This window comes from Ambystoma mexicanum, chromosome 7p, assembly GCF_040938575.1.
Source record: "Ambystoma mexicanum isolate Mex_15411 chromosome 7p, UKY_AmexF1_1, whole genome shotgun sequence".
Taxonomy (NCBI): domain Eukaryota; kingdom Metazoa; phylum Chordata; class Amphibia; order Caudata; family Ambystomatidae; genus Ambystoma; species Ambystoma mexicanum.
In genome coordinates, this window is record NC_090939.1 from 529,396,979 (window position 1) to 529,469,067 (window position 72,089).

Here is a 72,089-nt window from a genome sequence, read left to right on the forward strand (position 1 = left end):
ACTGGCAAAAGTCAGGTCAGGACACTTTAACAAAAAGCAAAATGATTATATGGTCTACAAATGGAGGGAAAGTTGCATTCAGAGAACTCGTTCCTAACACTTCTCAGTTTGCTCTGCAGAGTGTGGAAACAGCAGGGCCCTGAGCAGATCAGTGAAATCGATACCAGCGGATACTGGCCATACTACCTGCCTGAGAGTACCTAGTGATCCGAGGGCGGACAGAGTTGCTGATCAGTTGCTTTCTGCATAGAGAAGGACATTGGTTGAGAGATGTAGACTTGTGGAAGCCTATAACAGGGAAAGGCAGGGGTCTATCCATCCAGGAGGACTAATCAGCATTCCCAATATTCCTGTAGGCCATTACTGGAGAAATAGCTGAAGTGGTGTGACTTTGTAGGCCACTGCACATCGACAGTACTACGTTTGGTTTTATCTCATCCCCCAGCCATGGCTGTTCTCATTAGGTCTCTAGTCGCACATGAACACTAATGTTGTTGTTCATGTCTGTGCATGACTCTGCATAATTAGCGCAGTGGCACGTCTATCTTCGACAGTCAATGCTTTTTTAAATATGTGCATTTGGGATTCGGAGCCATGTGTTGTCAAATGATACATACTTGAAGTAGGTCTTTGTTCTTCGAGGGCAACACATTGCCTTGGTATTTGCTTTGGTACAGACACATGAGTGTTGCTTGAGGGTGCAGATTTCTCTCTCATTGAAAATCTGGTATATGCATAGGCACTGTTGTGACTTGTTATGAGGCTGTATCATGATGTCATGAGCCATGTCTTGAACAGGTCTCCTCTATCACCTTTGAAGGGGAGAGGAAGGTGGCATTACATGATGGCATTGATCTTGAATATTTATAGGTAGTCCAATGTGGATGGAGGAGGCAATTGTGGTGTGAGGTGGAGGTAGTGGACTGCGCAAGTGTGTTTGATTTTGGTTTACAGGCATCTTGAGGGCTGACTGTGCTCCAAGATAACTGCATCATGTCGTGATCATGGGAGTTATTCGTAGTAGGCAATGAACCGTATGTGTACATCACACATCACCTGCATGTTGACACTGGTGTAGCCTTTCTGGTGTTTAAGGCAAATGCCCCAAGCGACAGGTTTTTTGATAGCTACGTGTGTCCCATCAATGGCACTGAAAGCCTTTTTGGCATCACAGATATCCTGGGCAGAGATGTGGCCAGAGTGAACCTTTGGCTTCTAATACTGTTTTGCAGATGGCCGGTCAGGATATGCCATGGCATATTCAGTGACTCACTGGTTTGTTAATGTGAGATAATAGCATAGGACAGTGAGCAGTTTCATATTTGCTGACATTGCATGTGGGGTTCTCTCTGGGAGTAATGGCATCCTGTAGAATGAGCAGGAAGTTTTGTACATGGTCCTTCTTCAGTCAGAATGTTTATATGCACCTAGGGTTTGTGTAACATGGAAGTGTCCTGTGCTTGTGGAACCTTCTGAACCTATGTCCTCTCTTCCTTGAGTGGGTGATGTCCATGAGAGCCTCTGCATGCTGCAGCATCTGGTTCATTCATTTGCTACCTGAGTGCTCATATAAGTAATGTGGAGGCATTAACTACAAAGCCACTTTGGGCTGTGTGATCCATGTCAATGTTGTGGCTGTGGTTTGTTAATGGGCGGGGAAACTAATTATTATGTATGTCAGGTGGGGGTATTCCAGATGTCACAAGGGTACTGACATGCATTATCTTTCACATAGGGCTGGGGGCCACTGGCAAGGGAAATACAACAATGCAATTCCCCTCATGTATCCTCCACTATATCAATGTTTTTCTGTCTTCAGCCATTTGTATTGTTTCAATCTGAGATATGCATTTAATTGATTTATTTAATGTGATACAGTTTACATAATAAACTTTACACATTTACTAAAACAGTATAAAACATGAAGTAAAATCAAATGACATATATAACATAAGTTCATACAATGCATACAAAATACATAAGAGAATATTCATACAAAGAAAAGAAAAAAAACCCAGGTAGCCCACCATCCTTATTTGTACAGATAGGCACATATTAGGCGGTCCTTAAATATCTGGAGTTCACAATAGTGGCAAAGCAGAAGGGATCAAATCAATCTAACATCAAGGCAACTAGCTATATATAATCCCAAGTCTACTACTTCAGGTAAACACCGGCAGGATCACACACATATTATTTCAGTCATCTAGATCTCACTTGCTATATTCAGATCTTAATACCCAGCTTTTCTTCAATCTTTAGCCAAATATTGTAAAGGGCAGTCATCAACCGTAGACTTTTATAATACCAAAAGGACAGTTCCTTGATTGTTGCCAGATCGTGGGCATACCTCCCAATATGATAATGAATTATAATAGTCATACTATCACAATGAGTCAGCAAATGTCTTGCTGTCTCCAGTGCATCGCATACGTTACATAACCGACATATACGTTGTTCAAAGGGGGTGTGCTCTCTACTCCCCATAACCATCATGGTCGGGAGCTGTTCCATTCTGAGTATGAGAATGAAGCGTTGGAGCCTTTTGGATGGACAGAGGTTCAGATATGCCTGGGGTTTCATGAAGGAGTATAGCCTATATTGTACAAAATGGTAGCTTTTCACCGTGTTGAGGTGGGCATAGTTCTCCATCCAGTCCCACAACTCAACACGTTTATCAAGTGCATTCTGCACCAGCTTTGAATAGCCCACTTCTCGACGTGTCCAGCCTATTTCAGCTAAATATTTTGTCATTCTTACAAATGGTGAACAGGGATTTTGCTTCTTGAGTAATTCCTGGTAAACTGCTGTGAACAGCACTTTGTTTATTCCACTGCTCATTTTCAAGAAGAACCCTGTCCACTTTTTCATGACTATGGCTTCAAGAGAAGGCAATCCTAGCTCCAGTTTTATAATGGCCATGGGTACTCCTGGTGGTAAGCCAAGGATCCATTGCCAAAATTTCCCTTTGATGACCTGGAGCCATTTAAGATCTAAGTCAAAAAGAGCTTCAAAACCATAGGTCATCATTGGGATGAATACTTGCAAGTAAATTTGGCGCGTATCCCATAGCGTGAAGCCACCCTGATTATTAGTGAAACTAGCAATTAGAGCTGTTACTTGCACTGCTCGAATTGTGCGAGATAGTTTACATGCCACATAGTCTCCATGGGTTCAAAATCAATTCCCAAATAGCGATATTGCGGCACATATGAGATCTTAACTTTACCCACGATGAGACTAACACGCAAAATTCTTTTGCTTGTAAAGGTAAGACCATTTCTTGCAGCATACTCCCACAGCGCTATTGCAGATCTACATAGTCCACTGATGGTGGGTCAAAGACTACTAGATCATCTGCGTATGCCAGAACAGGGCAAACAGCCTCACCGATTTTTGGGGGACAGTTATTAGCAGCAGTTATGACCACCGGAATATCATGGACATATAGGTGATACACAATTGGGGCGGTGACGCAACCCTGTTTCACCCCCCTATTTTGCAGAACTTTTTCAGTCAAATGCCCTTCTTGATCTAATTTCAACCTAGCTGAGGTGTTATTGAGCAACAATCTGAGGTAATACAACATTCCAGCAGGGCAACCTAAGGCTTCTAATTTTAGCCATAACCGTTCTCTAGGGACCGAATTGAACGCAGCTTTAAAATCAATATAAAGAGTATATAACGGAGGCTCTCCACCTCTGCGAGCCCTAGATCGCAGTAGATCCATAACCATGAGATTAAGGCTAGTAGAATAGCCTCTTCTAAAGCCACATTGGAATTTAGGTAAAATGTTTGCCTCGTCAACCCATACCTACCTCTCTTTAAGCATTAACGACGCAAACAATTTACCTGTTACATCCAACATAGAAAATAGTCTGTAGTTATTAGGGTCGAGCCAGTTGCCCTTTTAAGACAAGAGCTAGGTGTTCTACCTTGCTCCATGATCTTCTCAAATAGTATAGCTAACAGGCTAGCCCAAGAATCGGGCTGGCTTTTGATGACTATGTTGGCCAGCCCGTTGGATCCAGGATATCTAGATGACTTTAGAGCCTTTATCTTGCTAATTATAGCAGTATATGATATATCAAAAGGTAAAGTTGGCAATCCTGCTCTAAATGGAATGGACTCCTCGACATGCATGATGGAATTACGATTCTCCAAAATGTTTTCCCATTCTACACCACTAATTGGGTTTACCAGTTGTCCTTTCACAACCTCCCTTACTTCACTTAAGAGTGACCAGATGCTTCGAGAATTTTTAGAGAAAATGGTTTGAACTAATTTCTGGTATGCCTGAGTTCTTTCTGCATATCATATGCCCTTAATAGTGGCTCTATATTTATTTCTAATTTTCCTCCCTGCAGCCCGAAGTTCTTCCACTGGGCCTATCATTTTCTTAATAATATGCAGGTCCCTTCTGAAGTCTCTCTTAGCATCTCTGATCCTCTTGTTGTAACAGAGTTTATTGCCCTCCAATATTATCATTCGTTGCATAGGGGCTGATGCGTGAGTGCCAGAAAAATCAGAGATCCAATCTTCGAATGAATCGATAGTCATATCGTTAAAATCTGGTAAATTCGGCCATCTCAATCTCTAGAGCATCAGCAGCCTGATTTATATTCTTAGTAGACCACCTTATTCTTATGCCCGCTTTATCTACGCATACTTTACCCATAGTGCTCTTCACAGGGCCCCCTTGAAGGACATTTAATACACACCAGAGCGCTGCATGGCCGCTCCATTTATTCGAGATGACTGCCATGTCTTCCACACCCAATAGCATTTGAAGGCACAAAAATATGTAATCAAGTGTACTATAAGATGAGCCATTGGACCAAGTGTGCTTGCCAGGATGGTCACTCAGAGTACAACCATTCAACATTTCTAAGTCCCAAAAGTCAAACAATTGGAGCCATCTTGACCCTTTCTGATCAATTTTAGTATGTGCCAATAAAAGTTTCTCCTTCAGCTTAGGGTTCTGGGGCAGTCTCCTTCCCTCCCCAGCCATGAAGCAGTTAAAATCACCCACCAGTATTGCAGCTGTATTTCCTGGTTTTGCTGCCCAGGAGGCTAATAAATTGTGTAGAGCTTCTTGCAATTGTTCTTTTATCACAGCGTGGAGGGAATTATAGAGATTTACCAACAGTAATTCTTCCCAGTTTCCCTTGAGCCGGTAGCCCACCTACACTGCCATCGGATTGTTCTCTTGATTACAAATGACCCATCTAGAGGCCAGAGAGCTAACTACCCTTATGAGCAGATCTCTAATCGGTCTTCCTTTCTCACCCCTTTTAGCAAAAGACTAGTAATTCACATATCCATCTAATATCAGGGTGTCCATAGCCCAGGTCTTTTGGAGACAAATGCAACTATGTTTTGCAACAAAGTCAACCAAATCCTCTGATGACAGTAAATGGGTGAAACCTCTGCAATTCCAAGATAATAGAGTTAAATTTCAGTGTTTTGTCAACACCTCGGGTAGGGACTCTACCAACCATTTTAAAACTAGTTGGACGTCTGCGACTTCAACCTTCTTTCCCTTGGGTACAATGGGGCAGTCAATTGTCGTTGCAGGACCAACTATCTCCTCATAGTCGAAACTAGAATCGATTTCATCCAGGTCTGCATCGATCTCCAAGTCCACTGCTCTCAGCTCTTCACGATATTTCCTAATCATCTGTGCAGTAGAAATTAATTTACAATGTAAGGTGAAGACACACAGAGTAGGACCTTTCAGTGGCTCCACAAACTGACAATCGTCAGACTTCAGGACACGTAATTCCGGTACTGAGTGCAATCTGATCGAAAATTCGAATCCTGGCAGCCATCTGTGTTCACCATTTTTATATAAGTTCTTGATCAGGCAGATCCGGTTGGCTGACACATCTATCCGATCTTCTCCCAGCCTTATTGGTCTATTATCAGGTTTAACAGTACCTGGTAAGGGTTGGGGGATTTATCTGAGCTCGGAAGCAGCCTTTCCTCTTCCACCTGATCTTCAATCTCTGATGGTTTTAACTCTTCTGCCCGCTCTTCCATCTTATCCTGCTCAGTTATCAACCAGCTGGTCAGGCAACCATCGCCTGTGGCGATCTTTTTCTCGGCTCTGGCCGCCCTTTTCTTTGCTTTTTTGGAGAGTACTGCAGATGTCACTGAGTCACCCACTAGGGAGGCCAAAGTAATCGTTTTCTTATTCTTTTGCGCCTTCCTCGCCATTTTACGCTGCTTACGTGAGAAAAAAGAAAACACATTGCTCTGTTCCATAATTAAAGAAAGTTCTTTATATTGCCGGTTTTTGATCTCTTCAACAATAACAATGGCTTCAGAAAATGTTACTTCTGGCTCCGCGTCCTCTTTGCTTTCAAATACCCAGGCTGTTGTAAGTGAGTTTGTATTGGCCAGTATTCGCCCCGTCATTTGCAGCAAGATCTTAAGGGCAAATTGCAGAGAAGCCACTGAGGATTGAATCTCCGCTATTTTGTTGGCTCCGACATACGGAGAGGCAAGGTCTTCTTCCTCCATATTAGGGGCATCCTCCATGGAGACCATTACCATATTTGGGGAGGTTGAAAGTCTACCCAGGGTGGTCGGCTGACCCAGTGGTCTCAAAGGAGAGGCCAAGTAGTTAGCATCCTGGGTCAGCCGTTGCCTCCAGTCATCATGGGCATCTGTGGAGTCATCCCCCTCTGAATGCTCAGACAAAGATCCAACAATGAATTGTTGTCTATATCATCAAATTTCATTGAACTCATTGGACCGCCACCACTGACATCAGGCACAACAGGTTCCTCAATGATCTTTGAGTTAATTTTTGGGATGGGATTCGGCGGGAAGAACCCAGTAATCAACCCTTGGTCAGTAAGGATGGGCTTTTTTGCTTTCTTATTTATGTTTCCTTTTGCGCTTCCCATCTCCTTGCTCTGCAAATCGTCTGCATTAAGTTGTTTCTTTGTCTTGCGGAGATTATATTTGTTTTGTGCAGGCTTTTTCCCCGAGGGCATTTCCCTGCAGGTTGTATGATCAATACACATAGGGGGGCTATTAATGCTCACTTTGAGAGCTAGTCTACCGCCCAGTGATCCCCACTAGGGCACTCTTGCTCAACAGAGCAAGGGAGAACTTATTCAGGGCTTCATTGGGATTGCTTACCAGCTGTTCCAATAAAAAGGTGACCCAAGGAGGGGTCCAAAGCGAATACCCACTTAATTTCAATTGCGAACAGCAGGAAAACTCGCGCCTCCTCTCAACTCAGTGCTGATCAACAAACTCACCGATAATGGCTATGCTGCTGCTCGTGTGTCCTCTGTTTAACGGAGCTGCAATACCAGTACTGAAGGGGAAGCCAGGGCTCGGCTACTCCCTCGGCTCAGCTCCGTTCAATTGAGGTCAGCACTGGAAGCGGGCAGAGCAGGACGAAACAAATATTCCACAGTCCACGGTCTGCGACCCATACACAGCACCGTACAGACCGCGGTAGCAATCACAGTCGACCGTACACACGCTCCCGAGATCTCCTCCATGTGATTAGAAAAAAGGACCTTGTGGTCGTTATACAATAGAGTCAAGCCGCACTTTAAGACACAGAACTCGATTCCCAACACAGCCGCTTCCGACTCTGAATTATTTTCTTGACATGTTAGTCTATTTCTGGGTTCTGCTGCATTGATGCTGGCATGAGGTTCATTTTGTAACTATGCATTTGTATTTATGTTTTGTTTTAACTTGCACCTTGGTTGCCTTAGGCCCCGTAATTGTAACTTGCATTTTGGTCATCTATGGCCCTGTGATTGTAACTAGCACTATTTGTGAAGCTGAGGTGATTCAACAAACGTTTTATAGACAAAAGTCCACAGGTGACTGGACAGAAGCAACCCTGCTATAAGGGGTCCAGTCACTGTCCTTGTGACAAGTGGTCTTTACCTGTTTGCACCATGTCCTTTTATACTTGTGGCTGTATATCTGGTAAACACGACCTGAGCATGATTATACTATAGATTTCTACAAAATGTGAAAGGAGACAATCAGTGTTCCCCATTCTGTTCCGTGTTGCATTTGTTAAATTTGCATGTTCAATTTGTTCTCCCTAAGCCAGGTAATCTTTTCTCACTTGTGGTGAGGGTTCATCTTGCTCCCTTCATTCAATCTTATATAGCTCTGCTAGTCCGGCTTGATTTCCTCAAAAGTAAACCTCTGCCTGTCAAAATTTCAGATGCGCTTGAGGAACTTGAGCAGCAGACCCATGGAGCACCTGTAAGCGCGCACTACTTACTACTTGCTCAAAGCACGTGATGGTGTTTGGGCCTTGCTGTGGTTGGCCAATCATGGCAGGTTATCTTGCTGGAAAAGTTCAAATTGGAAATATGAGACCTAGAAATCACTGGCTAACATTCTGATCCATTGCACGTTTTTGCTAAAGTGTCACAGGGAGGTTAGCAGGGGAATTCCACACGGGAGGGACAATGTGAAGGAGAGGCAACTAAATTGACAAAGGGTGCATTTGTTGGGAATATGTTTCTGCCACTTTCATGGTTTGTTGCATCTCTTTGAATTGTGTAGGACATTAATTGTAGGAACATTCTTGCCCTTATCTATTTCACTGTGCTCCTTGTTTTACTACTCAGTTTTCACATTTCCGTCCTAGTGTTCCCTGCAATTCATTCACTGTCCTCAATTTTCCATTCTTTTTTTTGTTCTTGTTTTTTAACTGGCATATTTCAGTTTTATTCTACTGTTATTCAATTGCGATTGCAATGAGTGGAGAAATATTGGAATGAATTGAGCAGCTGCTCAGGGAACAGTTTGGCTTCCTGCTTTCGGTGAATGTGGACGGAACGTCTGCTGTGGGATGGACATTTTACATGTTTTGGACATAGGGTCTGACAGCTCATACAGGGGGTGTGAGCTGGATGTGAAACTCATTTCAGATGAGGCAGGAGTGGAGGTGCAATCAGAAGATTGGCAGTCGTTGTTTTCTGAACAATTTGAACATTTCAAGCAATAAGGAGAGCTTGGGAGGCTACTGTGAGCATTTTGCCCATTGTTTATGATAAATGCTTAGTGTCACCATTATTTGGTACATATACTTAGAATTTGTACTTCAACTGTGGTTAAAATAACTGTCGTGAACTATGTTATGTTATGTATGGTATTAAGCATTTATACTTTACTGCTCGAATGGGGTCAAAGAAAGGTAGAATAAGGAAGTAGATTGGAAAATGCAGTGAGGAAGATTTTGCAGGGGAGGTACGTTGTACACGCTTTGATGTACTTTAGTCCAATACATATATTTATATTATATGCTAGTAAAGGGTTATGTAGTGGGCTATGTGTTGAGTTAAAATGCTCACTATGATTCTAAGGCAAACTTGGAGTAATATAACATAGCTATTGAATAGTGTTTGATGTGTGAAGGGCAAACGTGCTTATTCGGGCAAGTCTGATAGATGTGTATATTTAGAATACTTGCAGTATCTGTTTATTGTAACACCAATACATTCCCAAATGATAATTCTGGAATTGCCAAGGCCTAGAGAATGATCTAGTCAAAGAGTTGGATGGTAGAAGGTGAATGTTGTTGTTAACAAGAGGGCCCTGGAGAAAACTAAAGTCAAATATGAAATGCATAATCATTCAATGTATGTTATGCTAGCCACTGTTTATGCCTCATGTCTAAATGTAGAGTCCAAAACAGCAACTTTGGGGCTGCCGAGCCTGAATCCTATGCTTGACATGACCCAAGATGGACTGCACAAAAGACGAATGCTGGTGGTCAACAAAGGAGCAGGCAGTGCCAGCATTGTCTGACTGATCAGAGCCAGTAGAGTGATAAACTAACGCACCTAAAGTGAAATGTCCCCATCAACTTAGTGCTCAGGTTGAACTAAAACCCACCCCAACTAAAAAGGTTAAACAAATCCAGATGGAGCAGCTTGACGATGCTGACTATTGTCAGGATGAACGTGAATTCAATAACTGGGCACAACACAATCAGCACTGTCAAGATGCTGAGTATTTATTTCAATCAAGTGGCCAATACCTGCGCTGTTCCATACAATTGTAAACCAAACCAGTAAACAGGGAACAATATAATGTGATGTTTGTTTTTGTTCCTACGTTTTGAAATCAATACAACTGTGTAAGGATGATCATCAGTTGGACACTTCTGGCTTTTTGGCAGGGGTGTGACCACTAACCTACTAACAGCAACCAAACCATTGCTATCAGATCAGCCCTCTGACATGACATGTTGATCTTGTACCAGCACACGTAATTTGTAGGAGAAACTAGGCTCACACATCACTTTCATTTGATTTACAACAGAGCCAATGTATTCATTGGTTGCGAGTCAAGCACACATCATCATGCATCTAATGCGACCCCACCTAATTGATCTGACCTGCCTTCCAGACCTTTTACCTTTTATAGGTCATTGGTCACCAGACTAGGAAAGATTTGATAACCTTACTCTTAGCCCTTCCGATATATTCATCCTACCTCCTCCCAAAACAATTCATAAACATTTTAGTCCTTTGTTTCTGTCCATTACTGGGTATGGCACGTGGAGACACCTTCCAAACAAGAGAATCCCACTTGAGGGTCTCAACTCTTCACTCTCCATTATGGCTTCTGACGTCATCACCTCAGCTCAGGGGTATTGGACCTCCACCTCAGTTGCAAGTTCTGGTGTCTATAAACCCCCTATTGTCTCATCAGGTCGACCCGGGCTGGTCAGAGACCTCTAGTCCTCCATCCTTAAGTGCATGTGTGAATGAATCTATAATTTGAACAGGCATTACCAATTGCAATGATGACATGTGGTGGACCAATAAAGTCTGAAAAAAGGAAAGAATACTAGGGACCATGGTAAAATGACATCGCTGACAGGGGTGCAGAGATGGGCTCATTCTATTAATTGTGATTAAGGTCCTCCTGTTAGGAAATACTCCCGCCCCGTACTTAGCACTTTCATTATTTATTAAGCAATTTTCTCCCAAAAATTATTGTTACAAATGAGCCTACTGAAAAGGGAAGCCTGTCTTGAATTCCTTTGACTACACCCAAGCATTGTAAAAGACAAGACTTGGAAGAATCAGAGACCTCCGAGCTACAAGTAGAGCAGATGGGCGGGCTGGACTAACTATGTACCAGCGGTAAAAGAAAATCACAGGGACTAAGTATACTATTGCATTAAAAATGAATAATTCTATCTGAAGAAATTACTGGGTTAATGATAGTTCAAAATTCCACTGATTTGCTATTTGTGAGTGAGTTATACAGCTATGCAAATTGTAAATGTAATGTCATGTGATCATCTGTAGCACAATATCTGACACTCCGCAACTTCTTTGTGTCAATAAATATCACAAGTCCACAGGACATTCCTATAACATTCAATACTAATGCTTTTCATTGTCCCTGGTGGTTTTCTATGGCCCTCTCTTTCATGACCTATGTTAAAAGGTATTGGAATAAAGATAAAAGAGGCAGGCTTATTTTTCCACAGTGTCCCTTTTTCAGGGAAGAAAACGTCAACTGTCAATCAGGCCACACAATGTTAACTAGACATTTGTGAGTGAAAATTCACACTTGGCGAGTTAGAAATGGTGCGCTGGGAGTAAGAAATGGTGCGCTGGGTGCAAGTGGGGAGCATGCTAGGAGGTGATGCGCCTTAGTGCCCGTCTAGTAGTTTACAACCTGAAATGTTTCTCTCTAGGTTAACTGAAGAATATGAGCTAGAGAAAGCAGATCTTGTGGATAGGCGTGGCCCTTGAACCCAAGGGGCCCGCCTAGTAGTGGCTACATGCTGGTCCCCTAAGGGAAAAAACACAATAAAGACATGGATATTAAAAATAATAAAATAGGTTATTATATGTAGTGTATTTTCTGTCTGTGTGTGTCTATGTGTTTTGGATTAAACAATCCAGCCCACCATGAGGCTGGAAGTAATGTCAATAAAAATACAATAGAAGAACAAAGGAACAGAAGTCCCCTGCCCAAGAATGGGCTGGGCAGAGGAGAGAAGAATACAGAGAAGATTTAAAAGAGAGTGACAGTTAAGAGACAGTTAAAAAGCAGTAAAGACGAGGAAAGGAAAAGAGTGAAAGAGAGGACAGAGATAAAAAAAACACTTACTTGGGGGCTGCTTGCTCGAGCAGCCCCCCCCCCCCGTATTAGGGCAATGGCCACGTGTGTGGGAGCCCTCCCACAGATTGAACTAAAGGGCCGAGCTGATGGGCAGGGGCAGTTCGGCTGCCCATGGAGCCGTGACGTATTTTGTCCCACCTAAGGGGGTGGGCCAGGTTGTGTAAAAGGGCCCAGACAGAGAGAGTGGACCTGCCGAGGCAGAAGAACAATTGCCTAGTCCAGGACATGTGAGTGGGGTGGCACAAAACAGGATTCACAGCCGTACCCCCAGTCGGCATGCCTTCTGGTCAGCGAGGCGTGCCCATTCTGAAAGTCCTCTCAGGCCGCTTATGTCAGATGCAGCCCTGGAGGTGAAGAGCAGAAATTCTGCTCCACCCAGGAGGGCTGAGCGGTGAAGTAAAGTCCTGGGCTGGCTTGCAAGTCAGCTCGGGTGTAGAGCGGGATGTAGGAAGTCCAAGGTTGCTCTGTCCAGCAGCCCAGGTGAAGAAAAGCCCCAGACCGTCTCGGCGGAGCAGTCCGGGGGAAGTCCAGCGAATCAGACAAAACTGCAGAATGTTTGACCAAGACATCATCCTAGCATTTGCTATTTAAACATTAATTTAAAGTTAAGGCTTTGAAATTAGGGGCTACACTAGTTATTGCACTGCTCACTGTGGCTGACCATAATGCAAATGTCTCCTTGTAGATGCCCATGTTTGGGAACATGAGTAACTGGTAATGCAGCACTAGTGGCAAACAAGCACGATATGAATAAAATATCAATATCAATACCAATCTCTGATTCTGCTTGATGCATACTAGCCAACCCTGCAGATTTAGGCAGTAGGCTACTGCTTTTGAAGCAGCCCTACCGCCTACAGATTTCAGTGACAGATCCTACTGCTTTTTTCAGTGGCAAGTAATTTATGTGATTGTAAGGCAGGCTCCGGGACAGAGCATGCATCACATTAATTAGTCTGTCTATATAGTGGACTGGTAGGTGATTACTTTGATTGCACTTAGACCAATCCACTGACCTGACAGCTGCGTGACTCTGTCCTGCACTCTTGCCGGTACAGGCCTTAGGTGAACCAGCAGTGAAAGCAAATGGCAGAGTGTAACACCATCACACAGCATCTGACGACAATTTGGTGTTAGCATTCAGAATGATACATTTTTAACATTTCAACATCTTTCCATGTTGTGCTGTTGGTATGTTTTGTATTTTCCTGTGACGTCATTGTTATGGGAATTATTATTTTTCAAACTTGAAAAATCCTACATTTTTTTGGTCACAGATTGTTGGCAAGTATGGATGCATTTGCTAGGACTTGACATATGTACTTTCTAAAACCCATTGGTGAGTGGTAAGTCGCTCTCAGTGAGTAATTCATTGTGTGCTGTGGGATTGTGGAAGTTTGGCATTCATGGCAGGAATTTGGTGGCATTTACGCCTGGCTAGTCCTCCCATATCTAGACTTTGTTTTTCTGGTGCATATATACTTTCTGACAGGAAACTGGCCAATGATATGAGAATGGAATTGGATATTTTCTTGTAGCAAATCTAAATGGTGTAACTTATCTCCCGATCGTCTGTGAAGGCATTTGAAGTAGGGTCCATTTATGTGCTTGAAAACCAACAACATCACATGTCGGTTGATATTCTAAGAAGTGTGTTACCGTTGGAAAAAAATCTGCCTGGCCTCTGATATTACTCCAGCCTGGTGTGCAGTCATAATGTTGAAAAAATAATATCGAATTGCAAAAATGTCTAAACAATAATGTCTAAAAAGAAATGTCGAATTTTTTATTTTTTAATGTACATGTTTTTTTGGGTTCCGGGGGTAACAAAAAACAACCAAACAAAATTTTTTTTTTTACTTTTTGTTTTAGACATTATGACTTTCGATATTATTTCATTCGACTTTATGACTATAAACTCTCCAGCCTCACAGCACAATGTTAAAAGGACAAATGTCTGAATTGAATACAAATGACTCCACAAAAGCTATATTGAAACTTCGTAGAACACATGTAAAGTATTGAAATAGTGTGGAACACCAGGAAAGTTACTGGTGCATTAGAGCAAAATCCCATTCCAAAAATCCCACTCCTGACTTGTGGGCATAAAAGCTTATATAATAGTCAACTATGAACATAGTTTTTGTTTTCATCAATATTAAATTCGTTTAATAGACATATACATTCCACAGCTGTGTTGGATTGCACCAATTTAGTTCACACTGCACTTAGAACGTACTTTGACAGTCTTACCCCATGCCCTGCTAGAAATGGACATTCATTTCTATTTCCGGTAATTTCTGCAGATAATCCATACACATTGCTCTACACGTCAGGGCCATTAAAGTATGTCCTTCTTCTGCAGACGGATTGCCTATGCATCAATCGGTCCTCAAGGCCTTACAACATGTAGAGAGTCACACAAGTCAATGCTGTCAAACTAATCCAAAGCTTCATCTTCTATTTGTTACCCCTGAAACCATTATGCTGTAATCACAACTACAATTAAGTAAACAGAAAGACTAACAGAATAATAATAGTTTGTAAATGATCACCTTAAAGACATTGGGTAAGCAAGGTAGAGGAACGCTGTTGAAAACAATTTTAGGAACATTATTGCTAAACACAGTCAATAGCATAAGCGTCCGCTATTTGTCTGAAAAAATCAGCATAGTTCAAAGATATCCAAAATGACCCTTTTAAAGAAAACAATGTAAATTAATGTATTTAGCCGATTGAGCTGGACCTATGAAAATCTTTCTGGCTACCAGCCTTCATTTTGAAGCAGTCATGAATTCCACATTTCAATTGTTTCTACCTCAAAGACATAAGTTGCATAATGTTATGTGATTTTGCCAGGAAACGACAAACCCGAGAATTTCATACTTTTACCTGTACATTTGATTTGTGCTTTGACAGGCTATGTTTGACTTTCTGATTATTTTTGCTCAAATAGTAAACCACATGGGAATTTTTACAACATAAATCACATTCTGAGAATTGTATGCATTCACATTGCAAGTTGGACTCGTTGCACTACTATGTGGTTAATTAATAGATTGTTGTTTTATGTTACAATGCCTTTGGCTATTTATAAATCAAGAATGCTTTTCACAAAAATCATTCCATGAAGCTAAAATACAACAGCAGTATAGTTTGCTCTATCACAAAGTAAACCATTTACCAGATTTGATGCTATCAATGTTAACATGACATTGCAGGCACAGCAATTCACCTTATGAACAAAATAAACACAACACATAGGATTGTTAGGTTTATACTTTGTAACATACACCAATATATTATAGGAACAAACAAATAGAATTAGTATTTTACATCGATACATATAGTACTAGAGGTACGACCCAGAGTTGCACAGGTCTGTAGCTGATATGCAAGCGGGGTCTACTATAGCCTTGTGTATGTTTTATTGTGTCATAACTTCCTATTTTTGAAAAATCACAAATTCGGCAATCTCCCAAAATCGCCTATACTGATAGCACAGGGACGAATGGATGGGGTTGGTCAGATTTCACCATCGGCAGTACACCCCAGACTGGTATGCCGACCTCAGGCCAAAATTTGAAGCCACCAACTGTTGTGTGGCTGGAGCCAACAATCCAAAAATCACAATCTCCCGAAGCCGCCTATACTGATAGCATAGGGACTGACGCCACTCTGTGCATGGCAAATGGGTGGGGTTGGTCAAATTGCACCATCACCAGTACACCCCAGACAAGTATGCCGGCCTTGGGCCATAATTTCAGCCAACCAACTGTTATGGGGCTGAGGACAACCCCAAACATACAAACACACTTTCACACATGTATTTTGTAACATATGAATGGGTACTAGTTATGGCCTTCAGTTATGGACAGTGGTGACACCTTCACCCATATGCATTGAATATTTTAAAACACTAACATTCTACCAACCGTCGATTTTGGCCTTTACCACTGGTACAGCTTTCAACTGCGCCCATTACATATTATGTACATTGGTCAGGCACTAGCCATGGACATTAGGACAATACAGACAAGTGGCCACTATCTTTGGCTCTGCTAACTATATATTCTAACATATAAATGGGCCACTAGCCATGGCCAATAGACCTTGAGCAGTTTGTGCATCCTTTGCCCATGTCCACTGTGTATTTTACAACAGTAAAATGCAATAAGCGATGGCCTTTGGCTGTGCCCAGTGTATTATACAATACTAATCAGCCACTAGCTATGGCCTTCAGCCATGCCCACTGTATATTATATACACTAACCAGCCAGTAGCCATGGTCTTCAACACAATACTAGCCAGTGGTCATGGTTTTGAGCTATTAATAGGCACTAGTTAATGCCTTTAGCCATGGCTGCTGACTACAGCTTTCAATGTTGCCCACTATATATTTGAAAATAGTGATGGGCTACTAGGCAAGGTGTTTAACCATGTACTTTGGTATTTTTGAACAATAACCGCTGACTAGCTATGGTCTTTGGTACTGGTCAGTGACCCCCGCCTTTGTTATGGCCAAGTACACAGCCTAAATTGTTATTGAGGTAATCAAACTTTTCATGAGCTAACTTATACATAAGCTAACTTATACATTCTGTTATGTCTAATTCCATTTTTGATGCAGTTATATTCAATGAAATTGATGTTGTCACCAGTAACGTCATCAGTGATGTGATCTGTAATGTCACAATTGTGGTCATAGGCTGTGCAACATGGGGCGTGAAGTTAAGCTGGCTTTAGCTGAATTTCAGGGTTTTTGTTGCATTATGTTCTCACCTTAACATCCCTGCGACTAAAGTTTTTTCCATGAATTTCAATGGTTTCGTTACAAGGGATTGCTCACCTTCCCTGCAACTAACATTTTTTCCTTGAATTTCAAGGGTTTTGTTATTGAATACATAATTCACATTAATAACACGCACAATCCAGCTAATCAAAACACTGTATTATCTCGACAAAGTAAAATAAAATGCAACTGAAGAACCTCATACCCCCCAAATAAACCTGTTGTTACAACAAAAGAGTGTGCATATGTACTTAACTTTTATAAGTATTTACATGTATATGTACTGTTCATGAATAGTTATTAAAATCTTACAGTAACTACAATATATATATATATATATATATATATATATATTTTTTTTTTATATCCACGTCTACTAACGATTCATGCGCGGCTATCCTACAAAACTGAAGGGGCGGATGTAACCTGTGTGTCTAAAATGAGCCAATATAATGGCTGCATCCTTCAACATGGCTACGCATCTTCATGTCTGATATGGCCACCAATGGTGTCACGCGCTGCGGTTCTGCGCCCACACATTATACACGACATCAAATGAACCAATCACACTTTGAAAAATATGGACGGGATTACGCCCATGCCGTTTTACAGAACCTGCGTGCACGAATAAGCCAGTGAGACATATAACACCCCTTCTAAAAAAATACATCAGCCAATAATAATACACACTGCGGCTCCGCGCCTACATCTGACTTGTATGCGCATCAATGATTCATCCAATCAAATGTTGCACTAGACCCACGCCGTCCGACAACATCCGCGCATGCAAGACTGTCCAATCAGGAGGCGTTGCAGTTTGTATCTGTGAATAATCACCACACCCACAAAAACATAACTTTACATTTATCATTGCTTTCTGTACTTGCTAGTGAAAGGTTTTCTGAGTAACTACAAGCACTGTTGGCACTTTATGCCTTAATCTCCTCATCCTTTTTACCCAGTTTTTCCAGAATCCAATTTCATTTGTCTTGTGATTAGTTTGGTAAGTTTATTGTTTTTTTTACTTTTTTCTTTTTTTAAAAACATTTAAATTTTTCGCTGCATTTTTTTTGTCTTCTCAATTTTATTCTTTTATATTTTCCTTCCCACGTGTACATTGAAACATGTCTGACCATGACAGTAGGAGCAGTGAGGATGAAGTTATCATTTGGGTGGACAATCCTTCACCACCACGGAAGAAGCGCACAGGCATGAAGAAAATTACAGACAGTTGCCGCTTCTTTAAAGTGAAGGAACACAACTCCAGGAAAGAGGTGGAAGAGGTACTGTGCACCTTCTGGAACAAGACTCTATGCCGTGGTCCTTCCAATATTCAGTCTCAAAGTCTTGGAACATCAGTAAAGAAGAGCCATCTGGTGAAAGTCCACTGGGACAATGTCAAATATGAATATCGAAAAGCCCATGAACATCACAAAAGAAAAATGCATGGGACCCATTTTTTGAATAAACGAAGATCAGCACCACCTTCAGAACCTCCATCCACAGTACAGCAACAATGCCAAGTGCAAATGAAATGTCTACATCAGCAGTGGTATCCACTACACTGACTCCTCTGTTTGCTGACACCCCACCTTTCCAAGATGTAAGTCATCTGTAATGTGTAATGGATTCTGCAAATGTGTAGTCAAGGGAGATGCCACAAATGAGCAATGGCTAAAGTTAATCACTCAACATCAGATTACCTGTCATGCTGAGTATATTTTATTAAGTGGCAATTTCCCACCCCCTATTTAAAAAAAGGAAATATATAAATATATATATGTTACTTTTTAATTGTATTCGATTTCCTCCCCTATTCCACCCACCTCTTTCAATCCACCAAAATGGCCCTTCTGAGGGCTGTAAGGTTATTTGGCGTGTTACAGCACAGAGTACAGCACTACTGCACAGGTAGCAATTTTTTTTTATGCAGCACCACCACAAGGGTGCGGTGCATTGCTATATGTGTTACCAGATTAACAAGGAAAGACAGGCTATTCAGTCAAAAACGATTTTAACATATAAGATGCAAATCTATTTTTACAGTTAAAAGCACACGTGCACATTCAAAAATGCACACTATTTTTTCAACTGAAATGCCTATGGTGCGAGAGACACATTTGAAAATTAATAACTGACATTATTTATAACTAACCTGACAAATGAAACTGAGGGTAACATAATCCACTAATAAAAATGTGTCTCCACTGCAGAATTAGGCCTATTCTGAAAGTGAACTTTTGAACGCACATCCATTTTTTTTTTTTTTTGTTTTCTCTGCTGCCCTGTCCACATAACTACAGGAAGCAAAAGAGCTCGAAAGAACAGGAAATCAGTTGGTTACAAAGTATTACTATAAAAATGAGCCATTGTGTAGAGAAGGAGGAGATGGCATGATTGATTCTGATTGGAGCAGCGTCATAGCAAGTATCATGCTAGAGGGAGTGATCAGAGTTTTGCTGGGGGGAGTTTGAGGAGGAAGGAGGACAGTGGAGATTTGGAGAGCTAGGAGAAGGACCTGTTTTTTTTCCTGGTTGGAGCATTTCTGCTGAAAAAGCTGAGAGTTCCAGGCAATGACCCCGGTTTGAGAAGGAAAGGCGCTCCTTTTCACTGGGGTTAATCTTCAAGGGAGCCACATTCAGAAAGAGAACAGCTGAAGAAAACTCGGCTGAACAGATAAGGTAATTACATAAGTGTGGGAGTTGAATGTGTACGAGAATATTCAGTCAGAGTAGGAAAGGAGATTCCGGTGCCTTAATCACATGTTAATGTTGCAAATTGGGTTCTGTTCTCCGCCACTCTTTTTTCAGTGTATCACAGACAATGCTGTTACTGTGCTATTTTATTTATTTCTGTAAAGAGTGAGATCGTGTTTAAATGCAACTTTTATAATACAGAAAAATATTTGAAAGCAGACGGGTGGTGTATTTTATATTTACCAATACAGTGCTGATGATGAGGGGAGATTTTTAAACAATGCAATTGTCATTTTAAGACAGATGTGTGCATGATCATATTCAGTATGGACAGTTGAGAGTGATTGTTTGTAGCATAGCTCGTTGGAGGTACATGAGCCAACGGGAAGAGGGACTCTCTGAACATAGTTCCCTACCATATATAAGGTAGTGGAAATTACCACAAAATTACCACATATAGCTCTCTGTCGTAAATAAGTCAGTGAGATCGCCCATGGTGGCACACTAACACTGAAAATGTGGTATTCCTGAAATGTAGGTCTGAGGTCTCCCTAGTGATTACACGAAAAATCTAAGCAAAGATAAGGGATTCTGGACATTGGGGCCACAAATAAAACAAGGGAATTATGCTCACCAAAATACCACCAACCACGCATACCAACCACGCATACCAAATATGCATGTCTGGGTGCTGAAATAATGCATGTCCACTGTATTATTGTTGCACATGGCCCAATCTGAATACAAGGAGTGATTATTGCTAAGTTATTTTTCGGCGGTAATAAAATACCGTCAGGCCCCAAATCTCCACAAAATACCCTACATATTTATGGTGCGTTGCAGGCCGGGAAAGTGATCATAGAGTACCTACTGGGCATGGCAAGCGTGTCTCACACTGCCATTTGCACATTAAAGGGAACCCATTTTATAATAGCAGTGTGCCACTAAAAACGAATTTCAGAATGTCACAAAGGGAAACCACATTCTCAGATCTAGTGCAATATTTAGAGGCAAAGTTGTTTGCACATGGGAATTGGTCGTTGAATAGCACGTTAGAATGGAGTAACCGCATTCAGGGTGAGGTGCAGAAAGAAAAACTAGACAATATTTTTGCAGAAGGCAGCATAATTCAGGTCTGCCTTACAAGATTATTGAATGCAGCTGATAAAAGTGCAGAGAAAGACTGTTTAATACGGCTATGCGGCAAAACATGGTTTATTTTAAACAAGTCCCTGCGAATGCAAGAGAATGATACTCAGCTAATTAACAGGTTAAAGACTGAATTAGATGGGGCAAGTAAAAATCAGGAAATGTTGAGAGCAGAATTGGATGTATGCCAAAAAGACATGCAATTAAAATGCAGAGACTTTGATACTCAGTTATCCAAAAGCAAGAAACAATTTGAAGATAGTGAGCCAGAATTGGCACACTTAAAAGCCTTAGTGGATCACATTAGACGGGATAAAAATGAGGTTGTTTCAGAGATGCAGATTTTACAAAAAGAACATTGTGAAAAAGAAGGTGATCTCCAGAGTGCAGAACAAGAAATGATTAAAATAATTCAAGAAAGAGACAAGAGAAATAAAGAGTTCAATGAATGCCAAATGCAAATGTGCGACATGCAGGAGGTGATTAATAAGATGAATGGTGAAAACAACTATTTGCAAGATGAAGCCAACAGACTCCTTAAAAAGTGTAAGGACTTAGAACAGCAAATGTGCATTCCCAGGTCTCAGGAGAGGCGGCAGGGTACCACATTCAATGGAGTGGAGGTGAATTCTAGCTCTGCCCAAAGAGCTAGTGCTCCAGTGACTGGGCCGGTGACTGAACTTGGTTGCAGCGCCCTTGGGGGATTTGATACTCCCATTGGGGGCAGCCACCAATCTCATACACCTGAAAACAGGATTGAATCACAAAATAGTGCAATTCCATGCATTGCAACAAGTAGCCCCATAAAAGCCCTGATCAAACCATTTAAAAAGGGAGGTGAATGCTGCATTGAGGATCACTTAGAAGCGGTGCATGACATTTTTAAAGCACTCCAGATACCTAAGGAACAGTACAGACAATATTTTCATTTAACTTTAGATGCCCCAACGGCCAGCATCATAAGGGGATTAAATGAACAGCAGAATATGACATGGTCGGAGTTTGAAAAAGAAATTAGGCGTCATTTTTCTCCTTTTCAGTCATTGCAGGAGGCAAAGAAAGTCGCGTACACAATTACTGCTGAACCTAATACATCTCCTCGCCAATTTTTACAAGACTTAAAAAGACTTAAAAAGAGCATTTTCTCGCTTTGATGTATCTTTTGACTCAAATTCCAATGAGTTTAAAACTGCATACTTCTATGGGCTACAGAAAGACATCATATCCCAATTGGTCCGTGAATTTGACCGTGACAAGTCCCTTGAATGGATTGTACATCAAAGCACAAAACTATATGAGGTACTCTATTGTCAGGGTAGAGAAAGTGATAAAATGAAAGATACTAGACCTAAATCTAAAGAACCCTCAGCCACAGTAATGGAAATCAGGTCAGCCAAAATGTCCCTTGAGTCTGCTCAAAGCCAAGGTAAAAATAATGTGACACCTGAACAAAGGGGTCATCGACAAAGATTGCCATTTCCTGTACCAATGTTCCAATCACATGATCCTAGTAATAGAGAGAGCTACATCAGCCCTAGGTATTTAGGGGACAGACCCCGGGTAGGATACCGGCCTGATATGGCAGGTATGAACAATAACCAGAGACAAAATCAAGATCAAAGAAATGATGGTCCCTACCAGTCATTGGGGACACAGAGCAGATTTGATCCCAGCACCATGATATATGGTAATCAGGATAGGCCCCGATATGTGGATCGATTTACTGATAATGGAAATCAACCTAGGGGCCAGTACCCACAATCTGAGAGACAGGACATGAGGCAAAACGTGAACTACAATCCACGCCAGTACAATGATTCCCCACCAGGGGACTATAATCAAAGGATGGGTGCAACCCGCTCCCCTCCACAAATGAATCAAGAGTTCAGAAACCATCCCAACCGACATCAATCACCTGAGAGGTATCAGAATAGATCCAATCAGGGGGAAAACAACCAATATCGACCTAGGCCACAGAAAGAGGATCCTAGAGAGATGGAAATGTTCCAGTGCCTTGAGGCCCAAGTGAAAATATTAGCTGAGCAAATAGGAAAGCTCTATACAGCGCAAAAACAATCTTCCAAAGAGGGGGCTGATGGCCATAGCAATGACCGGGGGGCTTCCGAAAAGTGACTAAGTACTCATGATAACTGCAGTGCCAAAATGACAGATTGCTCTGATATAATTTTGCATAACGACTCTGAGATGCCTAATGGATTAAAAATGAAAGTACCAGTAAATGAAATTGTGACAGAAAGTGCAAATACTTCTAAAAAAGAGGTACGGTTTAACTTAGAGCTAAATAAAACAGTAAAGAGTTGCACAAATGAAAAAGAAACATTAGGAATTCCAAAAGAACAAAGGGACAGATTTAAGAAAAATGATTCATGCATGGGGAATACCAGTGAACAGGGAGTAAGTGGGGATGCTATAGCTCCTTCCCTGGGCAAGCAAAACAATGACCCAACACAGACAGAAAAAGGAAATACTCAAAAGGAGGGTACAAGTCAATCACCTGAAGAATTCTTTGAGCCACATATTTTTGAAGAGGCTGAAAGGGCTGGTATGACACTAAATGATTACAAATGCACAGAATTAAAAAATGACAAATTGCTGAATGATGTTGTTACACATGTTCAGTTGGAGGATTGTAATGTGGTCTCTGATGTTACCCAGATGGATGGGCGAACAGTGGCCACACTCCAAAAAACCTCTGATCGTGCAGAAATGAATAAAGTCTCTCGCGCAGAAATGGGTAAAAAGGAGGGAAAAATGTCTTTCCATTTACCAATGTGCTTAGCCAAAAGTGAAAAAGATCTGAGAAAGGTGAGCCCTGAACTCAGTAAGAATTCACACTTTTTATGTGTATTAGAGGAAGTTGAGGACAGATATTATGCACCCATCACTGTAGAAGAAAAATGCCACACCTTTGCTATGATTGACACTGGCGCACAGGCCACAATTATGTCCAAGGAGCTGGTAAAGAGTATCAATGAAGGGAGACCTCCACAGAGTCAGATCACAGTGAAGGAAAATCAAGGCCCAGTGCATAACTTTAATGGGGAGGAGGTGCCCATCATAGGTGTAACTGAGGCTGACATAAAAATAGGAAAGCACAGAATGAAACAAGAGGTTTTGATCACATCTATTTGTGAAATTCCATTTCTGATGGGGACAGATTGTCTGAAAAGATTGTCTCCTCTAATAGATGGGGTGAATGGAGTGCTGTGGTCCTTAACCAAAAAACCATTGAGGCCTAAGAAACTAAAATCACAAAACAGCAATATAAATGAATGTCACACCGTTGCCAAAACAAATGATGCTGTGGAGGTATATCTCCAGAATAGCTGCATACCTAGTGTCACTGTTATATTAATGTGTCAAGACAAAATGCAGAGCGACAATGAAAAACTGCCTGTACAAATATACTTGGACCCAAGGAAAAATTGGCAGACTGCCATAGATGAGCACACATTACGTTTTTATTTAAAAGAGAAAACATGCAAACCGAATATTGCTCCTAAAACAGATTCAGAAAAACACATTACCACTCTTGCAGAAATACACATGGAAGATGAGCAACCATGGGTTCATGTTGGTATAAATGACTATTTTAAAACAATAAAAGCCACTTTAGCGCTTGAACATGAAAGGAGTTTCATTAATGAGAAATTGTTGCAAAAAATAATGGAAAGGGAAGAAATCCCGAGATTTAGGATTAAAAACCGATATGTTTCTGGGTTGGACAGTCCAGACTTTGAAAACCGAATTGCAGGCAGATGCATGCTTAAAATTAGCATTGGGCAGAAAACAATTTACCATAATGTATGGATAGTGAGTGGAGCACAAAATGAATTTTACATGGGCAATGACATCATGCACAGAATGTGTATGGTGTTAGATTTCCTTAGTCAAAAAATATGGTCACGCCTAGGTGGTCCGGCACCTGAATTTGAAGACAAAAGAAGGGCTTATCATTGTGCACAACTGGTTCCTTATGCAATCGAATTACAAATGAGGAAAGATACTATTATTCCTGCATTTACAAGACAGTTTGCAATAACACTGAAATGCAAAAATGGACAGCAGATGAAAGGCTCTGATGCATTTGTATGCCTGAATGAATCCATAAAACAGCAAGGCCTGTATTATGAATACATTCCATTGGTAGACATTGGTGAAGGATCTGTAAAAATCATGGTAAATAATAAAGGTTGTCAGGATATTCATTTAGAGGAAAACTCCCCATTAGGAATGGCCATCCAAAAATCACATTATACGGCAGATTTAAATAACATGGTGATTGGGAATATTCCTGAAAAATATGTAGATGCCAAGGGCGAGTTGCCAGAACACCTGGACTCTCAGCCCAAAGGAATATTTAAAATTCATTCTGTGTATCCTTATGATTCAAATGAGACAGTGTGCTGCCATCAAGAGGATTGCATAATATTTAATTTAAATGAAAATGAAACAGAAAATCAGCCCATTGAAGTGGAAGCTGATATGCCAAAATATTTAAAAGTGGCAGCTTTACAAAAAGACACAGCCACACAGTTAGAGGAAAGCGCCGAGATTCCCTTACCAGAAGATTTTCCAGAATTTTCCAAAATGGTAGAAGAGCAGATCTCCTTAGCGGATGCATGTGAAAGCAATGAAGAGAGGGACAATCTGAGGGAGATATTTATGGAGTTTAAGGATGTATTTGCAAAAGATGCTTACGATTGTGGTTTAACTGATTTACATGTGGCCACACTACCAGAAGGGTGTAGCAGAAACCCAGTGTTTGTACGCCAGTATAGACTACCGCTGGCATGTTTAGAATCATTGGCAGAGATTATTAAAAAATTGGAATCGCGGGGAATCATCAGGCCCATTCATAGCACATCCAATACACCTATTTTAGGTGTGTTAAAGCCAAATGGTCAATGCCGGCTGTGTGCAGACTTGAGAGAGTTAAATAAAAGAGTACCAATATCTAGATGGCCACTGCCATTCATTGATCAGGGCCTAGCTCAGGTACATGGTTCAAATGTATTTACCACATTAGATCTCACCTCTGGATATTGGTGCGTGCCATTGGCAGAGGAGATACAACATTTATTTTCCTTTACATTTGACAGGACTCAATATGCCTGGCTTAAAGCTCCGTTCGGGTACATCAATAGTGGGAGTGAATTTGGCATATTTTTGAGAAAGGCCATGCCGGATGCAGCGGAAAGAGGAACAATAGTTTATGTGGACGATGTCCTGATAAAAAATGAAAGCCTGAAAAGCCATTTTGATGAAATAAGACATGTACTTGGCCAATTGCAGAAAGCAGGCGCCAAAGTATCTTTGCAAAAAGCACAATGGTGCAAGAAAAAAGTGAACTTTCTAGGGCATGAAGTGACTGAACATGGGCTAAATCCACAAAAGAAGAAAATAGAGGCCATACAAAGATTAAAAGATCCTAAAAATGTGAAAGGAGTAAAAAGTTTATTAGGGATGACAGGCTATAACAGAAAGTTCATTGAAAATTATGCAGAAATCAATCAACCATTGACTAAACTGCTTAAACTGAATACTCCCTGGAAATGGGAAAAAGGGCAGTCTGATGCAGTGGCTAAATTAAAGGAATGTCTTGTAAAGGCACCATGTTTAGCATACCCCATAAAGGACAGGGATTTCTTTATAGAAATAGGTTTTTCTGAACATTGTATGTCAGCAGTGTTATCACAAAAACACGATTTGAATCACAAAACCATTGCATATGCAAGTAAGGCATTTTCCCAAGTTGAAATGAAATTTAATGAATGTGAAAAGGCCCTATTAACCACTGTGTGGGCGCTACAACATTTCCGCCCCATTGTTCAGGGAGAAAAGGTAATTATTGAAACAAATCATCAACCTTTGCAATTTTTAGAGAGTAAAAGAATTAGATCAGGTAATCTAGCGCAATCCAGAATCACTTCATGGACGCTGGCATTACAAGGTTTTCCCGTAGAAGTGAGATATGGACAAAATAAAAAGAACCCAATTGCTCAAGGGTTAGCTGACTTACATGACTGTGCAGCTGAACAAATACCAAATGAAATGGAAGTAGAAACTAGTTTTCAGGAATTTGAACAATCACCACACAAAGCTTTTGATGAAAAAACATGCAAGGATTTGCCAACTGTATATGTGGATGGTTGTGCTTTTCACATTGAAAATGACAGTAATAAACAGTTAGTGGCAGGAATAGGAAATGTCTGGTTGAAATGTGAAGGTGTCCCCAGTATAGGGATGAGGATTGGAGAAAGGAGCAGTCAGGTGGCGGAATTGGCAGCCATTTATAAAGCAATTGCTACTGCAGTTGATAAAAAGTTCAGTGAAATTGTCCTGGTGACTGATTCTGACTATGCACGGAATAGCTTTGTGGAGTATTTGCCTGGTTGGAAAGCAAGAGGCATGGTTACATATAACAAAAAGCCACTTAAGCATGGAAAAATGATACAAGCCATAGACAAATTGGTGTCAGAGAATACGTTAACAATATACTGGAGAAAAATTCGTGGGCATTTAAAAACACCAGGAGAGGATAAGGAGGGAAATGATAAGGCAGACTACCTGGCTAAGATTGGGGCTGTGATGGGAGAATTGCTACCTATTGATTATTTAATGGGTGAAATACAAATTGATGCAGTCACATGTTCTAAAGCACCAAAGGAGGTAGATCAACCGGTGGTGCAGTGGAGTCATGACACGCCAGACCAAGATTTGATTGAGGCACAAAAGAATGATCAAATTTTGGGAATCTATTATAATCATTTGATAGATCCCGAACAAAATCCTTTAACAGAAAATGATTGTATGGGAAAAGAAGAGTTGAGGGTGCTATTAAAGAACAAAACACGAATTAGATTACAGGATGGACTCATGATTAGAGAGTCCATAACAGGACAAATACAGTGGGTAGTACCCCTTTCATTCAGAGGACTAATGCTACACCATGCACATGATGCCATAACCGCAGGCCATAGAGGTTCACAAAAAACATTAGAAATACTAAAAGATTATGCTTACTGGCCACATATGTCCCAAGATGTGGAATTATATACTAGAGGATGTCTAGTATGCGCCCAATTTAAACCCGCTTCACCAATGCATAGAGCACCATTGATGAAAAGAGGCCTAACTCTCCCATGGTCAGATTTGCAAATAGACTATGTAGGTCCTTTAAAAAGGTCGAGCAGGGGACACCGTTATACTTTGAGTGTGGTATGTTTGATGTCGAAGTGGATTGAATGCATTCCTGCACCAGATTGTAGTGCGCAAACAGCAGCCACATTGCTGGTGAACCATGTGTTCTCAAGGTTTGGGTTGCCACAAAGAATTGAGTCAGACAGAGGAAGTCATTTCACAAGTACTCTAATGAGCAAGGTATGGCAAATACTAGGTGTGAAAAGAAAACTACATATCGCATATCGGGCGGCGTCTTCAGGTACAGTTGAAAGAAGCAATAGGTCTGTTGTGGATATTTTAAAGAAATTTGTGGCAGAAGCAGGTTCCAGCTGGGATTTACGTTTACCGTTGGTTTTGATGGCAATCAGGTCAACTCCTGCCAAAGCAACAGGTGTTAGCCCCCATGAGGTCTTAACAGGTAGGAAAATGGTGTTACCACAACACCTACTATACAGAACACATGAGCAAACCCTTGTGAGTGCATCCACAGTTCATGAATATATTGATGAACTGAGGAGGCATTTGCAACATGCATTTGCTTTTGTGCAGAGAAATCTGGAAAGTGCTGCTGACAGTGCAAAATCTTATTATGATAAAAAGACATCAGTAAAGGAATACAGTGTAGGGGATCAGGTGTACAAGTTTCATTTTGGAAAAAGTAAACAGAAAAATTCTAAATTTCTAGCAGCCTGGCAGGGGCCATTTCGAATTATAGATAAGGTCTCTCCAGTAGTTTATAAAATTTTGAAAAATGAAGGTGAAACAGCAATAGAGCAGTTTGTCCATGTAAATCAAATCAAACCATGCCATCCCAGACATGAGATCAGGCAGCTTGAGCATGTAGAAACAGATAAAGTCCCTTGAACACAAAAAGAGAAAATAAATGGGTGCAATCAGGAGGCAGTGACAAAGAAGTTAAAAAGTTGATTGTTATAATGGCACATAAACACTGTAATATATGTAAAAATATATAATATAAAATAAATAAATAAATATATAATGGAAGCTCATGGTTGGTGTGCGGAGAGAAAATGTATTAAATATTGAATGCTGTTTATATGTGCTTGTTTTCTTTTAACTTGTGTTTATTTAAAAAAAAAAAAATGAAATATTTTTACCAAGCATGTTTTATTTTTGGCAAAAGGGTGAAGTTAGTATTGTGCTATGTACTTAATTTGTTTATTTTCTATTTGATTTAGAAAATTAACATTATTTGGTCGGAGGTTCCGGGATCAGAGGCCACGGGAGACGATGGAGTCCTGGAGTCCCCTGGATGAAGACCAAAAGATGCCTGCCTCCAGGTGGAGGTGAAGACAAGATAACCAGAATGCTAAAAAAAGATGACTCCTATGGATCTAAGATTGCCAAGATGAAAGTGTACTCGAATGAACCAAATAACATCGCTGGTCGGGACATATCAGAGGCAGACAAGAGTCCTGACATATGGAGTTCCACGTATTTATTATTTTAATTATTTATTTTAATTTGTTATATTAATTATTTGTTTTGGTTAGTTGTTTTATTTCATTGTTTTTAATTGACTTGTAAAATCTAAACTTAGAGTAATGCCACTTCCACTGAGAAGGCAAATGTAGAACATTTTGTAAACTAATGAACTCAGATGAATACTGTATTGATTGCAACTTTTTCATTGATGCACATGAATATTCATTTTGTTGGATTGCTATATTGTGAAAAGAAGAAAAAGAACAAATTGTTTTTAGGAATTGGTTTGGATCGGAGCCAAATTCTAAAAACAAAAGGAGGGTATGTAAGGATATTTGGCGTGTTACAGCACAGAGTACAGCACTACTGCACAGGTAGCAATTTTTTTTATGCAGCACCACCACAAGGGTGCGGTGCATTGCTATATGTGATACCAGATTAACAAGGAAAGACAGGCTATTCAGTCAAAAACGATTTTAACATATAAGATGCAAATCTATTTTTACAGTTAAAAGCACACGTGCACATTCAAAAATGCACACTATTTTTTCACCTGAAATGCCTATGGTGCGAGAGACACATTTGAAAATTAATAACTAACATTACTTATAACTAACCTGACTAATGAAACTGAGGTTAACATAATCCACTAATAAAAATGTGTCTCCACTGCAGAATGAGGCCTATTCTGAAAGTGAACTTTTAAACGCACATCCAATTTTTTTTTTTTTCATTTTCTCTGCTGCCCTGTCCACATAACTACAGGAAGCAAAAGAGCTCGAAAGAACAGGAAATCAGTTGGTTACAAAGTATTACTATAAAAATGAGCCATTGTGTAGAGAAGGAGGAGATGGCATGATTGCTTCTGATTGGAGCAGCGTCATAGCAAGTATCATGCTAGAGGGAGTGATCAGAGTTTTGCTGGGGGGAGTTTGAGGAAGAAGGAGGACAGTGGAGATTTGGAGAGCTAGGAGAAGGACCTGTTTTTTTTCCTGGTTGGAGCATTTCTGCTGAAAAAGCTGAGAGTTCCAGGCAATGACCCCGGTTTGAGAAGGAAAGGCGCTCCTTTTCACTGGGGTTAATCTTCAAGGGAGCCACATTCAGAAAGAGAACAGCTGAAGAAAACTCGGCTGAACAGATAAGGTAATTACATAAGTGTGGGAGCTGAATGTGTACGAGGATATTCAGTCAGAGTATGAAAGGAGATTCCGGTGCCTTAATCACATGTTAATGTTGCAAATTGGGTTCTGTTCTCCGCCACTCTTTTTTCAGTGTATCACAGACAATGCTGTTACTGTGCTATTTTATTTATTTCTGTAAAGAGTGAGATCGTGTTTAAATGCAACTTTTATAATACAGAAAAATATTTGAAAGCAGACGGGTGGTGTATTTTATATTTACCAATACAGTGCTGATGATGAGGGGAGATTTTTAAACAATGCAATTGTCATTTTAAGACAGATGTGTGCATGATCATATTCAGTATGGACAGTTGAGAGTGATTGTTTGTAGCATAGCTCGTTGGAGGTACATGAGCCAACGGGAAGAGGGACTCTCTGAACATAGTTCCCTACCGTATATAAGGTAGTGGAAATTACCACAAAATTACCACATATAGCTCTCTGTCGTAAATAAGTCAGTGAGATCGCCCATGGTGGCACACTAACACTAACACTGAAAATGTGGTATTCCTGAAATGTAGGTCTGAGGTCTCTCTAGTGATTACACAAAAAATCTAAGCAAAGATAAGGGATTCTGGACATTGGGGCCACAAATAAAACAAGGGAATTATGCTCACCAAAATACCACCAACCACGCATACCAACCACGCATACCAAATATGCATGTCTGGGTGCTGAAATAATGCATGTCCACTGTATTATTGTTGCACATGGCCCAATCTGAATACAAGGAGTGATTATTGCTAAGTTATTTTTCGGCGGTAATAAAATACCGTCAGGCCCCAAATCTCCACAAAATACCCTACAGGGCCAACTTTTATGTTACAAAAATATATCAAATTAAACACAGACTGCTAAAATATAATACAATATCTATTGTAATTTATTTTATGCAGTTTCAGTACTCACAATTGTCAATTGTTGCCTATAGCCGCGACTATCAGAGCTGTGAGTAAAAGTGCTCCAGTTATTGATTACTTATCCATGCAAAAATAATCCCGCTATTGATTGGTTTGTACCATAACCGCGGCTAAAAATAATATAATTAAAAAAATAAACAATACTTTGTATGTGCATATATACATTGCACATATATATTTATTGAAAGTCTTACCAAATACCTATGTCCTTACGTCTTTCTTCCATATATGAAGGCTGAAATAAAATGAAGTTAATATTAATGCTAAAAGCCATTTATACTATGCACTATCCCCACTGTATTGGTACTATGGCGTTCATCATAACAAAAGAAATACAACATTACTTATGTTTTTTTTTCTCATAATGATACTAAAAGAATACTGATTGTATTCCAAGTATACAACCATTACCAAGTTGTGTTCATTAATCATGCTATAGAGGAAGAATTGAGTTCTCAATGGAGAAAAAAAAGCTGTTCTGTTATTTAAAATGCTTAACTTTTAAGCTATTACACACTACTTTTTGCATCATCAAATTCAAAAAAGAATTGCCTACAACATCCATAGTTCGTACACCAATAAATGCATTTCATTATAATGCACAGATCTTACAATACTATACACAGATTACTATATGTTACATGATAACTCATTTACAGATTACTTTATGCAACCTTCACAAGGAAACCGACACATATAACAGTTTTACAAAGAAATAAATGAAGACATGCCAACACTGTAGCAGTATTTTGAGTACTGATCTTTTTACAATACAGCCATACCACATTATAAATAATAGGAAGACAATAAAAACTGTTGTGAATAAACCTATTGACACTTTGCAGAAACTGCACTAATAATGTAACAAATATCATTTCCATACTTCTCATAACACCTGTGTGCGTCCTTTGTTTGGCCACCTACACACATGAGACGTTCATAATATACACATCATATTTTTTAAAATCTTAAGACTACAAATTATTATATAAACCTATGTTAGCACTGATACTGCTACACAGTGTGGAATTCCTTTTTTTTACTATATCAAAATTAATTCTAAATTATAGAAATTATATCTACATTGCCATTTCATAACTTCTTTCATAATTTGGTTTGCATCCCTTTTCTGGCCACCTGCACACCTTAGAAGCTAATCACAATTATATTAAACCTACCATGCAAAATGAAACAATATGCACAGTTTAATGACTGAATAGATTGTCCGACTTTTCTAAAAACTCCACACTGCACATGAAACATATTTATACATTTAACAAACTAACTTTTTCAGTAAATTATTTTGGTTTTGTATTTTAATTGCACTATACTATGTTTGTGTATCTACAGCCTACTGTTTACTTGTTTCATATGTAAACAGTCATGATCATCTACACTCCCTCACACTCAAAATAATGTATATGGAACCATTTATGTAACCTCACACTTATAGGGAACACTTGTGCATATTAAAATATACAGTGTTTTACACAATAAAATAGAAGTAGACGATTGCAGAATGCTATTTTCTCTTCTAAATCATAGAATCTTCACAATACTACCTCTACACTTATTTAGTACTATTCGCAAACCATGTCCTACTTTACATAAACCACTCATTAACCTATTTTGTCTATTTCAAATTTGTATTTTGCATATTTATATTCACAAAGAATATTACACATATATTTCAAAACTTTGTTTCTAACAACATTAAGTAAGCATTCTTTGACCCCTTCGGCAATCTATTTTGTTGTGGGACTATAGAGTCATTACAAACAAGCCAATCTACTTCTGTAGGCACACACGTTGTGAAATGTCCAGATTCAGTGGATGCCACCTCATGAAAAATAATTTTATTTGTTTTAAAAGTTTCCTTATTAACAGAAACTTGACTATATACAACATGAATTATTGGTGTGTTAATTTTCCTACCATCTACATTGTATCTTTGAAACATAATCAATACATACTTATTAAAAACTAGAATATGCAGTGTTGATTCTAAATTACAACCATAGTCACTCCATTGAATGTCATGGAATGCTTTAGTTACAAGATTAGAACAGTTTACACTTTTCTGATGAGGCACATGCAGATAGACAAATCTTTCACAAAGTTCTGGAATAGAATACCCTTTCTTAAATTTTGGACACAAATGCTTCCACTCGTAACTAATTCCAACATACTTATCTACATTAGCAGTTTCTTTCACAAATATCTCAAAGACATTCATTAAACATGCTTGAGTATCCTCCAATGTATTTTGAGGAAATTGTTCTTTTCCACTTGCAACAGCTACTACATTTTGGAGTGACATTGCCGAATTTAAACTGTGTGAATTTTCATATACATGCATTTTAATAAATTAAAGTTCAACAAATAGCTGCTTCTCTGCGGTTGATGCTATTTCTTGCATCAATGGAGTCATTTGAAACATCATACACAAAGCTGCATTAGAATAGCATTCAACTCATGTCTCATAACTAAACCTGCAACGACAGTATGTTACAGTTCAATGACTCTCCAACTCCATTAAATTCTGTTGTTTTTCACTCTTACAAACACTGATTTCATTTGAATGTGCTTTCATTGATTCCTTACGTTACCTGGAGGACTGCTTCACAGATACAGGTATACGGTTCAGGTGAGGAGCATACAGTACACGCAAATAATAACTTTTTTATATTTTAACAAATCTTTACGAAACTTTGCAGTCTCGGGTGGCCCTCAGACTTTTAATCTCTGTCAAAATTTCGGCCAGATACATTACTGGAATCAAATGTTATCAACAATAGAATTTTGAGGGGTTCATATGTGTCTCCGACTCACATTAACTATAGGGTGGCTAAAGCAGCCCTATAATATAGATTAATATAATGGACAAAGTATATCCTATTCATAGCAGCATTGATAATTCGACTTTACAAAAAATAAATTTTCCTAACAGTCAAGACTGAAGTTGAAAAGGATGCCAATTCGAAACAGGTACAAGGATCTGGAAGTAATCTGAACCGGGTTACAGATGATTTTGAGTTGGTGATTCCCGTAATATTATAAATGTTTTACTTCCTAATGATTTTATATAAAGCACATCAAAGAAAACGCACACTTATTTCTTGTTGACAATTATTACATGGGCATCATCATCAATATATTCATAATCATTATCATAATGTTTATTTCAAACAAATTCCATAAATCAGTTACAAGTGGATAACAGAAGTTGAAAACAGTTAAACAGTGTTTAAAATATTACTCATAAAAGCTCCAATATTGTTAAAGTAATTGAAAACTAAATTTACGTAGAAAGTTTGGATCATCTGGTCAGCGGGGGAAGATGGCGGCCTCCAGCCATGAGTTGGCTCAGAGCCTGGGGATTGCCGCTTATAATGAAGATTCCGCCTGCTAATAGCGCATGGAGCTCTTGATTCTATTAAAGACAAGGAGGCGAGCATTAAGCTTCATCTTCTCTTTTAATTTACTCTCCAGCAGTTTCAACAAAATAAATAACTTTTTCCAAAATAACATTTTTTTTTTCAAAAAAACTTCAAATCCCATCATTCCTTGTAGTCTCAGTCTCCTGGCCATGTGACCTAGTCCTTCCTGTCTCTGTGTTCCTCCTCTTCTTTGACGGCTTTGAAATGCAATCTTCTGTAACTTCAATCGCCAACGGGCCAACTAGACTTTATTCTTCCTGCTTTAAGCAGAATCGATCTCTCGCCTCTGAACTTGCAAACTCGTTCCGATCCACACTGTCTTTTCTTGGATGCTTTCAGCCATTCTTTTGCTCATCCCCTAGTGTCAGAAATAACAATAGCCATTTGTTAGGGCGGGGAATACAAACCCTATTCTGGGAGGAAATGATCATTATGGTTATTTGCAATACATCACTTTATTGGCTTTATTATTGATCTTTATTTCCTCTGTATCTGGGTCGGGAAATGAATGCTCGCCTCCTTGCCTTTAATAGAATCAAATGCTCCATGCGCTATTAGCAGGGGGAATCTTCATTCTATGTCAAGACGGAGGCAAGCATTATGCTTGTTCTAAGCTTCTTACTACTACATCCGCTATCGTATTGATTGGTCTAAAATAAAATGTTCTAAACGTATCGCTAGCCCAATCTGCTGCTTTCATGATGTCCTGCAAAGCTGCGCCTTGCCCTAACGCTTTCGAGGCCATCGCTCCTCTGACTGAATGCGCTCCAAACTTAGCCATATCAATGCCTGCTAGGCTCATGATGTCTCTGACCCATCGCGCTATAGTGGCTGTTGCTACACCTTTGTGCGGCTTCCTGCGCGGTATTAGCAATTGGGTTGTCCCTACTGATCTCAGCTCTGCTGTTCTATTCTCGTACTCTTTTATACATGTGGCTATGCACCACTTCGGGTGGTCTTGCATGTATGGGTATGTGATCGTAGAGGAATCTGTTTTCGTTCTTTTAGCCAGGTTGAATGTTACTCCTTCTGGCCCATATGTCTTTCTGTTGACTTCCAGTGCTATAAAGTCTGCTACTCTCCTGCATGACACCATGCACAGTAGCATAGCTAGTTTTCCTGACACCTGTCCTAACGACCGGTATCTGTTAGTGGGCCAATCTGCTATTAGTTTCATTACTACAGATACGTCCCATAGTACTTCGTACCTCGGCTGTGGTGGCTTCCTAAATCTTATTCCGTTTAACAGTCTTATCACAGCTACATTCTCTCCTACCGGCACTCATTCTAAAGGCAGATGGCCTGCTGATATTGCAGACCTATAGACTACTATTGTTCTGTATGCTTTACCATCTTGTAGGAGTTCCGCTAAGAAATTCAGTATCTCGACTAAGGGGCAGAAATGGGAGGAATACTTCTCCTTCTGCACCATGTCGACCACCTATTCCAAGCTGCGTCGTAGCTCCTTCTAGTTGAAGGTGCCCATGACTCAGCGAAGAGGCTGTCAGCTTGTGCCGAAATCCCTGGGAGATTCCGGCATCTCCTGTTATCCTGCACACCATCAATGGCAGCGTCCCCTTCACTCTCAGAGGGTGATATGACCCAACGGGGTCCGTGAGCAGGCTCTCTCCTTGGGGTAGTAGTCTTGGGAAGTCTGTTATTAATTCCATGAGCGCTGGAAACCATACTTGTGATTTCCATATTGGAACTACCACTTTCAAGTTCACTGCTTCTCTGCGCATTTTCACCAGCACCCTGCTCATCATTATGAACGGAGGGAAAGCGTAGAATGTTTGCTCTCTCCAGTCCTGCAGGAAAGCATCCACGCCGGCTGCTGCTGGGTCCAATCTCCAGCTGAAGAACCTTTCTTTCTGTGTATTCAGTCTGGACGCAAATAGATCTGTGTGAATTGGTCCCCAACGTTCTTCCAGTTGCCGGAATATCTCCCGATCCAGCATCCAGTCGCTGGAGTCTGAGAGGTACCTGGAGTTCCAGTCTGCTATTACATTCAGCGACCCTGGTAGGTATTTGGCTACTACTGAGGTCCCCGAGTCCAGGCAGGAGTGCAAGAAGTCCTTGGCTATTTCCGCCAATAACTTGGATCTCGTCCCTCCTAAGTGATTGATGTACTTGACTGCCAAAATGTTGTCGATTTTCAACAGAATAAAAGAATTCACTTTTCCTTTCGTAAAAGCCTTGATCGCAAAGGATCCAGCTAACAGTTCCAGACAGTTGATGTGTAGTTGGAGTTCTTCCGAGCTCCACTTCCCTCCTGTCTGGAGACCTCCGCATCGGGCTCCCCAGCCTGCTCTGCTGGCGTCCGATTCTATTATTAAGTCTGGACGGTCGCCGAAGATGGCTCTCCCGTTCCATGCTTCCATGTTTGCCAGCCACCACTCCAGCTCTGTTCTGGATTCTAGGTCAATGTGCACCAGCTGGTGATAATGCAGACCTTGCTGCAGGTATCTTATCTTCAGCCTTTGCAGGGCTCGATAATGCAGAGGCCCTGGAAAAATTGCTTGTATCGATGCTGCTAGCAAGCCTACTACTCACCCTATCGTGTGGAGTGATATGACTGTTTTGCTGAGACATGTTCTTATTTCTCTTTTTATGTCTCTTATTTTTCTGCTTGGGGGTTCTAGGGTTGCTGTCCTGGTGTCTATGATAAACCCTAGGAACTCTAACCTCTTGGATAGTTTCATCTCTGACTTCTCCCGATTCACTAGGAATCCCAGGGATGTCAAGAGCTTCACTACCCAGTCAGTCTGGTAGAGGAGTGTCTCTCTGCTGCTGGCCATTAACAGGATGTCGTCCAGATATATAATCATACGTATCCCCTTCTCCCTGATCGCTGCTGCTACAGGTTTCATGATCTTCGTGAATGCCCATGGCGCTGACGCCAGTCCAAACGGCATCGTGGCAAATTGCCATAATTGCCCATCCCAGTCGAATGCTAGGAATGGACGGAAATCTCTTTGCACTGGTATTGTCAGGTAGGCATCTTTTAGGTCTATCCTCACTAGCCAGTCACCTTGTCTGAGTGTGTCTCTGAGCTGATGGGTCCCTTCCATCTTGAAATGGTTGTAGACCACCCATCTCTTCATGTTTTTCAGATTTATTACTGGCCTTACTTTGTCCTTTCGGTGGACCAAAAATATGCTGCTCACAAATTTTGGGTGTGATTCGCATGGCTCGATCGCCTGCTTCTCTGCTAGACTGCGTAATTCTGCACGTAATATCTCTTTCTCGGCGTGTGTCGCGGCTAGAGCACGGGGAGTTTGATATTGAGCGGGGGTCTCTATGAACTCTATGCGCATGCCTTTCTCTGTTTGCAAGACCCAGGCGTCGCTGGAAAGCGAGCGCCAATTCTCCCAAAATACTGCTGTCCTCCCGCCAACTGGTGGGTACGTAAAAACTCTCACCTGTGGGGAGGTTGTGTCCTCTTCCCTTTCCTCTACCTCGCCTTCCTCTCGGGAAGTGGCCTCTTGGCGGGAAGAATGACTCTGGCTGCCTGTTCTCCCAGTACTGGTTTCTATTGCCTTGAGGCCTTCTGAACACTTGATAGCGACCAGTCGCTCGGCCTCTGGACCGACCTGTCCCGCCAAAAACTCTTCCGGGGAAGATTTTCTTCACGGATGCTTGGGCCTTCTCTAGGGAAGCATAGGTTCCCACAAATCTCCCCATTTCTTTGCCAAAAGTTTCTCTGAACAAAAGTCCTTGCGCTGCCTCAGCTGCCTCATATGATGACAAATCTCCTAGTTTGTGGTCGATCTTGAGCAGGAGTCCTCTCCTGTGTTCGGATGATATTGCGCAATTAGCATTGCCTAGGAGGCATACGGCCCTCTGCACCCAGTTTGCCAGGACTCCTGGGTCTACTTCCTCTCCTGTGTCCTTTGCCTGCTCGGCTAGGTCCATAATTTTGGCTAGTGGCCCAGCTAGATCGAGGACTTTTTCTTGGCAGCTTTTCCAAGAGCCATCTTTGCCTTTCCTGGGGTCTCTGTTAGATTTGGAGATGAAAGACAACATCTTTGGGTCAAGTTCTGGGGCTTCTGCCACTTTGCCAGGTAGTTCCGGCTCGGACATTCTGCTCTCATCCTCTGTCTAACTTCCTTCTCCAGTGCTTTTCACAATCTTTGCGTCATGTACTTCGCGACCCTCGGTGAGGGCACCCATTCGGATGATCTTGGGTTTCTGATGTCTTTAGGATGGAACATGTCAGAGGTTTCTTCTTCTTCTAGATTGTGGAGCTTTCTCAGCCTTTTCTTTGGCGGAGGTTGACTTCCCTCGTCCCCTTCATTATCTGCTTCCACCTGTGAGGAGGTCGGGAATTCTTGTGGTTCCTCTTCAGGGAAACCTTCTTCTATACTGCCCATATTATCATCCCCTGGGTAGGGGTCTCGAGGCTCGGCACCTGTGATTTTTTCATGAATGCTTCTCTTAGTTTACTGAAAGCGCCTGCCCCTTCCATTTGGCCCGGGGGGTCAGAAGAGTCTTTGCTCTTCCGGGCCTTGTTACACCCCTTCGGGTCCTTTGGTGTGACCCTAGTGGACGTGTTTTCGTTTGGTGCACTTCTCTTTCTGGCTCAAATATAGTTTGATAGTATGGAGTCTATCTTGTAGGGGTCTGACTCCCTGAGCCACTGCCTCTATAAGTGAATCCCCCAGCACTTCTTTAAAACTATAGGCTAAGTCTTCTTGGTGGACTGCCTCCTGTTCTTCCTCACTCCACTCAAAATTGGACATGCTAGTGCTGTAAGGTGCCTTGATAATACCTTATCAGGTGTAGTGGCATGTCCACTGATCCACTCTTATGAGGCTGCACCTTGTCTGCACTGAATACTATGTTGTGCAGGTCTTCCTATGGACCCTTCTCATATCCCTCATGTGAAATCACACTTTCTTATTGCTTTGAAATTCAAATAGAATGTTGACAGAGCTTATCTCAGCGTTGCGTATCGTGATTCTGCTTCAGATACAAAGCTTCACAACGGAGCCTTCCGTATTGGCTCCGCCCCCTTAAGGGTGGGGGCTCCTAGAGGCGAGCATTCCGCTCTTATTGGCCTCTGTTGTGCGAGCGTGGCCCCTCCTTCGAAAGGGAGGGGGCTGCTCCCTTGCCGCGAGCTGTATTTACTCGCTCGCTCTCCACCCCCACAAAGGTGGGGGCTTCTGTGCTGCTGCGAGCGCGGTCGGGGAATGATTCCCGCTCGTGTCATGCTCCTCCCCCACAAAGATGGGGGCTCCTTCCTATGTTGTACGCATTTGGGAAAGGATTTCCCGCTTGCGTCCACTCCGCCCCCACAAGGGTGGGGGCTACCCGCTCCTAGACGCGAACCAAGCGCCGCAGGTCTCTGTAAACGTGTGAGGAGATCGGCGGGCCTCTGATGTGCCGAGTAGTGCGGCATGGGGCCGCCGACTCCTTACACTAGACTGTTTAACACAAATCTAATGCTGCTGCGCTCCTCTGGGGCCTATCCATTATCCCCTAAATTTCACTAAATTTGCCATATCTATGCCCTTTAAACACACAACATTACGGAGCTCATATAGATTGGTACTTATCTCTGGAGAGCAGGAAAAGAAGAGGAGGAACACAGAGACAGGAAGGACTAGGTCACATGGCCAAGAGACTGAGACTACAAGGAATGATGGTATTTGAAGTTTTTTGAAAAGAAAAGAAAATGTTATTTTGGAAAAAGTTATTTATTTTGTTGAAACTGCTTGAGAGTCAATTAAAAGAGAAGATGAAGCTTAATGCTCGCCTCCGTCTTGACATAGAATCCCCCCTGTTCCAAGCCTCCTCATTGGCTGAAAGGCTGCATCCGTCCACACCCTGCCGGGTACTAATAAGAGATGTTTCACAAATTAGGAATCAAGCATAACTAAATGTATCTCCTACGGACGGTGTAAAAAGTTTTCAGCTAAAGGTTTATCTTTAGTTTACACAAAAGGTCCACCAACATCCAGTGCCAGTGGATTGTTGTTCCAAACAACAACAACCTTTATTCGGCTAAAAAAGCCATCAAGTGCAAAGTGCAATAATACAAATACATAAGAGCATCCATAATAGTTCAATAAGTGCATACAATTAAATAAAACAGCTAAATCAATTCATTCAAATACATCAGGGATACAAACCATAATGAAGATATGTACATGAAAAGCAGCCCATTGTTTGTTCTGTCATTAATTTTGCTAAATGTCGAAGTATAAAAGCATTAAAAGGCAGCCTTGGCATTATATGATTTTATGATTAAAACGTTTTCAAAATGCAGTGTGCAAGAGAGTTGGCACTAGAGAGCTGACCAATATGGCAGTGGCTCTTTGAGCTCTGCTGGACCAGGGAAAAACATCCCTGAAATCCTGTGTTATCCTGCTGAACAGGCACTGACTGCTGCTCTGGACCGATGAACCTGCATTGATCAACACTGAGCTGCGGTGACCAACAGGAGCGGAGGACAGCCCCACAGCACAATCCAGAGAGCAAAAAGTGATCCTGGGAGGTGGAGGGTGGGTGTGAAGGTGCCCATAGTGGAAGCCTGGCTCGTAGCATTGACGCAGGGGATAGCGGCCCCCTGGGAAAGAGGTTGCCTGACTATGCCGGCAAACGGGCAGCTGTGTGGCATGAAGTGCGTACCTGGAGTGGATGATCGGACTGCCATAGGGCTTATAGCTCCTATCTAGCACCCATGCCGGGTCTCTGTGAGAGACTCAGTGTAGGTGAAGATGCTGGTGGTGAACCCTTGGGATCATGACGGAGGTGCCGGGCCTGGTGGTGCCTTTTTTCTAGCCCATTGGGGCCTACATTGGCAGGCCTTGGGTGCTGTTGGCGAGGGGCACACGTTGGTATGGTGCATTCAACTGCCCCAGGGATAACAGAAGGCAGTGTGGTGTGTGGCCAGAAGGAGAACCACTGAACCTACCTCAAGTGCACCAATGTATGGTCAGAGATGTTGGTGTAGAGAGGGATACTGAACCCGGCAGGGATTGGTGAGGCTGGTGACCTGTGGAGGACAGCATGGGGTGGATTGTCACTGCGCTCTCCCATGCCTTGAGGAGCTGACTGCTAACAGGGCCACATGCAACCGACTTGCGCAGGTCAGTCTGTTTTCCCACTGGTGCCACAGGGTGAACATTAACTGCGCAGTGGGGCCTTCTATATAACAGCAACCTCACGGTAGGTGAAGCTGACTGTTATGTAGATGGTGTGCTTCGGTGGCAGATATCCTGGCTCTGGAGGACAGCTACAACAATGGTGAAAGGCCAGCAAAAGCTAGAACAATGCACGGGGGAAAGAGCAAGAAAGCTATAAACGCACACAGTAGAAGTGGGACTAGATGTGGACCCACCTGATGAGTCGCTGACCATGTGACATCACCTAATGGCAATCCAAAACTCTAGGAGTGGAAGGTACAGACAGTGATGGTGGACCTCTTGTTAGTGCGAGCGGACTTCAAGAAGATGGGGAAAGAGTCTCGGAAACTGAGCGAAGAGTAGGCGATATGGAGGACACCGTTGCAATGCTGCGAGCAAGTATTAATGCACTAACAGCTGCCACAAGGGCACTTAAAATGAAAGCAGAGGATGCCAAAGGCCGCTCCCGAAGAAGCAACATTAGAATCCTGGGGATTGTGGAGGGGGAGGAAGGTCCCACATGCAACTCTATTTACAGCGGCTCTTCTCTGCTGTCCTGAAGGTTAGGGGACTGTCAATGTGGTTTACATTCAAAAGAGGGAGTTAATCACACGGTGGCGACCCAATGAGTGCTATTGTTGAACTAAAGAGATCATGACTCGATCTTCCAAGACGCACATTAAAACCCAGTCTATAAGGTGGAGATATGCACATACTGGCTTTCCCAGACTTCACCCATGAGGTGCAGAAACAGTGTAAATCCTATGCTTCAGAGAGGAGAAGACTCTAAGACATGGGGCTAAAGTATATTATGTTCTTCCTGTCTAAATTAACCCCTTGACTGCTGAGGATTTTCTTAGAAATGTTGGTATGTTGGCATTCAATCCCTTGTAACCATTTTTGTTAAGAGTGGTTGCTGATGATTGGTTGCATTTCTTTGAGCACCTGACGAAGGTGTGGCAATGGCTGGACTTGTGATATGGTGACAATGCTTGACCTCAGCGCAGGAGGGGCAATGAGCCGAGACCTCGGAGACATCTCGCCGCACAAGGAGCCTGTTGTTAGACAATGATGAAGAGAGAGTATGCGTGTCGGAGGATAGCACACTAGAAATGAGTGATTTGAGATCCGGAAACCCTGTTTGGGGGGAGGAAGCCAACAGATAGTTAAAGGGGAGCATTGGGATTGCAGAGGGGGAGATTCATGGATGAGGATGGCAGTGGGACTCCTTGGTATATTTGTTTTGACTCTCAGGAACTACATGTTGGTTACAGTAAACACAATGGGCCTCATTAGGACCCTGGCGGAGAGGGTGTTACGCCAGCGTAGTGCATGGCGTACCTCTCCGCCATACTACGAGTTCCCGTAGCGCCATGGCGGCCTTTTCCGCCTGGTTTTACCAGGCGGAGAAAACCATGGCGCTACGGGACCTCGTTGTTAATTACGCCACCGTATTTTACGGTGGCGTAATTAACTCCTTCCCCACTCCCATTATACCCTATGGGGCAAAAATGGGAATGGGGAAGGGCAGAATGGGGATTGGGGATTTACCGCTCCGCCGAGGTCGGAATGGGGCGGTAAATCCGCCAACCCCCATGGCGCTATCGGCGGCTTTCCGCCATGCTTCGCGGTGCATTTAGCACCGCGAAATCCGCCTGGGTCCTAATGAGGCCCAATGTCACAGGAATTTTCAGGTGGTCAATAGATCTGGGGAGGATTACTTTGTATTGAAGAGATGAGGTAAAGTGGGGAGGTCACAGGGGAGGATTTACCTGGATGGGTAGGAGCAGCCCATCTCAGTGTTCTGCCTTCACATTTGTCACTGACCATTGCGGTTGGGTATAGGGATATAAGGGGATCCTCAGTTTGAAGGGGTCTTGGATTTTGGTGATTGGGGCAGTGGGGGAAGAGGAAAGCATTCAATGTTGTGGGAGATGGGTGCGGGGAGGTGAGAGGGGGATAACTGGTATCAGGGAGTTATTTGTTGGTACAATTGTCATCTTTGGGAGAATATTGTTTGGGCTGTAGTCCTGCATGGGTGAGTACTATTGCTTGTACATTGGGTGAATGGCCAAGTTGAGATACTTTGCTGGAATGTGCAAGGGTTGAACAATGTTGATAAGAAGAGTAAGATTTGCTCATATTTTAGCAGACAGAATGTTGAAATGGCTATACTATAGGAGACTCATTTGGATAGAAATGGTCTGAAGAGGATTCAAGCGTGGAGGAAGGGGGTGGCTTTGGAATGGCCTTCTCCACTTAAGAAAGCTGAGTGCTTATATGGGAGAGAGATGCTGTCTTACTGAAGGTCTTGCAGACTATGACAGATAAAGAAGGGTTATACGTGGGGATTGTGGGTGAGCTGTTGGAAACTCCAGTGTTCTTGTTTCAAATGTATTCCCCCAATATGACTCCGGTTTTATTCTTTTACAAAATGCAGAACATAGGGTTCCTGAGGAGCGCTGCCCATCAGCAGCTCGTGCAGAGAGCCAACGTCTCGTCCAAGCCCCCCAAGGAGATTGTGACCCCGGCGCATCAAGCTGTGGCCCTCGGTGCCATGTTTTTTGCTTTCCTGATTCCCTCCGGCTGGATCTTGGCCCACTTGGAGGACTACAAACACAGACCAGAGCAATAAACCATGGTTCCAAAGCGAGCGTGTCTGCAAGGAGCACTGGAAAAGGACTTAGCTTTGTGACCACTTATGCATATTTATAATTAAAATCTTGAACACCAAAAAAACAAAAACAAAAAACAAAAAAAGAAAATGCCGAACATACTGATATGTCAGAGGCATGTTTGGACCCTCTGGATGGGGGACTTCAAATGAATACTGAATTGTATGATGGACATGGCTAGTAATACAGTCAGGTAGACAGGCATGGTGATGAACGCTCTGGTTCGAGTGGTGGGGACCCGACCCAACGCTAGCGGAGGAGGTGTTGCCATCATTCATAAATGTGGTCTTACTATGAGATTAGCTACTACCATTAATGTCCCTTCTTGCGAACTACTATCAGTCAAAGTTCCCATTACTAATGCCCAAATCCTCAACATCCATGTGATCTATCGCTCTCCAGGCCCAATAGGAACATTCGATGAGGATCTTAATACTATCCTATCCACCAACCTTAAAATTTCCACTCAGGTACTCACCCTTGGAGACTTTAACATGGGTTTCAATGACCCTGAAGACCAACTCGCCATCACCACGCTCAATACCCTCACCGAATTAGGATTCACCTAAAGAAGCCTGAAACCTACCCATGATAAAGGTAGAATACTAGATTGGGTGGCTGACTATAATTGTACAGCTAACATTACCGACATCTCACCACTCGCCTGGACTGACCACTACCTGGTATCGTTCTCGCTTTCCACCACTAGACCTCCACCTATGCCGACCAATAGGGCTCCACCCACACTCATGAGAAATAAAAAGAGTATCACTGTGGAGAGACTCATCCCGAATTTACTCCCTACACTCAACTCAATCCCCAACAACTTGGATCCTGAGACACTGGTCGAGGAATACAGTAAAATGATGTCCACTTCCCTGGACCTAATCAACCCCCTCAAACTCAGACCAAGCAAGCCCAAAATGCATCTGAACAAATGGTATACACCATTCCTTAAAAACCTAAGACAGCAAAAAAGAAACTGTGAGACCACCTGGAAAAGAGTCCCATCAGTAGGCAATAAAATCAAACTCACTAAACTAGCGGCCCTGTTTAAAAAAGAAATGTTCCTAGCAAAACGCACCTCTTTCGACTCGCGTATCTCCCAAGCCAAATCAAACATGAAGGAACTATTTTCTATTCTCAAAGAAGTAGAAATTCCCATAACACCACCAGATACCTGCATTAAAGACAAGAATTGGTGTACCGAAATCCAAAACGCCCTAGCCAACAAAATTGTTACTCTACAAAACCAAAATCTCCTGCAAAAAAGCCCCTTTGAATAACCCCTACCTGTCCAAACCACCTGTAAAGCAGACCTCAAGGGAAACTACTCGCTTCAACTTCACCAAAGTGACCATACTTGAAGTTGAAAAAATCATCCTGTCTTTGAAACATTCCAACTGACAGGGAGACTTGTGCCCGGCACAGCTTATTAAAGACGCTGCCCGTGACCTCTCCTCATTCATCACGCAGCTAATTAACGCCTCCTTCTCCACTGGATCCATCCCAACTAATCTAAAACAATCCTGGGTATTACCCCGACTAAAAAAAAAACACACTTGACCCAGCTACTCCCACAAACTACAGACCCCTAACAACTGTACCATTCCTCCTAAAAATCCTGGACAAGGTTGCCTATGTACAAATACAGAAGCATTTGGAAGAACATTGCCTACTAGGAGCCAGACAATCAGGCTTCCGTCCCCAACATGGGACTGAGACAGCCCTTATCGACCTTAAAACACAGATTGATTTGCTCAAAGATAATGGCTAAGCTGCCTTACTCCTCCTCCTCGACCTCGCTACAGCATTTGACCTGGTTGACCACGCGGTCCTATGCACACACCTACACACTTCCGCCCACATCTCAACCAAAGCCATTACATGGATTAGATTTTTCCTTAATGGCAGAACCATGAGGGTTTTCTCGCCTACAGATGCAGCAGACCCCATACCCATCACGTGTGGCATACCACAGGGATCTTGTGTCTCCCCCCACACTGTATAATATATTTACCAAGCCCCTTTTCGATGATCTGGATCATCTTGGTATCACCTACACTAACTATGCAGATAATACCAAGATCCTCCTTCTGCTTTCTGGAGATTATGGAAAGGATTTGGCCTTGGTGAACAGAGTGTACATGATCATCCAGGCATGGATGGCCACACATGGACTATGCTTGAATGATGATAAAACCGAACTCATCACCTTAGGTACCACTGCCAGCCTAAAGAAATTAAGCCCGGCATACTCTTCTTTCATGATCGATGGCAATACTATCCGGGTGGGACATGAAGTCAAAACATTGGGCTTCTACCTGGACTCCAACTTCTCCTTCAATAGACAGGTGAACTCACTAGCCTCCTCTACGGCCTACACGTGTAAATTGATCTGTGCAGCCAAACCTTTTCTATCTGACACCAGCTGCCTGACCCTTGCCAGAGCCCTCATACTATCCTGTCTAGACTACTGCAACGCTCTCTATCTTGGGTCCTCCAAAGCTACCACTACCACTAGAGATCATATCACAGTACACAGCCAACAGAACAATTGGATCCCCATCTTAGATAAAACTTCCCTACAAACTGCTTCACTCACCCGCAAGTCCCTTAATAACGCTGCTCCTATCTACCTGATCGACAGATTTTACAGACAGACCTCCCTGAGACCGACAAGAACAGTATACAGAGACTGCCTCTCCGTTCCCAATTACAAACGCTCCACTATAGGAGGCAACAGCTTCCCAGTGAAAGCGGCTAAACTGTGGAACTCCTTACCACCCACTCTCAGAATGGACTTACCCTACCAAAACTTCCGATCCAAGATTATTTCTTGGCTGAAGACGCACGCTCTCTAAACATACCGAGCCCAAGACCTGAATCTCCCTTTTGCCATCTGGACATATTGTACTCACATGTGTTAACCTGTTTGTATGTATATATTCCCTGCTATTATTTTTATTGTGTATATGTGTATGTATATAGCATTATTGTTGCAACTAAGCTTTGCAAATTCCTGTAACTGCTGCGCCTTGTTACCCCAGGGTATTCTGGCGCATTACAAATAATAAACAAACAAACAAACAAACCTATGTCTTAAGGATGCCTGGAGGATGCTCCATGGAGATGAGTGTAGTTATTCATACTATTCTGTGGTTCATGGCTCCTACTTGTGGATTGATTACGTATTCGTGGGGGAGGAGAAGTCTGGCTGTGCATCATGCGTGGAGTAACTGCATAGGTCAATATCAGATCACTCACCCCTCCTTACATGAGTTAATGAGGAGGGATTCTCACCCTCCCCCCATTCCTACGTGGAAGATGATGTTTTTAGATGAAGGCAGGGTTTCGGCCCTTCATGGGAGATAGCATATGTCAATTCTTGGAGGAAAACTGGGGTGCCATCTCACATAGGTCTACTGAATGGGAAGCGCTGAAGGGGTTTATTAGAGGGATATGCATCCCCACAATTGTAGTGGTTTACAGAGCACCTTGTCAAAAAGTGAAGACTCTTGAACTGAAGGTGGCCAGTCTTGATCAGGAACTGGCAAGGGGGGAGGTGCAGGCTAGCATGCTGTGGGACACAAGAGGGGAGATGCCTGATGCACAAGAGTGGTTAGACACACATAGCTATGCTGGGTATATGGCACAGCAACACTCAGAGGGAAATGGGGCAGGCAAGTTGTTGGCCTGCTTAGTTAAGAAGGACATTGGGCAGAAGTGATATGAGGGGATACACCATCCAGAAGGGATGGGTATAGTGATAAGGATGGAATTTGTTTGATGGTCTGGGATTTTTATGCTGCTCTCTACAAAGAAAAAGAAGTGTTTGATGTTCACCTAACAGCTCGGTGGCTGGAGGAGGCTAATGTGATGGGTCTAGATGATCAACAATAGGAACAGTTAGGTCTGGAGATAGATGAGCAGGAGGTACGCACGGCAATTAGTAGCCTCGCCAAGCGTAAAATGCCAGGGATTGATAGTATATCGGTGTAAGTATATAGTGACGATGTTGACATCTTGGCGCCTAAGGTACTTTAGGTTTTTCTACAAGCAAAGGAGAGTGGAGGGTTCCCGGAGTCAATGTTGGAAGCACTTGTAATAACTCTGCCTAAGGAGGGGAGGGACCCTGCTCAATGTGACTACTATCGGCCCCTGTCCATGATCAATGTAGATGTTAAAATCATATGTAAAGTGCCAGTGGGCCATTTGATTCTGCTTATGTGGGCCTGGTCCACTCTGATCAAACTGGATTTATTCTGTGGAGATCCACAGTGAACAATTTAAGATGGCTAATTCGGGACAAGCATAGACATAGAGGAGAGATCTGCAGTGGCTAGTCTAGACTCATAAAACGTATTCGACTCCATCTCTTGGGAGTTACAATGGATGGCCTTAGGGAAACTGGGACTGTGCGCCCGTTTTATTGAGTGGGTAAAACTACCATATGGAGGCTTGACTTCCAGAGTAGAGGTTATTGGGGTGATCTCCACCCCATGGCGGGTGCAAAGGGGGACACAACAAGCATGTCCGCTGTCTCCAATTATTTTCACGCTGGTCATGAAATATTTGGGTTAGGTGTATCGTTATAGGCATGGGGACGCAGGTCTGCGGATGGGGGGCACTGAACGCTGTCTGTCCCTGTATGCAGATAATGTGCTGTTATATATACGTGAACCTGTGATGAACCTACGGCAGGCCATGAACACTGTTGAAGAGTTTGGTGAACTGTCAGGACTAGTGGTAAACAAATCTAAATCAGTCATTTACGCACGACACACAGCTAATGGTGGGCAATTGGCACAATTTGGGATGGGAGCGCAGAGTGCAGTATTTAAATATCTGGCGATATTGATCAGCACTGACTGGAAGTGGATGTATAGCCAGATCATGGGGAAGTTAACTGAGACATTTGAGAAACGTACCAACATTTCAATTAAGTTTCCTATTTCCTTATGGGGGCGGTTATCCCTGGTCAAAATGCCCATGCTGCCTAGACAACAATATGTTTTCCAGGTATTGCCAATGGTCCTGAAAGCTGAGTGTTTCTGACTTCTTCATGGCATTTTATCTAGGTTGCTATGGAAAGGGGAAACCCTGAGGATTGCTCTGAGAACCTTGCAGTTGCTGCCGGGCAAGAGGAGGCTGGCACACCAGATTTCAGAGCATATTACTGGGCCTCGACCCTATAGCGGTCCTCATCTACCTTTTCTTTACCAGCCTGGTAGCCCACAATAACGCTGCCCCACTAATACTATGGTGCTGGCCTGGCAGGCACCACATCTCTGTCACCACACCTATCACCGCCCCTGTGGTGTGGTAACGCAACTCATTATTATCCCGGCATCTCCAATGTTGGAGGGCTGAATGAGCTACTGACCTCACTGTGTCCTCACTGCAGAATTATCACTAAATAAACTCCAGGTACATCCGCTGCTGCCACTGGCTACCTCCCTTATGCTCTGCTATTAAGTCTGGCAGCTACTGGTTACTGTGACACGGTGCTGCACCCCTGCATTCCACGCTGCGCCAGGCCTCGCCTGCTGGGACATCCCGGCACCCCTTACCACGCTTGTAATGTCTAACAGAGCCAGGAGGTCTAATAAGGTGGGTGCCATGGACACATTTGCAAAAGCAACCCCGTGAGCAGAACTGGGGCTGCTACATCTGCCCAGGAGGAGCCTGAACCCAAGCCTCACCCCAGTGCACTGACCCCCGATCTCACTGTAATGATGGAATCAATGGCCAAGAACTTTTCCTCTTTCCATGAGAAATTGGACGATATTAACATCAACCTTGCATCACTCAAGTCATGGGTTGATCAAGCTGGGACCAGGATCGCTGAGGCAGAAAATAGAATTGGTGCAAATGAGGATGGGCTGCACGCCCTGCAGGACACGGTGGCCACTCTGATCCGAGACATGAAAGTCGTGAAGGCGAAGTGCGATGACCTGGAGTCCCGCTTGCACAGGAATAACCTATGCATTATTGGGGTACCGGTAAATGCCCTTAAGGGGCGCATGGAGATGGCAGTTGAGAACTTACTTAAAGATCTACCGGGCAACCGGACCTTGTCCCCATACTTCACAGTCGAACAAGCTCATCGGACTGTGTCACCGTGCCCTAAACCAGGAGACTTCCCCAGGCCTATCATTGCCAGAATTCTCAACTATAGCGATAAGGACCTCATCCTTCGCCTGTCATGCGAGAAGGGCGACCTGCGCCTCAACTAACACACCATCCGTATATTCCCCGACTTCTCAGTTGGCGTGCAGCAGGAGAGGCACCAGTTCCTAGGCGTCATGTAACTGTTACAAGAGTGCAACATCCCTTACGCAATTCTGTTTCCGGCCTGGCTTAAGATTACCTTCAAGGAAAAACTACTTTTTCACGGTCCTGGAGGAAGCGGTGAAGTTTATAGAGTCCCAGATACCACTTCACAATCCAATAGAGGACTCCATGGACAATGATTGAGCTCCAGATATCTAGAGGTTATGTACTCTGGTCACTAATGTTTGTTTTCCAATGTGCTGATGGTAACAACGACTTTTTGGTTCAAATATGCATACGCATTTTTCACTTGAGATTGTTTCACCTGGGTGGCTCCCTACCAGAGGCTATTAACTGCTCTGCAACATACGCCGCCTATATTTGACATGGGCCTATACTTGCTTTTGAGGCTTACCCAACTGTTCTCATATCCCTGGGTGCTGAGCACTTATGGTTGGGGTGCTCCACCCCCTGACCAAGTTTGTTTCTCCATGCTCATGGTGTTGTGGTAAATGCAATCACTATGCGTTCCACTGCCTTATGTACGTTTCCTGCATTTGTTTAAGTGTAAACCACACGGCAACAGCGTGCCCCGCTGTGATTGCAATGTTCACTCCTGTAAGGTTATTGTTGGGTGTTGGCCCCGGTTCGGCCAGTAGCGTGGCGGATTCATGTTGGAACTCTCCTGCTAACCCCAGTTTCATGGGGAGTTTTGGTTCAGTGAGGAGGGGGGAGGTTGGGAACACTACCTACCAGGAAGGGGTAGTGGGGGAGGGGGGCAGGTATGGGTTGAGAAGTGATATTGGAAAAGGCAGAGGCAGACTGGCGGATCGCACTGCATCGGGGTGCCCACAGAGTGGCGGACCCCGCGGTAGACACATTCTACGACAACACATTTGGGATGTACCCTAGACACCTGGAATGCCTACTACGGTGATGTCCTGGAACATCCAGGGCTTGAGTAATTATACTAAGGCCCATAAAATCATGGCCCATGCTCACAGACATGACTGCAAAATATTATTCTTACAGGAAACACACTCCACAGGCCCTTTGACAAAATGTATGTGCCATCATGGGGTCCCAACAGGTATTCTACCTCCTATTCCACTCGGGCCAGAGGGGTGCTGACAATGACTCATAAATCACTCAAATTTGTACTTCACAAGAGCTACATTGACCCCGAGGGCAGGTATATTATATTACACTGCACAATTACGAACAGAGAATATCTCTTAGTTAACACTTATGGTCCAAACGTAGACTCCCCTGACTTTGTGGACTTGGTGGTATCTATATTGCTCGGTTATGTGGGGGTGCAGCTCATTTGGGGAGGGGATATGAACTTCATATTGGATACCATGTTAGACAGGACAGGGACAGCTCCCAGACTATTATCAGGTGCAGCACGCAGACTGCTGTCGCATAGCGCAGCCCTCGACATCCGCGATGTATGGAGGTCACTACATCCGCAAACACGGGAATATACCCATTACTCCTCAGTGCATGATAGTTCCTCCAGAATTTACCTGTTCCTGTTATCAAGCGCAATGATGGGCAGAGTGATGGGAACACAGTACTTTGTCGGATCATGCCCCAATCACTCTATCCCTGGAACTGGGAGTGACTGCCCCGACCATTAACACGTGGCGATTCAAGTCCGCCGCCCTGCGAGACATCGTATTTAAGGCGGACATCCTAGCGGACATCCAGTCCTACTTTGAGCATAACACACCCCAATACACCCCAATCCACTATCATAGGAGTCCGGAGGGACGCCTTCAAAGCCTTCATCAGAGGAATGTCCATATTTAGGGAGGCAGGAGTACTCAAGATAATAAGAGCAGCCCTCGGCCGCTCCGAGTCCAAACTATGCGAACTGGAGCAGGCACACCCAACATCGGTTGATCCTGCTACCCTCGCCCTAATCAGCGAAGAACTTCAAACATTCAATGAACATGCCACTAGGGAAGTCCAATATTTTAGCCGCTCACAAGCTGTGTGGAAGTATGGAGAGGATGATAGACCCGGCAGAAAACTGGCTGCCTTGACTAGGGGAGAGTGGGGTCAGACTCAGATTACTTGTGTCAAGGATGACCAGGGTGCTGTACAGTGGTCCGACCAGCAGACTTTGGAAGTTTTCACAGACTTCTACACAGAGCTATATTCCCAACCCCCGAACATAGTGAGCCCCATATGAGGGGTCTCCTTGAACAGATCCCTATGACTTGCATTTCATCCGCAACCAGAGACCAGCTAGATTCCCCAATCCTACTGGACAAAAAAGTTGAGCCCATATCCAGTCTGCCCAAGGGTAAGGCACCGGGCCGCGACGGACTCACGGCCGAATTCTATCAAGATCACGTAGCCATACTGGCCCCTAAACTACTTGAGGTATGGGACGTGTCACTCCGGTTAGCTACCCTCCCCCCAACACTACCATATGCCGTCATAACGGTGCTACTTAAACCCGGTAAACCCAGTGATGAGTGCGGCTCCTACAGGCCCCTCTCGCTAATGAATCTGGAGACTAAAATCTTTGCCAAGGTAATAGCGAACCGCTTCCTCCCAGTTATGACATACATGGTCCATGACAATCAGTCGGGGTTTCTACCCAGGAGATCCACCTGCCACAATATCGGGAGGCTGCTCAACATCATGGCGCCGATCGATCAGGGTGCGAGTGTGCTTGAGGTCACATTGACACACAAAAGCAAGTTGATATGGTGTCTTGGAAGTACACGTGGTTGGTACTGGAGGATATGGGCATTGGGCCTAACATGATTAGTTACTATATACCTCACCAGTGGCCAGGGTCCGAGTCAACTCCCTGACATCAGCTCTGATCCCACTCCATAGAGGCACCCGACAGGGCTGCCCATTCTCCCCGATTCTCTTCGCCCTGGCAATTAAGCCGATGGCTGATCACATCAGAGCACGCCACTCACGCAGGGGGATACGACTGAAAGACACTCCTGAAATTATATCCCTCTATGCAGATGATGTGTTATTGTTTATCAGAGACCCCGCTATCCACCTTGACCCAATTCTACGTGACATCACTCGTATAGGTACACACTCTGGATACACCATCAACTACACCAAGTCTGAGCTCTTCCCCTCACCAGTTCCACTCAACAACCTGCCACCGAGTATCCACTCTGCTGGTCGCCCGACGGGATTAAGTACCTGGGGGTCCTAGTGTCCCTGACCAAAGACACATTGCTAGCAGACAACTACCTGGCTGTGGCATAGCAGGCTGAGGCCAAAATGACGCGATGGCGCTCCCTTCCACTATCACTTGCTGGGAAACTCTCACTCATTAAGATGGTACTGCTCCCCAAGCTTCCTAAATATCTTCCTTCTCGAGCTCTTCGCTCATCTGCCTCCAACTCCCTCAGGGTTAGTCGCTTCTCCAAGCAACAAGTTGGTGGCTGATCACTCTCTTCAGGAGGGCCCTCTCTCTGGAACAGCCTCCCTGCCTCCCTGAAACTCGAGGAGAACCATCTCCGGTTCCGGAAACACTACAAAACCTTCCTCTTTGCTTCTGCTTTCTCTCCTCCCCTCCCTTGCTGAATTCCTGACTGAAATTGCACTGGTTACCTGGCCACCCTTTTCTGATCCCTGGCCCAGGCCCTGTGAACTGCCCACCTTCACTGCCTCCCTGGCAACCTCTGCACTTGGGAACCGTTTTCTGTATCCCTTCAGTCCCCTTTCCAGCACTTAGTCTGCACTTCCTTGCACTTGCCACCAGCTGGCTGTTTTATTTGTTTTATTTATCGTATTTGTTCCACTTCCCATGTACTGCACTTTCCCGTCTCCCTTCCCCCTCCCACTTTTCCTTTCCCCCCTTCCCATGCACTTGCGCGATCTGAATGATACCTGGCCTAGTAGGATCGTTGTCTGTCCTCCCTTTGTCCCCCCCTTGCCTCATCGCACATTGAAACACTTGTGTATAGGCGCGTTATAAATGCCATATCATATCACATCATATCATATTTAGTAATGTGCCCGGGAAGGTGATTGCAAAGCGCCTGCGAGGCAAGAGGAGGGGTAGAGACTGCAGCAGGGTTGGCCAGCTCCTGCAGATGTTAAAGAGTTTGACCGAGTTGTTAGATGCTGCAGAGACACAGGCTTGATTGAGGACTCTCTTCTTGGTGAGGACAGAGAGTTGGTATTGCCTTTGGAGCAGGCGACAGGCCAGTTTGTCAGAGGATGAACAAGAAGCCCTCAATTTCCTCTCAGCCGCCCTAAACTTATGTTTAAGTGCGGCTAGGTCAGAGTCATAGCAGGAAATGCACCTGGCTTTGGACTTCAAACGGATGCTCATGACAGGGGCAGGAGCATCAAGAGTATCAGAAAAAGAAGATTAGAGCAGGGACAGGGCTGTGTCCAGGTGTGAGTCAGCCAGAGGTGAAGGGTTGAGAGAAGGTGGCAGCAAAAGCCTCAACTGCCACATGCTTCATGGGCCGGATGTCCGAAAAGGAAGGTGGCAGTGTTGGGCTAGGCTTGGCTTGGGTGGAAGAGAGGGAGAGATGAAAGGAGAGGAGGCCGTGGTCACTCCAGGAGAGAGGAGTGGTCTGAGGGATAGAAAGGGGGAGGCCAGAGGAGATCAAGACATCAAGTGTGTGTCATGCAAAGTGATACGGGCCAGAGGGGAGGATAGAAAGAGAGAGGGAATGGCAGAGGTTGTGAAAGAGCACAGAAGAGGAACAGGGAGAATCGAGATGGATGTTGAAGTCACCAAAGAGGAGGAGTTGAGTGGTTGAGGCCATGAGTGAGGAGGAGAGGTCTGCCCGCTCGGAGAGAAAAGAGATGATTTGACCAAGGGGCCGGTAGAGAGTAGCAACCATAAGAGAGTGGCTAGGAGAGAGAGAGAGAGAGCCTGCAGACAAGGCATTCGAAAGAGGAGTAAATCTGAGTGGGAATGATAGTGGCAGGTATCCACTCAGGAAAGATCAGGGCTACACCCCCTCCAGCCCGGGTGGATCCGGGTATGAAGAGGATTTTGTAGCCATCAGGGAGGAGAGTGTCAAAGCTTGTGACGGAGCACGCCGTGAACCATGTCTCGGTAAGACCGATGACATCAAGGTCCAGTTCCTCTAAGAGGTGGCAGATGTCAGAGGAGTGTTTGACAGCAGAGTGAAAGTTGAGAGTGGCAAGATGAAGAAGGTTACCAGCCTTAAAGACCTTCCAAGGAGGGGTAGAAATCAGATGTACGCCCTGCAGAGGTGTGGAGGGAGCACAAAGTGGGAATGAGGAGGAGGGAAGAGAGGGCAAGGAAGCCAAGGAAGGAGAAGATGGGACAGCAAGAGATGAAAGGAAGATTATGAGGTAAGGGAACCCGCCTATCGAAGAGGCTGTTGATTTCAAGTTTAACATTAGTCAATATTCTGATAGGGTTGGTCTTATGATTGTACTGGCCAAACATACCAGATTAAGACTACTCTAATTCTATGGTCGATACTGAAGCCATTGCCTATGTCTATGTATTATTAGATTGCTTTATTAACAACAAAACTTCAATAGAACATTTCTGTTTCAATAAGTACATTTTGTAATACATGGAGTAGTTTGTGAGAGGTCTCCTGATCCCCCTGCATATGTTGCTAACAACAGTCTAAACAGAACCCCTGGTCATAGTTGCATAGCTTAACATAACTGGTGAATTTACCTTGCACCCATATTGTCCCTTTAACAACGTTTTGTTCAGTGAATTTCATAGGTTTTTTATTAATGCAACTTAAGCAGAACATCCCTTTTACAACGTTTTTGCAGTGAATTTAATAGATTTCTATTAGTGTAACTTAACCTTAAAGTCCCTTTAAAAAAGAGTTTCAATTAATTTGAATGGTTTTTATATGGAAAGATTTTTCATGATGTTGCAACACTGTATTTAAGTTATTAAAAATTCCTCTTTTAACATAAAAAAGGTCTATAAACCTCCTTTAACAAAAATATGTTTTGCAGTGGGGATGCAAGTCATGGTTCAATTGCCTTGGTGATGAGGCTCAACCATGATCCCAGCCCCACCAAACCAGCCTTGTTATCCATTGTACCTATCCTGCAATCTGGCCCAGTTTCCACTATAGCCCAATAATATGACCATTGGCCAGTGTCCACAATCCATGATGCATGGACTTCGGCCATGGTACAAGCCCGAATAAGTAACTGAGAGTAGACGTTTGTCCTTACCAGTGGCCAGTCCCACTGCCCAGGCACCAATGTTATATCACTATTTTTTGTACCTACATTTTGACACTTTGGAAAAAATAAAACTCAGGACAGATTTGCAAAAGCATGCTTTCAGGTCCTTGCTGATGATTTGCATGCACGTTTGCTGCAATCCCGGCCAAGCACTTTGGGCTGTAGCCACAAGCAGAATGTTTTCCCTTTCAAGCCTATTCCAATTTCAAAAATGTTACCACATAGCCGTACATGTTGGCCATGCCCACTTTAACCACATTGCTGGTCCATTGATGGCCGTGGCTAGGGGCCAGATTGTTAGGGGCATGGCTGAATCACCAAAGTTACATCACTATAATTTAACCATGTCCTTACACACTGCTAACCACATAACCGGTCCCTGTTGGCCATGCCCACATTTACTGGCATAGTGCAGGGCCATAGTGGGCAGATTGTCCGGGGCATGGCCTTTTGGCCTTTGGCCAGCGGTTTGGGCTGTAGCCGCAAGCAAATATGTTTTTCATTCATGTTTATCCCTATTTCAAAAGTTTTGGGACCCCCGCATATAACTTTTCCCCAAACATTGTAAACCCATTAAGAGTCAGGTCTATACTATTTTTGCAAAGTTTCATGCACATTCATTGAACAGTGCCAAAGTTATAAACTGGCCGAAAACTGCTCTGACTGTGGGAAGAGCAACTTACCCATTAGTATATGGTCACTACTGCAGACCCTGTAATTTGCAGGTAGTGTGAAAACAAAATAAAAAATATTGAGGCTGAGTACCCCAAAAGGAAATACACCGAACACGGAGGCATGCCTGGTTTGTCTGTGCCAAATGTCATTTAATACTATACTTCCAATGCCATGCTTACAGTACATAGTACATGCCGGCGACCCTTCCTGTGGTGCCGGACGGCTAAATTCCAAACATTGTCTATCGCCGCGGAACAATGCCCTGAAGCAGGTAGGCAATTTCCCAGGCATATCAAATTATTGGTGTTACCTGGTCAATAATTGTGTCTGCAGATACAATGCGCCAAATTCAAATTGTCAGGATTAAATTGAGAGTCGGGTCACGACTCACCTGACCAAACCTAAGGAGGTCCGATCGGATTTCAAAGAATCTTACCTAACTAATCTTACCTCGTGTATGGTGATTTTGACAAATCTGCCCGCCTCGATAAGTGAACCCTCGTCAAGATGCTGTCTCGGACCACACGCTTATCGTCCAAGGATCGGATCGTGCAGCGCTGCTGAGGTGTTGTGTCTCGTTCAGTGGGGCCCCTTATGTCACACCATCCGATCCCGGTCCGATAGCGTGCGTCAACCGTCAACAATCCGGCATCAATCTTGAGGGTCCCTATTCAGGCGCCAACTGTGAAAACAAAATAAAAAATATCGAGGCTGAGTACCCCAAAAGGAAATACACCGAACACGGGTTACAAAGGAACATACAAAGTACTTTATTTTATACTAAATCCAGTTACAAAAACAGAGCGAAATCAGATAGCTATCGGCCCTCAGCACAACACAACAAACTCCAGTGTGGTTCAGAGTGTTCAGTGAGAGATGTTGTACATTAGAATGCATCCGCTTTTTATACACTTGGTGGGCACGATGTCCAGCCCCACTTCGGGTTAATATTCCATTTAATACATCACCGATCTAGGGTTCGTGCCAAGTCCCGAACAACCACATATAACTGGTTTCCCTTTAATACATGCATCAACAAGCCTATGCAATAACTGTGTATTCTAAGATTTTCCATGCAGGCCTTCTCAAACATTAATACAATGTAGTTAAACAGATGTTCTACGTTCAGTATTTGAATACATTGTTTCAACATGTGCTCGTGGATTAGTTTCATTGCACGAGTAATCCTTTTACACACAGGTCAACGAAGGACAAGATCTCAGTTCATGTCCTCAACAAGTGACCTGCAGGCAAGCTACATATTAGCTATGTACAGAGGTCAAGATGGCCATGTTGTATTCTGGAATGACATCATCCACCATTTTAACTCACAGGGTGACTTTTACAAATCAAATCCTCACATGGCGGTTTGACCTAAAATGGCGGCTTACATATGATTTAAGGTTAGGACCTTGATCGAGCAGCTTGGCGTAGGCCAATATTCATATATTTATTGCAAAAGGAGGCACAATATAATTTCACTTTGACAGTAGGTGACACCAACCTTTTGTTAGATTTGGCTGTTCAACAAATGATCTTACAACGCTCAGAAAAAAATATACACCGACTGCTTTTTTTTTATATAATTTTTATTGTCATTTTTAGGTTATTACAACAAACATATCATTTCAATTCCATTCCATTCCCAGAAAAAATGTTCAGTCAATAACCCTTCCCACCTCCCCTCCCCCCATCGCCAGTGAACAGGTATCGATTTCAAACTTGTCTTGCAGGGTCGCATTGTGCATTTTTAAGTTTGGACTGTCGAATAGTCTGGTGCACACATAGTCTAGGGCTCAACTTAGTGGCGCCCCATGAGGGGGCGCGTGCTTCGTACAAGAGGTACCTATAAAGTCCCCAAACTCCTCCTGGCCTGGAACCTGGACAGGTCAGCGGATCAAGGGCTCACCCTTCAAGTCAGCCATTCGTATTTTTCAAAGAAGGGGAGCCAGAGTTCCTCAATGTTAGATCTGGATTCATCCAGGACATGGGTTAGGAACTCCATGTCGTATATCGCCCGAACCTTTGCAACCCATTCCTTCTCCTCGGGCATGTGTGGGTTCTTCCATTTCTGGGCCAAGCAGCTTCTGGCCGCCACAAGCATGACTTGTAGCATGTGACTCCTGGTCATCTCCCACCTCGATGCCAAAGAGAAGCAACCAGGAGCACAGGGGTCTAGTGACTCCATCCACCCCCTTGATCCAGGACAATACCTCTCCCCAATATGACTGTACCCTTGGGCAGGACCACCACATGTGCATGTAGTCCCATTTTTCCTTTCGACATTTCAAACAGTGAGGGTTGTAACCTGGGCTCATTCTGGCTATCAACTGTGGAGGGTAGTGCCATCTGTGTAAAACCTTTAGAGCTTGGTGTCTGTACTGGGGGGAGGTCGTTGAGCGGTGGGCCCGGATGCACATTTTAGTCCACCTTTTGTCATCTATTGCCATGCCCAGGTCTTTTTCCCATTGTGTCCGTGCTGGCGGGGGATCCCTTGGTATCGAGAGCAAGAGAAGCCTATACAAACGGGATATGACCCCCTTGGAGCCTCGAGTGGAGATGATCATTTTCTCGAAGTCTGTGAGGTCCCTCCTGAGGGTGTCCCCCCATGAGGGTTCGGAGAGAACTCCCTTCAGTTGAAGGTAGCGGAAAGGTGATAGCTTGCCCAGCCCCAAGGCTTTTTCAAGATCCAAAAGGGGCATGAAGGACCCACCCACCCACAAGAGGCAGGCCCTAACGAGGCCCGCCTAATATCACCTCTGATAGGCGGCAGGCTCCGCTACTTTGGCCAGGAATGGTGGCACCCAAATACAACTCAACATAGAGGGCCAGGTTGTGAGCCATCTGTAGTAGCTCCCTTCCTTCCAGAGGGACCAAAGAATACCCAGTACCGGGTGGTCCAGAACCCGCCTGGGGATATGTGCTCTCAGGACCTATAACCACTCATCGAGCGTGACCGGGGCGAGTAGCTTATTATCCAGTGCCACCCATTGCTTTTCTGACCCAGGGTTGAAGTGGTCAACCAGAATCCTCAACTGGGAAGCCCTGTAGTATGTGTGAAAATCTGGGAATCCCACCCCTCTGTCTTCCTTGGGCCTCGTCTGGACATCGTAGGAGATCCTATGTTTCTTTCCCGCCCAGAGGAACCTGAGCAGGGTGCGTTTCATTGAATCAGGAACGTGGTAGGCACCTGAGTGGGGAGCATCTGGAACAGGAACAGAAATTTGGGAAGTACCACCATTTTGAGTCGTGCCATCCATGAGAACCCCGAGACCGCCCACCTCTCTATATCTCTCTTGACCTCTGTCCACAAAGGGGTGAAGTTGCTCGGGAATAGGTCCGTTGGGTTAGGTGTAATTTGGATTCCCAGGTGTCGGAACCCCTCTCTCTGCAGTTAGAAGGGGAGACCCTCCACCTACTCCTTCTCGGTTTCCGGCAGTCGACCCCCCTTTAAAGCCACAGATTTGCCCAGGTTAACCTTGTACCCCGAGAGGTCCCCATAGCGCTCCAATGCCCGCAACACATGAGGGATCATCTGTGACGGTTTAGTGACATAGAGAAGAGCGTCATCGATGAACAAGCTGATCTTACAGTGGGAGCTTCCCATCTGAACTCCAGTGATAGCCTCATTGTTGCGCACCGAGATCGCCCAGGGTTCCATGGGGGATATGGACAGCCCTGTCTCGTTCCTCGGGGAAGGCCTCTGATTCCATCCCATTGGCGGCCACCCTGGCCATGGGGGCGGAGTATAGTGCTGCCATCCATCCCAACCACCTCTGGCCCATCCCCATTGCCAAGAGAACCTCCCCCATGAAAGCCCAACTCACCCTATCAAAGGCCTTTTCTGCGTCCAGGGACCCCCTCGTCCCAGGTTTGCCTTGAATGTAACACATGGAGGGTTTTGTGCATGCTGTCCGAGGATTGTCTATTTATTATGAAGCCTGTCTGATCTGGGTGAACCAGGCGGGGCAAGCATTTCTCCAGGCGAGTGGCCAGGATCCTGGCAAAGATTTTAGCATCAAGGTTCAAGAGGGAGATGGGTCTATAAGAGCCGCACTCTGTCAGATCTTTTCCTGGCTTGGGGATTACCGTGATGAGGGCCTGTAGAAATGTAGGGGGGATCGTCTCTTTGTTTCGGATTTGGTTGAACAGTTTGGCCAAGGGCTCCATCAATATGGGCTGGAATTGTTTTTAGAAATTGGCCGTGTACCCATCTCCCGCCGGGGCCTTCCCTGCTTTAAGTCTCTTGATGGCTGCCTCCACCACCTCCACTGCTATATCCCCATCAAGGTGCTGCATTTCAGCCTCTGTTAAGCGCGGTAGCTGGTGTTCCTCCAGATATACCCGGATCTCCCCCAACGATTCCCCCCCTTGTTTTGCGTACAGGTCCCTATAAAAGTTTGCAAAGGAGCCCACTATCTCTGCCTTTTTATTGAGGACCTTACCCTCCCCGTCTTTAATAGGTCCGACCCTCCTCTCCAGTCTACAACCCCTGGCTCTACTTGCCAGTAAGGTCCCCACCCTGTCCCCCTTTTCGTAGTACCTTTGTTGCGTGTTTCTCAGTTTCTTGACCACCTCTCCTATGAGGACCGTATTTAGGGCCTGGCGCTTCTCTCGCATTTCAGATAGGAGGGACTCTCTGTCAGCCCCCTCCTGGGTAAGCCTGCCCCGCAGGCTCTTAAGTTCCGTCTGTATCCTGGCCTCAATGAGCCCTCTTTCCCGCTTGCGCCTGGAACCCTCAGCTATGAGGATACCACGGAAGGTGGCCTTCGCCGCCTCCCACACTGTCACCATATCTGTCTCCCCTTTGTCATTTGTCTCAAAATATGCCTCCATCTTAAAGACCGGATCCCTCAGAAGCGTGTTGTTGCACCACCAACGGGCTGATCTGGGGGACAGGGGGAGTGACCAGTCCGCCACAAGAAGCTCATTGTCGGACCACGTTATTGCCTCAACCCTTGGGGCTGTAGCTACCCCACCCCCCTCTTTAGAAGTTAAAAGGAAGTCGATTCTGGTGTAGGTGTGGTGTGTGGGGGGGGAATAATGTGTATCCCCCGGGCTCTGGGTGTGCCGCTCGCCAGACTTCCTCCCAGTAATGTTCCCTCAGAAGGGAACTGCAACGTTAGGTTATCTTTAGGTTTCCCTTTCGATTCAGTCGCTCTTGCCGTCCACCAGTCTAGCCTGGGGTCTATTATAAGATTGAAGTCACCCGCCAGTATCATGGCCCCTTCAGCCCATTCGTCCATTACCGCAAGGATTTGGGTCAAGAACCCTATCTGACCTGAGTTGGGAGCATAGAGGGTGGCCAGGGTTGTGCGTTCCCCTTCATAGGTACCCTTAATCCCCAGGAACCTCCCCCCAAATCCTCTTTTGGTTTCAATGTTAGTGTGGTGGAGTGTTTATCTCAAGAGGATCCCCACCCCTTACTTCTTCGAACTTCGGTGGGAGGCACAAAAATTGGCTCCAATTTCCCTCCCCCTAATGGGTGATTCCCTGCCCTGTTTGTAGTGGGTTTCTTGGAGGAACAGCTCCATTAGCTGTTGTTTGCGGAACATATTACTGGTCAGTGACCTCTTGTTTTGAGAGTTGAGGCCCTTGACATTGAGTGTGCCTATCTTGCCTTCAACCATTTTCATCTAGGTAGCCCATCTCTATCTTCACCGTAATGTAATGCTTATGTGCGGCCTGCTGTAAAATAGAAGGTTCTTGTTCGATCTGGCTAATCCCCCCACATCCCCCTAGACCCCTCTAGGTGTTACCGTTTTGACCTTTATGGTGGTCAATCTCCCCCCTCCCCCGTTGTCCCTTTCCCCCTCCCCCCTCCTCTCCATCGTGAGGCATTCGTCCATGTCTCCCGATATCCTTCGGGGATGGTCAACGAACCACCAAGGACTTTACCCCAGCCCCGGGTAGTGTAAACGCGTGGATAACCCATGCCCTTCTTTTCAGAATGTACGTGTATGAACCTTTAAACAAATATGTCGGGCATGACCTTGCATTCGAAGTCCCCCACCTCCCCCTGTGTCCGCAGGCACAGACCCCATGTGCGGGTCCGTCGAACAAGTCAATAAACATTGTGAAAGAACAGTAACCAGACCCAAAACCCAGTGGGCCCAACTTGGCGCCAACGTGGCACTCCTCCGTGTGACCCCCGGTCACCGGCCCTAGAGAGCCATCGGCGTAACACCCAGCGACCTTAGTCACTGGGAAATCTCTTTCTCAAGTGATAAAGTGATGTTGCTGTCATTTCAGATGATCCTCAGAGGCCGATGATGGGTGCCTGTTTTTTTGGAACTTGTGCGCTCCCTTGACCCTGGTCTTGCCACTGGGTTGCCCCAGTCTGTCGGGACACCGTGGGGGGTTCCTGGTCTCTCCCCCTGATCCGCCAGATGGGCCGGCACGGTCGCCCACCAGGTCACCAGTGGCCCGCTGAATGTCCTCTTCTGTCACCAGGTGGTGTCTTTCCCCCGGCCACTCGAATGCCAAGTAGAAGGGATGCGCCCAGCGATACCTGACCCCCTTACCCTGCAACCATCTGGTAAGGGCACTGCATTTCTTTCTCATTGCGAGGGTGAGGGCTGAGAGGTCCTGATAGATTGCCACCTTAGAGTCTCCATATTGGATATCACCAAAGTTCCTTGCTTTCTCCTGGATCCTGGCTTTGTCCTTGAAATAATGCAGTCAGGCCAGCACCGACCTCGCGCCCCTGCCTCCTCCACCAGCGTGGTGCACCCAGTCCAGCTTAATCTCGGTGTCGGCCTCCGCCCCATGACGATTCTTGTGATATCGTGAACCTTGCCTTCCAGTCCATGTGGGCTCTCCCCTTCCAATTCCAGTAGGCCAAAAATATGCAAATTGTTCCTCCTTTCCATGTCATCCACCTTGAACCTTAATTCCTCCTCCTGACGATGTATCTCTTGAAACCTGGCCTCCATTTGCGTCTCCAGGATCGTCGTAGAGAGCTGGTTGTTCTCGACTCCCTCCACGCGGTCTTCCAGGGTGGTAACTTTAGTGGTAAGGTCGGCCAGCTTAGCTCCCATGTCGGTCCGAATCCCACGTAGCTCCTCCAAGATCATCTGGATATTATTTTGGATGGCTCCCATGTCGGGAGGCGGCACTGATGGGTACCCGGTGGCCATTCTGTCCTCTCCAGCCGCAAATTGGTACTTGGAAAGGGCCTCCTTCCAACTCATGGGGTGCTGGTTGCGGCAGAGTGTGACAACTGTCCACGTGGGGCCCACAGCCATGGTAGGACTCGTGTAGGAGGGGAAACCGCAGCTATCCACGGTGGGGAGGTGACTTCGGATTGACTGTCTATGGATGTGCCGGCCGAGTAACTCTAGGGCTTCAGCACCAGTGGGAGAGCGGGTTTATCCCCCCTGTGGTTAGGGAAACCACTAGATGGCTGGTCGTGGTCAGTGGGGAGCGGGTGTCCTCTGTGGCAGGGTATGGGGGACCCTTTAGTCAAGCAGCACTCGTGGGGGCTAGTTCATAAAGTCCTGGCCCAAGGGCCTCTCACCTGGAACATACCATCTCCAATGCCCCCCAGTCGGATGCAGTGTGGGCGCGCTCCCGCAACAGCCCAGACTGGGGAGCTCTGGTGTGAGGGTAGGAGGGCCCGTCCAACTCCGCCTGTGGATGAGTGGTGTGCCAGGGTGCTTCAATTCTCGCTGGGCCAATGAGGGTCCGTGCTCAGCTCCTCAGGTGTCTCCGTTCAGTGTCGGGCGTGTCCTCACGTCGGCCCCACACCGCTTCACCGTGCCTAGGAGTGAAGAGCCAGAGGCCTCGGGGCACAGGAGGACCTCTCCGGTGAATTCCAAAGGGGGGGGAACCCCGGACCGCCAGGCACTCCTCAGCACGGCTCAACAGAACCTCCAGGGTCCTCTGCCCTCGGCCTCTCCTCGCTCCAGGTGGATACACCCCCCACAGGTGGCCGCAGTGTTTCCCCGCTCCTGCTCTCTGCTGCGGCCTTGGCGTGCACCGCCTGCGTGTTGCTCGGGACCGCGGGGGCAGGGGCCACAGTGACTCCAGGCGGTCGAACTCGGCCTGTGGGTGTCGTAGAGACTCCTGGTTTGGACCCCTTGGGGGGGGCAAGGGTTCACACAGCCTTTTTTAAGGGGCTTGTGAGGGATGGGCTCCTTCTTCCTGCTCAACTCCAGCAAGTTTCCCCACGCTGGGTGCGGAGCTATCCGCTCAGGCGGCCATCTTGCCTGCGCCCCCTGTTTGCCTCTCCGACTGCTTTTTTTGGGGAACATTTCATACAGTTATTAAGGAATGGGCACTGCAAACATTTATGTTTTCCAATTCATTTTCCAAAGATAAAAGTTCTACCCGACCTAGTTTATGTATCGCTGGATGGATTCACACTAAATCTTCACGAAGAGTGGCTGTCTACTTCTAAAAGCATGTTTTTACCAATTTAGTGTGAATCCGCCCAGTTTATTCTATTACCGAAATGGATTAGCTATGGCAGCGACTGCCCACCACAATCCCATGGACCTTTTGCTGGGTTTGGTCATAGACTGTGGTCCATGACTGTTGGAAGTGGCCTATTGTGGGCCTCTTTGGGTCAACCACATCCTAAGGAATGGTCCTGTGGGGGCAAAAGTGTAAAACTCCTCCGAAAAATATATAATTTGTAAACATGTAATGTGCACATGATTTAAAACAATCCTTAAACATATTAACATTTGTTACTTCCTTATCAAAAATACATTAGACAAATAAACGTTTCAAAACCTTAATTTCACAAGCAATAAAAAAAAATATCAAAATCCTCATATGAGTAATTCATCAACCAACCAACATCTAACAATTCCTTACAGCCCTATCGATATGAGCCCAATATTTTTTTTTAAAACGCATTAGGTTGTAGGTCAACTTTAGCGAAAAACAGAGGAAGGATTACATACAAAATTGCCAAAACATATGATTTGTGCATTCCTACGAGTGGATATATCATAATCACGTGTTTCAGTATCAATGGCCTGGTTGCAAAATGTACAGAATGCATCGACTCCGACCCCTTGTGCGCAGATGCTCAGAATTTCACGTGTCATGATCAAAATAAATCGGCATCACATCATAATATTCCTTAAAAAATGCGATGGGGATTGGGTCAACTACCGACTTCTTTCCCCCAACTTTTTATGTTCTATAGTTATGTTGCACAACAACTTAAAAGATTTGATGTATGTTGATGTAAAGGAAAATACTAATAAAAACAATTTTTTAAAAAAAAGATTTGATGCTGTCACGCACCAGTTCTGAATTTTGTGACATGGCAAGTTTCTGCTAATCCGTTCATATAATGAGTTAGTGAGGGGGCCATTTGAAATGTCTTCATAATGTCAGCCTCCTCCTTAGAACATGAACATTAAGGGAGGAGAGCCCTAACTGAAAGCGAATTGCACTATTCAGGACACAGTTTGGGAGACCCAATACATAACACCAAATAAGACCCTCCATTTTTGAAACGTCGAATCCCAATAGCTCTTGGTAGATATCTATTGCATATAACAATATTTTGTTTAATGCTGATCCCTTTTGTTGAACTATGGACATCTGGGAGGGACCACGGGCCACTAATTTTCATAGCCCTCCTGGTTTTCAGGGAAAATGTGGGTCTTGAATTCGAAATATAATCCATGGACCAAAGTGTTGGCCCAGGCCACCATTCGGGTCAGTGTGGCCAGTGGGACTTACCCAGGGCACACAGTCACAGGCTATGTAATGAATTCATGACCAGTTGCCTTTATGGGCGCACAGTGGCCCATGGCTTTTAGTCACCTGAGGAATGGGTATTACCCAAATTGACCTTTTACAATTGACCTTTTGCACAATTGACCTAATTATAGTGGTCCTAAATGACCTTCTACACAATTGACTTATATTATTTTAGTTATTTTATACATGTATTGGGTTGGTTTTGGATTATAAATAATATAAGGGGATTGGGTGGGTGGTTTCAGGGGTTTTTCGATTGGCTGGGGGATGTGGGGGGTTTCCCCCTGCATATATGTCCTAATTGACCTTCTAAATTAGGTAAATTCTCCCAAGGTCAATTCTCCTGAGGTCACTTATGAAAAGGTCAATTAGTATACAACCGAGAAATGCAGGGGGCATGGGATTGTTGAAGAAAACGTCCTGGACCTCTTCCCACTGCCCATGCCAATATGGATTTTTCAGGCGAGCTTGGGCAAGGACCGATTCAGACATGGTACTTCAAAGTGCTACCTTCATGGCTGAAGAATATTGCCCTGGCTGTGGGAGCATTAAACATAGTCACAGGTCAACGGCAGTAGTCATAATGCTGCAAGCTAGGGAGTTAGGGGAAGGACCAGAATCCCTACCCCATGCCAAATACCCTATGTCTACGGTTGTGTACAGTTGAACGCCATGATCTGTTGTCTCATTGGGTGGCTCAAGAGTGTGATGCAGGGTCAACACACATGCCTTGCTCACAGATGCTACAGTGCACTGCATCAGGCAATGCCCATTGAGCTTATAATTTGTTGTGGGAGGTGCCAGGTCAGGACTCTAGCCCAACCTTGTACACATTCTCCAGTGGAAACTGACCATACACAGTGGGCCTATTGGGTGGCTGTTAAAGTGGCCACTTCAAATGCATGTTGGGGGGGGGAACGGCTTGGGTGCAGGTCATGCCCCTCAATCCGGGCACTGGCAGTGGTCAAAGAACATGGCCAGTGACCAATTGGGAGGCAAGTGAGCTGTTAGCCATTAACTACAATTTAAAAGACCATGAACAGTAGTCCCAGCGGGGAGCACAGGTGTGTTGTGAGAAGGCACTTCCTGGTGAGTAGTCACTGGGATTGGCCACAGGGTATGCCCAATGGGTTCGTTAGGTGTTTTGGAAAAATGCTGTGTATAAAATGCCACTTCCGTAGAGACTAATAGTTTACCTGGAGCAAAGGCTTGTCATTTTAGCTAATTTGAATAACCACAATTCAGTGCTGCCTGGAGGTGAATTTCCAATGATGGCTACTGGGTGACCCTGTGTTGTGTGTGTCTTGGTTGCAATGGCTAATTTTACAACATTTTAGGTGAAAAGGTTTTTTTATCAAGCCTGTTAAACCCAAACCCACCATAACTTTGCAGGTTTTTATATCTATCTATCTATCTAGCTAGCTATCTATCTATCTATCTATGTACTGTGATTTTGTTTGTGAGCACACTATTTGACATGTTTTTTCATTAAAAAGGAAAATGTGCAACACATCTGTATTTCTTAACTGGAGTTGCGTGCACCTTTCGAAGCCAGGGTAGCAGGTGTCTCTCCTTTGTAAATGGTGAGGGAGTTGCTCCTGTGGGAGGAGGAGCGGTTATAGCTTGTGTAATTTTTCCATTGTATTTCTTGGTTTAAGAGGGAGGAAGCGTTTTGAACGCAAAAACTGGTCAGCTGACGCAGTGTATGATCGAGGAACAGAGCTAAAGTGAGGAAATTGCAAACAATTCTTTCAAGCACAACGATCTAAAGAATGCTTAAGTCAATCGAAAATCTGAACAGGAGCTTCTTTAGGTATTCATTAAAACATTTAGAGCATATCCAAGACATATATCTCTGCTTTGATATCTGTCACTTGTGATGTTACAGAAAGTGCAGGCCCGCCAACATTACTATTTCTGACACGTGCATTCTAAGGATGCATTTTGTTGCCACTAGTGAGCATGCTCGAATGACTGGTTCGTTTTCTTTCTTCTCTGTTTTGCGGAATGGATGAACGCATGACACAATGGTTCCTGCAGATCAAAGGTTTGTCATTGATAGAGAAAGGCGCTTTCATCCCCTTGAGCCCCGGCTTTCATCGGAGCAGAGGGCCTGACTCCCCCGGGAAATCCTCCTGGCTGGTGCAGACAGGAGGGGCGCTATTATTTCTGGGATGGCAGAATCTGTGCAGCTCATTGTACTGTTTGAAGTAAATGCGGTAAAACGGGGCTCCTCTATAACAGGCATAGCCGCGTTCCTACACGTTTTGACAATGACCACAAAACTTCAAACACTCATCACTAAGATTCAGGCTATGCTAAGCTTTTTCATACATATTAATTCGGGAAATACTGACAAGGGACTGAATTTTTATTTTGTTATCGTTTTATTTGGTGGAACTTCGAGCTAAGCACTTAAACAATGTACTTGGGCGATTACATAATTATGTTGAGTGTCTCTTAAGTGTGAGCGAAATGAGACATGTTATATCTGGAAAAAATCATGGGAACATACTTGATTCTTAATGGGCGGCAGAATACTTCGCAAACGTTTTCAGTGCAGACAAGCTGCCTATAAATAGATGGGCGAGAGAGAGAGTTATTTTGGTGATTAGGTATCATTCCGCGCTAGATGTGTAAACAGATCGAGTCACGGAGAAGGTAAAGTCAGGTCGTTACCGTGCAGATCAGATCAAAACACATGCGTCCCTGAACTCTGCTCGAGTGACCGCATCGAGTCGGCTTTCACCGCACGCGCACGCAGGCTTTCATGTAGTGATGCAAACCTCAATGCATGCGAAGGGTTTGCATATGTTTATTTTGGAATGCAGACATATGATAGGACTTGGTGGGACTGGTTTTCTTTTCAAGAATGCTGTGGTTTTTAGGTTGATTTATGAAAAGCCACCCTGCAGCTGTTACAGATGGAGCGCACTTGTTTAATGTGGGGCGCCGTTCCTAAACATAAGGGCACCTCATTTGACCAAGCCTCCCCTTAAGCGTGGCTCAAGGCCAGTGGCATAATATGCAGTGTTGCCAACTCCTCAGTCCGGAAAGTAGCTAGAGGCTGTCCTAAAAGTAGCTAAAAGTAGCTAAATGACATCACTGCCTAATTAGCATAATCTCGCAGCATTCTCGTGCCTCTCGCGGCTGGACGGGGGCATCAGTGACATGACGTGACTTGTTGTGCTGGACCCTGGCTACAAGGACGGGTGCATTGATTGGGGGTACTGCTATTGTTTTGTTGACATACACCCTTTTCTATTGGTTTGGAAACTTGCAAGTCTCCAAACCAATAGAAAAAAGTGTACGTCTTCAAACCAATGAAAGTAGCTAGATTAGTCGCTAGTCGCTTTCCATGAAGAAAGTCGCTAGGGGACTGCCGTTTGTCGCTAAATATAGCGACAAAGTCGCTAAGTTGGCAACACTGATAATATGTAAGGAGAGTGGCGGGCGAGACTTGCATGTCGATTGTTAAGGATCCAGCGGCCATTAGCTTAGTTTGACAACGTTAAGCATGCGCAACCTCGCCCTAAGAGTACATTTTTGTTGTCCTTACAAATTAGTACTGGAAGTGCAAAGACAATTTTGGAGACTTTATGAAGCTAGCAGCAGCAAAAACACTAGAAAGACATTCGGGAGAGCTTAAACGGCCCCGGGATTCATACCCAATTACCTGCGTGCGATAGCTATTTAACTTAAGAATCTCGTTGCCTCCATGCTATGTCCTTTTTGAGGAGAGTAGAACACTAACATAAATGTGCCCATAAGAATTATATCAAGCACTCATAAACATTGAAAAAATATATTACATGTATTAATATGTATTATTAATATATAAAAAAATACAAAATAATTGAAATACAACACATTGCAGGAAAACTCCTGCCTGAAAAGATTCTCTCTTACTGTTTCACAAAGTGCAAACGTGCAGACTCACTAACAATTTTGCATACGACCGTTATCTAACAAAAAAACAGCACCATTCAGCTCACACTTGTAATGACCACATCTATCGAATACTCAATTGAGGGAGCTCCCACCTTGCGGGCTGCTCACTTTTAGCAACACATGCTTGTTAGGCGAATCCTTGTGTCTACAACCACAAGGTTCTAATCTATTCAATAGTTCGTTGCTGGATGCTGTCAAACTATACAACACCTAAAACACCCAACATATTTAGTTCTTTCTCAACAAGAATGATACAAATATAAGAACTTCTTCAGGGGAAACTTCGACAAATAGGTCTTCACTTTCTTGCACCATCCACACAGTACTGTTCTTTTCAAACCTTAAGGAAGACAGCATGAAAAAACAGCCATTAGTAATGATGTTTACTTATTCAATCAGCCTGCACTTACAGGAGCTACTAAGTCTCCTACAGTAGGCTTACCATGGTGGCTTTAAACAATTAAGCTTCCAA